At 37.9% G+C, this 72,089-nt stretch overlaps 4 protein-coding genes and 1 long non-coding RNA gene across 5 annotated transcripts in view; 2 read left to right on the top strand and 3 right to left on the bottom strand.

The window, feature by feature from the left end:
• Positions 1 to 3,012: 3,012 nt before the first annotated feature.
• On the top strand, positions 3,013 to 4,110 carry LOC131220630 (uncharacterized). The gene is made up of 3 exons (XR_009158741.1): positions 3,013 to 3,083; positions 3,840 to 3,918; positions 4,017 to 4,110. It is a non-coding gene; the product is annotated as an uncharacterized LOC131220630 (long non-coding RNA).
• Positions 4,111 to 23,487: 19,377 nt separating this feature from the next.
• On the bottom strand, positions 23,488 to 29,425 carry LOC131221661 (sesquiterpene synthase TPS2-like). Its single transcript, XM_058216958.1, has 7 exons — positions 29,210 to 29,425; positions 28,200 to 28,470; positions 27,549 to 27,921; positions 26,287 to 26,505; positions 26,055 to 26,193; positions 24,988 to 25,236; positions 23,488 to 23,920 (listed from the first exon to the last, which is right to left on the bottom strand). Exons 1-7 carry the CDS (start codon positions 29,357 to 29,359, stop codon positions 23,627 to 23,629), a joined length of 1,695 nt encoding a protein of 564 aa, XP_058072941.1. The 5' UTR covers positions 29,360 to 29,425; the 3' UTR covers positions 23,488 to 23,626.
• A 1,352-nt stretch (positions 29,426 to 30,777) lies between these two features.
• LOC131220234 (uncharacterized) lies at positions 30,778 to 34,677 on the bottom strand. Its single transcript, XM_058215192.1, has 5 exons — positions 34,419 to 34,677; positions 34,253 to 34,319; positions 32,108 to 32,756; positions 31,373 to 31,953; positions 30,778 to 31,105 (listed from the first exon to the last, which is right to left on the bottom strand). Exons 1-5 carry the CDS (start codon positions 34,675 to 34,677, stop codon positions 30,778 to 30,780), a joined length of 1,884 nt encoding a protein of 627 aa, XP_058071175.1.
• Positions 34,678 to 46,658: 11,981 nt separating this feature from the next.
• Positions 46,659 to 48,867, bottom strand: LOC131220235 (terpene synthase 10-like). Its single transcript, XM_058215193.1, has 2 exons — positions 48,601 to 48,867; positions 46,659 to 47,174 (listed from the first exon to the last, which is right to left on the bottom strand). Exons 1-2 carry the CDS (start codon positions 48,865 to 48,867, stop codon positions 46,872 to 46,874), a joined length of 570 nt encoding a protein of 189 aa, XP_058071176.1. The 3' UTR covers positions 46,659 to 46,871.
• Positions 48,868 to 71,822: 22,955 nt separating this feature from the next.
• LOC131220236 (uncharacterized) overlaps positions 71,823 to 72,089 on the top strand; it is a 1,111-nt gene continuing 844 nt past the window's right edge. The window contains exon 1 of the mRNA XM_058215195.1: positions 71,823 to 72,089. This exon is cut by the window's right edge and continues 245 nt beyond it. Coding sequence (XP_058071178.1) covers positions 71,823 to 72,089 — 267 coding nt within the window.

The raw sequence follows: 72,089 nt of genomic DNA on the forward strand, positions 1-72,089 counted from the left end.
CCGGATTGATGTCAGGGGCATAGCCAATTCGTTTCCCTCTTGGACGCCATACGGTGATGACACCAAGTTTTGTGGGCCCCACTATGATGTATTTGTTATATCCACACCGTCCATCCATTTTGAGATATCATTTTAACTCATAAGCCAAAGAATGAGGTAGATAAAAAACTGTAGCGGACCCCACCATAGAAAACAACAAGGAGAGTGATTCCCACTGTTGAAACTATCTTAAGGTCCATCGTAATGTTTATTTGAAATCCGACCTGTTGAAAAGGTAGATATGAAGAGAGTTGTAATCTTCTTTAGATTGACACCGGGCCACTGAAACTACAATTTTCTTATATTATATAAAATCACTGGACTCCATTTTTAGCATTGCTTTCAAGAGATAATTGCTTGTGAGAGAACCTCATGTTATTCACGTGCTTTATCCTCAGCCGTCTATGAGGACAATGTCTCCTTCGCTAGGTATGGATTCCCAGGATTGGTAACAGATTGAGTTGGACCGTTGGATTTCATCGAGCTTACAACAGAAGAACCGGTCCAAAATCCAAAACCGCATTGAGTCGTTTTTCTGTTTGAATCGGGGTTATGAACAGATTGGATGGGAAAACATGTTATGGTGGGCCCTACAAAATTTTTAATGGTGAAAATAATCACCCCCTACTGGTATTTGTGGTGTGGTCCATTTAATTTTGGGATATTATTCATTTTGTTGGATAATTCTCTAAAATGATATCATAAACTTAGTTGGGCCCACCATGAATGTATTTGTCTTATCCACTTCGTCCATCCATGTTTTCAAATCATTTTAGTGGTTCAGCCCAAAATTGAGGTATATCTAAAGCTCAAGTTTATCATACCATAGGAAACCATGGGAATAATGTTTCCACACTGTCAATCCCCACTCTGTAGTCCACGTGAGCCTTGGACCCGTCCCATTTTTTGATTAATATCTTAAAACAATATGAGAAAAGCGTTAAGCGGTATGAAGAAAGTCAATCCATGACTCGGGTGCGCTAAGAGCTTAAAAATAAACTCAAACTCAATCATAACTTAGGTGGGCCACACCACATAATATAGTGGAGAGGGGTAACATTCATAATCATATATTGGGCCCACCTAAATGTGATTCACAAATCCAGCCCATTCACCCAGTGCTTTTATATTTGTTAGGATATCTTCACATAGTTTTAGATGGTATGGCCCACCTGAGTTTCGTATACGGATGATTGGGTCCACTCGAACTTTGAATCTTCCTCATACTTTGGCTTAATCACAAGAAGTTTTTAATGTTAGATATTCAATCAACACTATTTCATGCGGTGTGGTCCAAATACTTGGATGAATAGGAAAAACAAATTTCATATTGATCCGAAACTTTTGCGATCCCCATAAGGGTTTCAACGCACATTGCATCCTACTCTGCCGTATCCAGTTAGCAATGACATAGTGAATGCATTTGGTTTATTCACACTGTCAATCCATTTTTCCAGATCATTTTATTGGTTGAGCCCAAAATTAAAGCATATCCAAAGCTCAAGTGGACCATACCACTGGAAACAGTGGGAATAATAATTTCCACCGTTGAAATCTTCTTATGGCTTATAGTGATTTTTATTTGTCATCCAACCTATTCAATAGATCACAAATACATGGATGAAGGGAAAACTAAAATATTAACTTGATCCAAAACTTCAGTGGCCTCCCAAAATTTTTCAATGGTAGACATTCAGTTTATACTATTTCTTATGATGTGGTCCACTTCAGATTTTTATAAGCTTCATTTTTGAGCTTATATAATAAAATTATATGTTAAAATTATATGTGGTCCACTTCAGATTTGGGTTTTTTTTTTTTTTTTTTCTTTTTTTTTCTTTTTTTTTTTAATGTTAAAAATACAAGCAATCTCAAGCTACATATTGCAGAGGAGTGAAACGATTGTGGGACGAGAGTTATTTAATACTCTATGTGTCGATTGTGGGTTTTCTTTAGTTTAAACATTTTCTATTTTACCATCCAGAGAACCTTTTTGCCCATGATTACTCTTATTATATGTGATCATAAAAATCTTATTTTTCTTGTCAATCTGTCACTTGTGAAGAACATCCAAAAATCAGCAGGGTCCACCAACAGGTGTTGCCTAGCTAAGTAAATAGGTCAACCTGATTTTCACAGCAGGTGATATTTGGTGGGGTCCATCTTTTCATAAGTGGGATGTTAGCAAACATGACAGGTTGATGGGAAGGAGGGGACTGTGTGAATCATTTCTCCTATTCATTATGAAGAGAAAAAAAATCATTCACTAAGTTAGGAATTGTGTATGGGATAGATCCGGGGATTTGTGCTTCTCATTTACAATTTCTCAAATTTTGTAGCTTTAAATGTTCTAATCATGTGTCTGCTTACACCATTGAAAAAAAATCATGTGTTTGGATACAAGGCGAGGGTGATTTATAGCTTGTGGACATGCTCTTGCTTCTTCTCATTTAGGCACACATACACACATCCATCCATATATCCATATATATATATGGATGGATATAGCAAATGAATGTAATTTGAGAGCGAGTGATATGTATCAATTTTCAAGAGGCAAAGCTAGGTTTTTGAGATGATTTTATTTGTTTCTTTTTTGATATTTATGTTTGTTGATTATTTTTCCATGAATTTGGTACTTCAATAAGTAAAAAATACAAGATATACTTAACTAATTGCACAAAGTCGTCAGCTGATGGCAACTGGTGCAAATGGAAGGAATGCAACTATACATTTTAACATGACAGTCAGTTGACTTAGGAGCTCACAAACAGAAGCCATGACTTGATTGAATTTTGCAAATTTTAGAAAATATATGAGAAGGTTTTCGCTAGTTCTGATATTTTTCTCTTATCATTTGATTATTTATTTATTGTCTTTTAAAAGATAGCTTTTTCTCTTGTTATTTGATTGGATAGTTCCATCTTTTTTCAAAGCATAAACTATCAGATTGATTTTCCTTTATCCTTGTTGTAGGTATGATGGCCAACGAGCTCAGATTTTGTGCTCTTGCATCCCCCATGTGGGCTGGATGAATCACCATGGTAATAGAGATGGTGGAAAATAGGGAAGTAGTAGTCTAGCTTGCTTTGAGCCTCAATTCTTATATGATCTTCATGCCTTGAGTTTGTGCTAGTGTGGCTCATGGTTCAGTTATCCAAACCACTAATATGATGGGTTTCACTGTTGATGACCCACACACCAAAGTACCTCAAGATTGAAATATTCCAACCCTTCAATACCCAGCCAAGAAGTACACATTTAAGAAAGAAAAAATAGTGATAGTTCGAACTCAATAGAAAACTGGCCAAATATTAATGACTAGGATCTGGCAAGCTTGGCTTTTTTTTTTTTGAGTGCATCACATCAACAATTTGAACCACTAAACCATGTAGTTTGGCATGCTCAAAACTTGTGGCAGTGACAGATGTTGATAAGCCTTCGTACTTCTTTGTCATTTTACGTATGCTTATTTATAACATGTGGGCTTTTCTGTAGATTTGTCATAACATGTTCTAGTAGAGGAACCTAGTTCAAATGATGCTGGTTCTTCTGTTCTCATTTTTGGTCCCTTAGTTATTGGACCTTATCATAAAAGCTACCTTCTCCTATGGTCCATCTGCTTTGTATTATTTCTGGTCAGAGGAGGAAATGGAGATCCTTCTACTAGAAAATGCAGATCTTATTGTAGATTTCACCGGCGCAAAGCTGCAAAATATATTTTAGTTACTTCCTAATGAATTGTTTCTATTTTCCCATTAGGAGATTTTTTTTAAAACCATCTTGCAACTGATTGGCAGGAATGAACCTGGAATTTTAACTGCTAGAAAGGATTTAGACTACATTGGATGAGAAGAACTGTTGGAAGCCTTGAAGAGGGTAGGTGTTTTGTTTTGTTTTTTTCCCACTTACATGGATAATTATAGTGTTTCACTAATTCAAATATGTACACATCTTCTCAATCTACCCACTCGCAGCAAAAGGTTACGTTTGAAACCGGTCAAGAAGATAGTACTGAAATTCCGGAGGAGTTAAAGCTGAGGTTGGCATATAGGGAAGCAGCTGTGGCTGTTCTTGCATGTTACAATCCAAATCCTCACCGTCCTTTCACTAAGGTCAATGCTAGCATAATTTCTTCATCAGTCGATAATTTGTTTCAAGATCAGAGGCTTATTTGTGTTAAACCACATCTGCAATTTGTTGCAGACTAATATTCATTCCATTCGCAGCAAACCAAATATGCGTTATGTTGAGACTCCTGGAAGGTTTTTTTGAGGAAGTCAGATTATGTTGAATTTATAGTCTGTGCTTGTGCCCGTAAGTCTTATATGTCTCTTTCCTTTAATTACTCTTTTTTTTTTTGTCCTTGTGCTGAACAGTTCACTGTTCAGATGCATAAGCCAATCAAATTATCATTGGCTTATGGATCTAGTGCATGCATGTCACATGTGCAGCAATGACATGGGGCATGGTACCTCCCATGCCTCCAATGACTAAAGTAGCTCGTTTTACCCCAAAATCATATATTTTACGTCAGGTAACTCATTCTGAATTGTGAGATACACCCGATCTAAGGTCTGACGGTCTGGATCACTTCTGTCGTCGACCGAGCCTTTTCTGATCCATCTTGGCCATGAAACTGTTCGCGACCCGCTCTACATCAAGTATGCTTTCGGATAATGCTTCTCGTAAAATTTATCCTGGAATTCATTCCAAGTCTAAACATGTCCAACTGGAACCATCTGCTTAGCTACTCTCCGCCACACACCAACTTCACCTTGAAGGATAAACGTCGTAAGTTTGACCTTCTGACTATCAGGGCAGTTCATAGCTTCTAACATCTTCTTGATTCCTTTTAACCAATCCTCAGCAATCAATGGATTGGAAGCGCCATTAAAAATTGGAGGATGCAGTTTAGTGAATTTTTTAAATAAATCCACTTCTCATGGTTTATCTTTGTTTAATTGACTGTAGAAGAGTTTCTTGTCTGTGCATTGTGAAGCCCATCAAACTAGAGTTTGAGAAGGTTTATTATCCATACCTTTTAATCAGCAAGAAGAGATATGCTGGACTTCTGTGGACAAATCCAGAAAAGTTTGACAAAATGGACACCAAAGGTGACTCACAGATCTTCTGGACCATTTAAAATTGTTCTCTCTTTTTTTTTTTTAATTTATAAATTTTTAAAATGCTAAACAAGCCTTTTAATTCCTTTTGTTTTGATATGCAGGCATTGAGATAGTCATGCCTTCACAACTGTGTTCTGGTAAAGAATTTGGTAACTGAATGCCTTCATAAGATTCTAATTGATCAAGATGTTCCTGGTGCAGTCCAGTATGTCAAGAACACCATTTCAGATCTTCTGATGAACCGCATAGATTTGCCGCTTCTGGTTATCACTAAGGTGATAGAATAATACATTTGTCCAAATAGTGTTGCAGCTGCTGTCCAGTAGACTTCTTTATGATCCTATGGTTCTTTTATAATATTTGAATTGCTGCTTGATGAGAGCAGGGTCTCACAAAAACAGGGGATGATTATGCAGTAAAGACGGCACATGTTGAACTTGCTGAACGCATACGCAAGGTAAAAAAATTTTAACTTTTTTTTTTTCACTTACATAATTCATATTTTGCATGCTTACACTAGCTATATTCAAGAAATTTATTCAGCAAAAAAGAAGAAGAAAGCAACAAAAACAGGGGTAAAAAAGATGGCTGCACATAATAAGAGAATCACAGATAAGCAGCAAGATGTTACTGCTGTTGACAATGACCTGGCTAATCCAAATCACCCCATCTTTAGCTAATGGTCTGATCGGGCATTAGTCTCTCAAGTAACACAAGAAAGGGAAACAGCATGACTGTAACATTCATATCGAGCTTGTTCAATCATATTTGCCAGTTTCCAAGGGCAGGGGAAACTGCCACACTAGCAAGCTATTTAAAGGACATGGACATTCATGTTACTGTCTTGCTCAGTTGGTGTCCAATATGATCATCTTATAAAGATTAATATTGTTACATGACTGTGCAGATATCCTGTAACTGTTAAAGTATTATATGCTATAAATATATGCCTGCAAAATGTGTAACTGTGACATGTCCATAGAGACATCATAATTTACAATAAGGTGCTGCTTGGGTAGAGTGGGGATATTGCAATATTCACACACAAACACACACACACACACACACACACACACACACACACACATACACATGTGCGCGCGCACGTGCGTGTGTGCGTTGTAGTTTTAGCTTGCTTTTTGGTGAAGAATGCAATGATTACCTTTTAGGTGTTTTCTTTTTCTACAACAAGTGCACTCTCAAGAAAAAGAAGTACCATGGCATACCATAGCATTCATTCGAAACTAAACAACCCCTAAAGTTTTTCTTATTTATATAATATGAATGGCGCGTTTCCTAATATTTTCTTGTTTACTCCAAACCTTTGCCTAGTTGTTCCATGTAATGGCTCAATAGGCCCCAAGGTTGAGGGTTTGAGGAGTTGGTGCTAACACCATCAAAACTTATTTAATATGAATACAATCAACTAAAAACTTTGTAAAATTGTCATGCAATTCTTGCATAAAACATATCTAGATTCTAGACATGCAGGCCCATTTATAGAAACCCTCTTTATGAGCAGTTTGGATCCTTGAAATTGGAAACTAAAGATTTGAGTATAAATAAGTTTTAGTAAAATATTTCACTTTATAATTTACCAAAATCCACAATCTTGAAGGGCTAGTGGTTTGATGCTTCGACATAAAATAAGAAACCAATCTATTCATGGTTCATGATATATGACTTGTGAGAGAAAATAGGAATAAATGGAAAAAACCTGTAGTGGAAGACATGATCCATGTGACATTTGGAAGCTGAGGCAATTATTACACCATATCTTGATCAGCATGCCTGTAGATGTGTGGCACAGTCATTTCCTGAACTCAATCCATGTCAAGTAACTTCTTACATGTATCTGACCAAACTTAAACATGATAACTTTTTCCACATTCCTCTAACCCCAAAACAAGCATAAAACCAACTCCACTTTCTAATTTAGGAGATGCATGGATGAGAGAATCTCTGCCCTATGCTTCCCATCTTAGTACTTCATGCTCATCTTCTTGCTCTTTTTTTTTTTTAATATTGAAATCTGGTCTTTGATAAAGTACAACTAATTGTTCTCATGATTTCGAATCAGTATTTATTTAAACAAATTGGATGTCATTCCTATCTTTGTTCTTACAGCAAGATGCATTTTTATTTTATTTTATTGCATGCTCTTATTTTCTACTTGTGTAGTTGTCATGAAAAGCGGGATGCTGCCACTGCTCCATATGTTGGGGATCTTGTTCCGTATGTTATTATTAAATCTGCAAAAGGTGCCAAGGTAGTTGGTTATGTGATGCTTGTTCTTTGTGAGTTGTTTTTTTTCTGTGTTCATTGGTAACGCTTTCAAATCCACTGGTTCATAATGAAACAGGCTTATGAAAGGTCGGAGGATCCTATCTTCATGCTAGAGAATAACATTCCAATTGATTCCCATTACTATCTCGAAAATCAAATTAGCAAGGTGTTATTTGGTATTTCCTTCAAGATTTACTTCACTACTTTCTTTGATTGACCTGGTTATTGAGTATTTTCCATGTTACAGCCGCTTTTGAGAATATTTGATCCCATTCTGAAGAATGCGGAAGAGGAACTTCTCCATGGCAGCTACACAAGATCAGTTTCCATTTCAACTCCTTCAAATAACAGTATCATGAAATTTGCTAAGAAACAACTTTGTTGCATTGGTTGCAAAGCTCCAATCAGGTAAGTTTCCTACATTTGCTAAGAAACAACTTTGTTGCATTGGTTGCAAAGCTCCAATCAGGTAAGTTTCCTACATTTGCTAAGTTATGGTCCTAGTGCATAATTGTCAATGTATCGTGTGTATGACATTCACCCCCTCCAATAGGTTGGTCCGGCCATGAAGATCACCTAGCACATAAATTGGGTCTATCCACTCATTAGATGTGCCACACATGTACTTTGGATTGGCTGAGCGGTTGTCCATTGTTTTTTGTAGTTTGGCCTACTTGATTATTTGATCAACCTGAAATTTGCATCAGGTGTTTTCATGGAGGTGCCAACCTTTTTGATTGGTTGGATGTTAGACACGCTTGAAACATTGAATCTTATGTGCTGGTTCGTCAATAACCAATAGTCCAACTAGTTGCACATGAGACCTCGTGAGTATCATCGTCATCATCGTAGCCTTCCCTCAGGTATTTTGGGTTCGCTTTGTGAATCTCGTTTCACCAATCAATCCTAAGGCTCTATGCTATGCAACTGAACAAGCCTTCATATACTTCCTCACCACCTTGATCCAAGACCTTTTTAGGTCTTCCTGTCATATTCTTTTTGAGGCCTTTCAACTCCTATCATTGTTCCTTGTTGGAGCTCTCTAGTCTTTGTTGCACATGACCGATCACCTCAACCTGCTCTTGATCATTTAATTTCTTATTGGAATTATTCTTATGTTGTTCCATTGATCTAATTTTTAATTCTATCCTTTCGTCCCAAGCATAGCCAGTCAAGTAGCTGTCTTATGAAAATTTCCTAGTTTCATTGACATAGGAGCCGATCAATTTTCTTGTTTCATAGACATTCCCATGATGAAGGGCTTGATCCAAAATGACATAGGAGTTGGGAGGAACACTTGTTTCATAGACATCCACCGATGGATAAATGAACTTATACGTATTTATACGTGAATGAATGTGATGTGGATAAGATTGTTTGTGTTTGGATGAATGTACTTTTATGTTTGGATGGATTTACTAGTTTGGGTTTATAAGGATGTGAATGTGAATGTGAATATGATGAAATATACTATATAACAGGTGTATATCAGGAAAAATATGATGACATATATTATGACAGGTGTATATCAGGAAAAATATTTTTTTGTGAAATTTTGTGCCGGTATATTTTTTTTAAAAAGAGACTTTTAGCTATGAAATTTTTCGTAGGAAAAAGTTTTGTAAATATTTTTTGCAACGAAATCTTTTATTGCTAAAAGTTTAACAACTTCTTTTTAGTGATGAACATTTTCGTTACTAAAAGCTGAACGAATATTTTTTAGCAGCGAAAAAAAGCTAAACGAATATTTTTTAACAGCGAAAATTAAAGGTCTTGTAAAGTTTTTTAGCGACGAAAATTTTCGCCGCTAAAAGTGGAACGAATATTTTTAGCAACGAACATTTTCGCTGCTAAAAGTCTTATAAAGTTTTTTTAGCGACGAAAGTTTTCTTCGCTAAAAGTGGACCGAATATTTTTAGCAGTGAAACTTTTTGCTGTTAAAAGTATTGGAAAGTTATTTTTAGTGACGAAAATTTTCGTCGCTAAAAGTGGAACTTATATTTTTAGCAGCGAAAATTTTTGCTGCTAAAAGCCTTATAAAATTTTTTCAACGACGAAATGTTTTGTCGCTAAAAGTGGAACGTATATTTTTGGTAGCGAAAATTTTCGCTGCTAAAAGTCTAATGAAGTTCTTTTAGCAATGAAAATTTTCGTCGCTAAAAGTGGAATGTATATTTTTGGTAGAGAAAATTTTCGCTGCTAAAAGTCTTGTGAAGTTTTTTTAGCGACGAAAATTTTCGTCGCTAAAAAAATTATCTTTGGCGACGATTTAAATTTTTCGTCGATAAAACCCTTTTACACCAGTGTTTTAGCGACGAATTTAGCGACGAAAATTTTCGTCGCTAAAACTCTTTAGCTACGAAATTTTGGCTTTTAGCGACGAAAATTTTCGTCGCTAAAAGTGAAATTTCTTGCAGTGTGTGTTTAAGACCATCAACATATAAGACGTTTTCAAAAGGAGGAAGGTTAGAAATTTGTACAGTACCTTGGCCAATAATCCTGCAGTTACTGCCGTCACCAAAAGTAATTTAGCCATCATTCATTTCTTTGTAGTTGGTGAATATATCCTTGTCACATGTCATATGTCTTGAACATCCACTGTCTAAGTACCACTTTGAATGGCTAGAAGCTTTGAAGGTAGTGTGGGCAATATGACAAGTAAATTTAGGAACCCATTTCATTGTTGTTTTGGGTTTACGAGTACCATTGGTTTTCCTTGGCTTGTTAGAATTAAAATTTATCTATCTATCAACTCTGATATTAGAGTTAGATTTGAGAAGCTCTTTGAGTAAGTCCACTATTTTTTCAGCTAAGGAGTTATATCTTTGATTTCTAAAGCTGGTGTTATTGGGATTGACTTTAGAAGCTTGAAAAGGTTTTAAATTTTTAAAATGGTATTGGTTATTATTTTTTAAGTTCTTACATTCTGAGTTTGAGGATTTCCTTTTACAAAATAGGAGATGCATTCTTATTTTTCAGTGGAGTATCTTTGATATAGCCCAGACCCGATTTATTGCAGCACTTTCTGCATGCGGTTAATAATTTTTCTAGCTCAGGGTCTCAGTGAGCATATCTCCAAATATCCTTAGAACTCAATAGAGAAGAAACTTCAAGCTTTAAATTCTCATTTTCTGTTTTGAGTTTTTCAAATTCAGAAGTTATGAAACTTAAATCAAGTTTTGCTTTTTCATAACAATCAGAAAGATGAGATTTTTCCAAAATAATATTTTCAACTTCTTCTTTTAATTTAAGAAAATTTTCTTTTTGAAGCTTTAACCTGACAGCTATTTTACAACTTTCCTTATGTAGGGCATTATAGGCATCTTGAAGATCATCTTCATTTTCATTTTCAGGGTCACCCCTGAGATTCTCATAATCAGATAAATTGCAACTATATGAGGAGATGACTATAGTTATAGTCACTAGAGCCTTTACTTCATTTGAAATTTCTTGTTCTGATTCATCTGACTAAGAAGAAATTTCAGAGCTGGATGATTCATCCCAAGTGGCTAACATGACTTTTCTTTTTGGCTTATTCTTTTTTGGACACTTATTTGCCAAATGCTCATATTCATGGTAGTTGAAACATTGACTGTCTTTTACAGATTTCCAAGTTTAAATTTTTTTCCTTTCTCTTATCAGAAGGTTTTTGAAAATCAACTATTTTCTTACTTTTGAAAATCCTGTAAAACTTCTTAGCAAGTAAAGCCATATCATCCTTCGTGTCTTCAATATCAGAATTAACATCGTTATCTTTTGAAATAGATTTGGATGACTTAAGAGTTATGGACTTACCTTTGGAAGCTTTAAAATTTAACTCGTATGTTTGAAGAGAACCAACTAACTCCCCAACCTTCATTTGATCTGTGTCTCTTAGTTCCTGAATGATAGTTACTTTGTAATTAAACCTCTCAGGAAGAGATCGTAGTATTTTAGTACAGGTTTTGCTTTATGGGATTCCATTTCCTAGACCCTACATAAAATTGGCTATGTTATTTAATTCCGTATAGAAGTCCATGAAAGTCTCATTTTCTTCTATACGAATTTTCTCAAACCTTGTAGTGAAGATTTGAACTTTAGATTTCTTGACAATAGTCGTTCTTTCATGTGTCATTTTAAGAATATCCCAGGCTTGTTTAGCTGTATCACATGAAATGATTCTTTTGAATTTATCATGTGATAGAGCACATGTAATTGCATTTAAAGCCTTAAAATTTGCACTACTTTCATTTTTCTGAGGTGTATTCCATAAATAAAAAACAGTTTCTTTAATGGACTTGGTTCCATCACTGCCTAGAACCTCAGACACAGGTGGTTTCCATTTGATTACCATGGCTTGCCACAAGCTTTTATCAATGGACTTTAAGAAAATCATCATTCTGATTTTTTAATAAGCATAATTTAAGCCATCAAAGGATGGTGGCTTAGTAATAGATAAGCTATCGAAATTTGACATAATAAAACTCTAGATATTTAAACTCAAGTAACTTAATCTAAGTAAATGAGTAACTTAGCTCGATACTACTTCAAAAAGGTGAGCTCTCAGTCCTTTTGGGGGAGGGTGAATAGGAGTATTCCAATTTTAAAATTAATGAACTGAAAGATTAAATAAATCTGAAATTAGAGATCTCAATTGTAGTAAATTTCTTGACAATAGTCGTTCTTTCATGTGTCATTTCAAGAATATCATAGGCTTGTTTAGCTGTATCACCTGAAATGATTCTTTTGAATTTATTAGGTGATAGAGCACATGTAATTGCATTTAAAGTTTTAGTATTTGCACTGCTTCATTTTTCTGAGGTGTAGTTCATAAAAAAAAAGTAGTTTCATCACTACATAGAATCTCAGACACATGTGGTTTCTATTTGGTTACCGTGTCTTGACCCACACTTTCATTAATGGATTTTAAGAAAATTCTCATTCTGGCTTTTCAAGAAGTAGAATTTGAGCCATTAAAAAGTGGTGGCCTGGTAATAGACAAGCTATCGAAATTTGACATAAGAAAGCTCTAGATCTTTAAACTCAAGTAACTTAATCCAAGTAAATGAGCAACTTGACTCTAATACCACTTGAAAAGGGTGATCTCTCAGTCCTTGAGAGGGAGGGTGAATAGGACTATGCCAATTTAAAAATTTATGAACTGAAAGATTAAATTAATCAGAAATCAGAGATCTTAATTCAAGTAAATTTCTTTACAATAGTCATTCCTTCATGTGTCATTTTAAGAATATCCTAGACTTATTTAGCTGTATCATATGAAATGATTCTTTTGAATTTATCAGGTTATAGAACACATGTAATTGCATTTAAAGTCTTAGTATTTGCACTGCTTTCATTTTTCTGAGGTGTAGTCCATAAATAAAAAATAATTACTTTAATGGACATGGTTCCATCACTGTGTAGAACCTCAGACATAGGTGGTTTCTATTTGGTTACCGTGGCTTGCCACATGCTTCCATCAATAGATTTTAAGAAAATCCTCATTCTAGCTTTTCAATAAGCATAATTTGAGCCATCAAAGGGTGGTAGCCTGGTAATAGACAAGTTATCGAAATTTGAAATAATATTACTGTAGATCTTTAAACTCAAGTAACTTAATCCAAGTAAATAAGCAACTTAAATCTGATACCACTTGAAAAGGGTGAGATCTTTGTCTTTAGGGGGGGGCTGAATAGGGCTATGCCAATTTTAAAATTAATAAACTAAAAGATTAAATAAATCAGAAATTAGAGATCTCAATTGTAGTAGATTTCTTAGCAATAGTCGTTCCTTCGTGTGTCATTTCAAGAATATCCTAGGCTTGTTTAACTGTATCACTTGAAATGATTTTTTTAAATTTCTCAGGTGATAGAGCACATGGAAGTGCATTTAAAGTCTTAGCATTTGCACTACTTTCATTTTTTTGAGATGTAGTCCATAAATAAAAAACAGTTTCTTTAATGGACTTTTTCCATCACTTCATGGAATCTCAGACACAGGTGGTTTCCATTTGGTTATCATGGCTTGTCATACGCTTTTATCAATAGATTTTAATAAAATCCTTATTTTGGCTTTTCAATAAGCATAATTTGAGCCATTAAAGGATGATGGCCTAGTAATAGATAAGTTATCGAAATTTAACATAATAAAGCTCTAGATCTTTAAACTTAAGGAACTTAATCCAAGTAAATGAGCAACTTAGCTCTGACACCACTTGAAAAGGGTGATGCCTCAGTCCTTGGGGGGGGGGGGGGGGGGGAATAGGACTATGCCAATTTAAAAATTAATAAACTGAAAAATTAAATAAATTAGAAATCAGAGATCTCAATTGTAGTAGATTTCTTGACAATAGTCGTTCCTTCGTGTGTCATTCCAAAAATATCCCAGGCTTGTTTAGTTATATCACACAAAATGATTCTTTTGAATTTATCAGGTGATAGAGCACCTGTAATTGCACCTGTAATTGCATTTAAAGCCTTAGCATTTGCACTGCTTTTAAATTTTTTTGAGGTGTAGTCCTTAAATAAAAAGTAGTTTTTTAATGGATTTGGTTCCATCACTACCTAGAACCTCAGACATAGGTGATTTTCATTTAGTTACTGTGGTTTGTCACACGCTTTCACAAATGGATTTTAAGAAAATCATCATTCTGACTTTTCAATAAGCATAATTTGAGTCATCAAATGGTGGTGGCCTAGTAATCGATAAACTATCGAAATTTGACATAATAAAACTCTAGATCTTTGAACTCAAGGAACTTAATCCAAGTAAATGGACAACTTAGCTCTGATATCACTTGAAAAGGGTGAGCTCTTTGTCTTAAGAGGGGGGGGGGGGTGAATAGGACTATGCCAATTTAAAAATTTATGAATTGAAAGATTAAAGAAATCAGAAATCAGAGATCTTGATTGTAGTAGATTTCTTGACAATAGTCGTTCCTTCGTGTGTCATTTCAAGAATATCCCAGGCTTATTTAAATGTATCAGATGAAATGATTCTTTTGAATTTATTAGGATATAGAGCATATGTAGTTGCATTTAAATCCTAACCATTTGCACTGCTTTCATTTTTCTGATGTGTAGCCCATGATTAAAAAGCAGTTTCTTTAATGGACTTGGTTCCATCATTGCCTAGAATCTCAGACACAGGTGGTTCCCATTTGGTTATCGTGGCTTACCACACACTTTTATTAGTGGATTTTAAGAAAATTCTTATTCTGACTTTTCAATAAGCATAATTTAGGTGGTGGCCTAGTAATAGATTAGCTTTCGAAATTTACAATAATAAAGCTCTAGATCTTTAAACTCAAGGAACTTAATCTAAGTAAATGAGCAACTTAACTCTCGTACCACTTGAAAAGGGTGAGCTCTTTGTCTTAGAGAGGGGGCGGGGAGGTAAATAGGATTATGCCAATTTAAAAATCAATGAACTGAAAGATTAAATAAATCAGAAATCAGAGATCTTAATTGTATTAGATTTCTTTACAATAGTCGTTCCTTCATGTGTCATTTCAAGAATATCCCAGGCTTCTTTAGCTGTATCACATGAAATGATTCTTTTGAATTTATCAGGTGATAGAGCACATGTAATTGCATTTAAACCATTAATATTTACATTGCTTTCATTTTTCTGAGGTGTAGTCCATAAATAAAAAGTAATTTCTTTAATAGACTTGATTCCATCAATGCCTAGAACCTCAGACATGGATGGTTTCCATTTGGTTACCGTGGCTTACCACATGCTTTCATTAATGGATTTTAAGAAAATTCTCATTTTGGCTTTTCAATAAGCATAATTTGAGCCATCAAATGGTGGTGGCCTGGTAATAGAGAAGCTATCGAAATTTGACATAATAAAAATCTAGATCTTTAAACTCAAGGAAGTTAATCCAAGTAAATGAGCAACTTAGCTCTCATACCACTTGAAAAGGGTGAGCTCTTTGTCTTAGAGGGGTGGGTGAATAGGATTATGTCAATTTAAAAATTAATGAACTGAAAAATTAAATAAATCAGAAATTAGAGATCTCAATTGTATTAGATTTCTTTACAATAGTCGTTCCTTCATGTGTAATTCCAAGAATATCCTAGACTTATTTAGCTGTATCACATGAAATAATTCTTTTGAATTTATCAGGTGATAGAGCATATGTAATTGCATTTAAAGCCTTAACATTTACACTGCTTTCATTTTTCTGAAGTGTAGTCCATAAATAAAAAGTAATTTCTTTAATAGACTTGATTCCATCAATGCCTAGAACCTCAGACATGGATGGTTTCCATTTGGTTACCGTGGCTTGCCATATGCTTTCATTAATGGATTTTAAGAAAATTCTCATTCTGGTTTTTCAATAAGCATAATTTGAGCCATCAAAGGGTGGTGGCCTGGTAATTGAGAAGCTATCGAAATTTGACATAATAAAGCTATATATCTTTAAACTCAAGGAAGTTAATCCAAGTAAATGAGCAACTTAGCACTCATACCACTTGAAAAGGGTGAGTTCTTTGTCTTAGGGGGGGGAGGGTGAATAAGATTATACCAATTTAAAAATTAATGAACTGAAAGATTAAATAAATCAGAAATCAGAAATCTCAATTGTATTAGATTTCTTTACAATAGTCATTCCTTCATGTGTCATTTCAAGAATATCCCAGGCTTCTTTAGCTATATCACATGAAATGATTCTTTTGAATTTATCAGGTGATAGAGATATGTAATTGCATTTAAAGCCTTAACATTTACACTGCTTTCATTTTTCTGAGGTGTAGTCCATAAATAAAAAGTAATTTCTTTAATGGACTTGATTCCATCAATGCCTAGAACTTCAGACATGGATGGTTTCTATTTGGTTACCGTGGCTTGCCATATGCTTTCATTAATGGATTTTAAGAAAATTCTTATTTTGGCTTTTCAATAAGCATAATTTGAGCCATCAAAGGGTGGTGGCCTGATAATAGAGAAGCTATCGAAATTTGACATAATAAAGCTCTAGATCTTTAAAGTAAAGGAACTTAATCCAAGTAAATGAGTAACTTAACTCTGATACCACTTGAAAAGGTTGAGCTCTTTGTCTTAGGGGAGTTGAATAAGACTATACCAATTTAAAAACTAATGAACTGAAAGATTAAATAAATTAGAGATCTCAATTGTAGTAGATTTCTTGACAATAGTCGTTTCTTCGTATGTCATTTGCAAAATATCCAAGGCTTGTTTAGCTATATTGCATGAAATGTTTCATTTTGAATTTATCAGGATAAATAGTACATGTAATTACATTTAAAGCTTTGAGATTTGCACTGCTTTCATTTTTCTGAGGTGTAGTCCATAATTAAAAAGAAGTTTCTTTAATGGACTTGGTTCCATCACAGCCTAGAACCTCAGACACAGGTGATTTCCATTTGGTTACTGTGGCTTGCCACAGGCTTTCATCAATGGATTTTAAGAAAATCATCATTCTGACTATTCAATAATTATAATTTGAGTCATTAAAGGGTGGTGGCCTGGTAATTGATAAGCTATCGAAATTTGACATAATAAAGCTTTAGATCTTTAAACTCAATGAACTTAATTCTAGTAAATGAGCAACTTAGCTCTGATACCACTTGAAAGGGGTGAACTCTCAGTCCTTGGGGGGGGAGGGGGGGGAATAGGAGTATACCAATCTAAAAATTAATGAATTGGAATATTAAATAAACTAGAAATTAGAGATCTCAAATGTAGTAGATTTATTGATAATAGTCGTTCCTTCGTTTATCGTTTCAAGAATATCTTATGCTTGTTTAGTTGTATCATATGAAATGATTCTTTTAAATTTATCAGGTGATACAGCACATGTCATTGCATTTAAAACCTTAGCATTTACACTGCTTTCATTCTTCTGAGGTGTAGTCCATAAATAAAATGCAGTTTCTTTAATATACTTAGTTCCATCACTACCTAGAACCACAGACACAGGTGGTTTCCATTTAGTTACCATTGCTTGCTACACGCTTTTATCAATGGATTTTAAGAAAATCCCCATTCTGACTTTTCAATAAGCATAATTTGAGCCATCAAAGGGTAGTGGCCTGGTAATAGACAGGCTATCTAAATTTGACACAATAGAGCTCTAAATTTTTAAACTTAAGGAACTTAATTCAAGTAAATGAGCAACTTAACTCTAATACCACTTGAAAATGGTGAGCTCTCAATCCTAGAGAAGGGGGGGGGGGGGGGGGAGGGAGGAGAGGGGGGTGAATAGGATTATGTTAATTTAAAAATTAATGAACTGAAAGATTAAATAAATTAGAAATTAGAGATCTCATTTGTAGTAGATTTCTTGACAATAGTCGTTCCTTCGTGTGTCATTTCAAGAATATCCTAGGCTTATTTAGCTGAATCACATGAAATGATTTTTTTTGAATTTATCAGGTGATAAAGCACATGTAATTGCATTTAAAGCCTTAGCATTTGCACTACTTTCATTTTTCTAAGGTGTAGTCCATAAATAAAAGCCAGTTTCTTTAATGGACTTGATTCCATCACTCCCTTGAATCTCAGACACAGGTGGTTTCCATTTGGTTATTGTAGCTTGCCACACATTTTCATCAATGGATTTTAAGAGAATCCTCATTCTAGTTTTTTAATAGGTATATTTTGAGCCATCAAAGGGTGGTGGCCTGGTAATAGACAAGCTATTAAAATTTGACATAATAAAGCTCTAGATCTTTAAACTTAAGGAACTTAATCAAGTAAATGAGTAATTTATCTCTGATACTACTTTAAAAGGGTGAGCTCTTAGTCCTAAAGAGAGGGGAGGGGGACAGCTTGATTTTTTGAACGCAGTGAGTATCAAGATCACAAACTAAAATAAGAGGTGAAAGAAGAAATCTATCTATTATAAGCATTCACCACATGCATATGAAAAGATTACAACCATTCAACACATATACATGACATATGTCATTCACCACAAAACAGGAGTTATAGTGGTTCGGTGCGCACACCAATTATTCTCAAACAACCATACATACTCCACTCCCAATAATCACAACCCATGTGATATTGGTGTTCATTAATAATCAAGTTTTTCTCATGTTCACTTTAAAACATATATAGTTGTGTTTTCAAATGGGCTATCACAATCAAAACCCCTTGCTGAGATTTTCTGGCTATCTCAGTCAAAACTAATATAGAGATTTTCTGGATATCTCAAGAAACCAAAAATAAATAAAGAATACTTATCTTCTTCTAAAGATGCTTTTTGATGTAGCCCGTAGAATCACTTTGCTTGATGTATAGATGTTCAATGTCCAATAAATATAATCAAGGGTTCTAAGTTCTAAATAGATTTTAAATTAACTCAAATCTTGGGCTACTTGTTTGAATTCCTTAGATCTCACAAAGTAGAGTATAAACTTTCCTTAAAATATAAGATTCATAAAATAGATATCAAGGAATTACAAAAACAAAAATCTATAAAAAGATCTAAAATTACTGGGCCATAGCTTAAAAATGACGGAGACTTTTCTCTCTCAAAGTGAAGGTTTTTTGTGACTTTTTTTGAATGTATTGGAATGAGAAAAGACCTCTATTTATAGGATGAAAAGTAGTTCCTTCGATTGGTTTAAGGTCTCCTTCGACTGGTCGAAGAATCAACGAAATTTCAAATTTTCAGCGCGATTAGATAAAACTGTCCCTCGATTGGTCGAGGGGCTTGCTCGACTGGTTGAGGGAGCATTATATCAGTTTCTGGAGTTCGAGTTGAGCTCCCTTTGACTGGTTGTGGATGTGTCCACGATTGGTCGAGCACACTGCTCAACTGGTAGATGAACTACTAGAAAAATTCGATTTTTGAGTTTGAATCTTAGACTGGTCGAATCAGAGCCTGGACTAGTCGAACTTAGGCTTGGACTAGTCGAATTTAAGCCTAACCAAAGTATAAAAACTGGTATATGATTAGCGTATGAAAGGACCTAAGTCTACGATCTTTCTAGGGTCAGTTATACCTGAAATTATTGGACATTGAAGTATATACCCTAAAATTTCTACTTGAATCTTCAGTAGCATTCAGTGGATCTTCTACTTGAAGTAAACTTGAAGTTGTAGCTTGAGCTTGAACTTGAAGTAGAACTCAAACTTGAAGTGCTATCTTCATGTCTTGCACTTTCCAACTTCATGTATAAAGGTGAACTTTCCATTTTGATTCACTTGAAGGTTAACTTTCCATCGCATAAATAAGTCACACTATAAGTTTTTTGGTCTCATCAAAATTTGACAAATAAGGGTGCTTTATACATCACGACACATACAGGATCTATGATGCTAGAATAAGCATTGGAGTCAAGATTGACTCTAAATGAACAAAAGACTGGTCATGGTCGTGGAAGCTCCCATTTTCAAGGTGGCCGCACCAATAGTGATCGTGCAATGGGAAGATGGCGTGGATATACTCTAAGTAATCCACAAAATCAACAAAATTTTACCAATTTCCATGGTAGCTAGAGGAAATGGTAGAGGCTGGTCTACACAAGATCGTAGAAATATGAAAAAAATATTCAGCGTCGAAATTACAACAAGTTTGACCATTATGCATCAGATTGTTAGAGCAAGCTAGTGAATCTAGATGAACGATCCAACTATGTCAAAGCATCAAATCAAGAAGAGGAAAAAACCACTCTTCCTTGTATAAGAGAAAGGCCGTGTGTGATATACATGGGTTCAAGCAACATGTGCGGCGACAAAAAGGTATTTATGGAACTCACAGAAGGAGTTCATGGCGATGTGACATTCGGAAGCTCATAAAAAACTCCGGTGAAAGGTAAATGTAAAATAAAAATTTACAAGAAAAATGGTGAGCCACAATTTATTTTAATGTATGTTATGTACCCAACATGAAAAGTAACATCTTCAACATCGGCCAACTACTTGAAAAGGGGTATGTGATACACATGGAGAACTCAGTTATGTCATTAAAAGATACATGCGGTAGACATGTGGCACGGGTCTAAATGGTGAAAAATTGAATGTTCTTACTCCATATAAACACAAGGCTTGAGAAGTGTCTTTATGGACATGCCAACATTGAATCATGGAAGTGACATCTTTGCTTTGGTCATCTAAACTTTAATGACCTTAAGCTCCTGTCTTCATCAAGTATGGTAAATGGATTGCCCGCTATTGAAGCTCCAGAATATGTGTGTGAGGTTTGCTCACTTAGCAAGCAGCAAATAAACTCCTTCCCAATTGGAGTATCTCGAAGAGCAAAGGAGCCATTACAATTGGTTCACGCTGGTGTTTGTGGACCCATGAAGACACCATCTCTTGGAGGTAATAGATATCTCATTACCTTCATTGATGATTACAGTAGAAAACTCTGCTTATTTTGCATTAAAGAAAAGTTTGCAACATTTTCTATCTTAAAAAAAAATTTCAAAGCTCGAGTTGAAAATGAAAAGTGGCTACAAAATCAAGGTCTTCAGATCTGACAGAGGTAGGGAGTACACCTTAAATGTTTTTTGAGAATATTGCAGGGATCATGGCATTAAACAGCATCACATTGCATCTTACATGCCATGACAGAATGAATTTACAGAATGGAAGAACCGCACCATCTCAACATGACGAGGACCATGTTGAAGGAGAAAGGCCTATAAAAGAGCTTTTAGGGAGAGGTAGTTACATGTACTGCATATCTGCTCAATCGGTGTCTCACTAAGAGCATCAGGTTCATGACACCACAGTAGGTATGGGGCAGCTACAGGCCAAGTATGGCGCACCTTAAAATCTTTGGATGTGTTTCTTACACTTAAGTGCCACAAGTAAGAAGAAAAAAACTTGATAATCGTGACGAGAAGTGTATCTTCATCGGCTATAGTGAAGAGTCAAAGGCATACAAGCTCTATAACCCACTAACTAACCCACTGGTGGTAAGTAGATATGTGGTGTTCTATGAGGAAGAACCCTTGAAGTGGAACCAGGATGACTCGACCAAAGAAAATCAGATCGAGGTCGAAGAATATAAAGAAGAGAGGCATGTGAATCAGGAACAGACACCCACATCACCACCTTCGGATCGCAGAAGTCCAGGAGTACATTCCATCTCCCCTGAAAGTATTTCATTAAATCAAAATTCAGCCAGCATATCTTCACCAATTCTCCTTCACCCTTGGCTCCTATCAAAATGAGAAGCTTCAACGAGATCTATGCAGAAATTGAGGAATTGCTCTGCCTATATGCGGACCATAAGTCTCTCACATTCGAGGAGACCGTGAATGAAGAATGTTGGAGAAACGCTATGGAAGAAGAGATTCATGCTATCGAGAAGAATCATACATGGGAGCTGATCTCACTCCCTAAAGGCCAGAGGACCATTGGTCTCAAATGGGTGTATAATTTGAAGAGAAATGCTGATGGTATGATCAAACGATATAAGGCAAGGCTCGTGGTAAAGAGCTACAAACAGAAATATGGGGTAGACTATGAAGAAATTTTTGCCTCAGTTGCTCACCTTGACATATTGTGAGGATGATTATCTCCCTTATAGCTCATCACAGTTGAATGATCTAACAAATGAATGTGAAATCTGCATTCTTAAGTGGAGTACTCGAAGAAGAAGTCTACGCTTACTATCCTGAAGGCTTTGTCATGTAAGAGGAGGAACATAAGGTACTTCGGCTGAAGAAAGCCCTGTATGGGTTGAAGCAAGCTCCTCATGCTTGGAATGCACGAATCGATGACTATCTTCAAGAGAATGGTTTTGTCAAATGTCTGTATGAGCATACTGTCTACATAAAGAAGAATGCCCATGACGATATGCTTATATCTTGTTTATATGTTGATGATTTGCTGTTCATAGGAAACAGCCAGACAATCTTTGTAGAATTTAAGCAGGATATGTTCAATGAGTTCGAGATGACTGACGGTGGGTTGATGTCCTTCTTCTTGGGCATCAAAGTGAAACAACAAGTCGGCGACATTTATATATCTCAGAAGAAGTATGTAAGAACTTCTTGAAAAGTTCAAGATGGCCGATTGCAATACCATAAATACACCTGTAGCAACGGGCCTGAAGTGATAAAAGAAGGAGAATGAAGAAGTGTGGACTCAACAATATTCAAGAGTCTGATTGGAAGTCTCGTATACTTCACATTCACTAGGTTAGATATTGTCTACAGTGTTGGGCTTTTAGGCAGGTACATGGAAGCACCAAAAGAATCGCACTGGCTTGTAGCAAAAAGAATCCTTAGGTATGTCAAAGGCACCGTGAAAATCGGTCTCTTCTATCCATACGATGATAAAGCAATATCATATAAATACTCAGACAATGATTCGGGAGGTTATCAAGATGAAAGAAAAAACACAATAAGATATGTATTCTATCTTGGGTTGACTGCCTTCACATGGAACTCAAAGAAGCAAAGTGTGGTCGCTTTGTCCATATGTGAAGCAAAGTATGTGGCAGTATCGTCCACAGTCTGTGAAGCAATATGATTAAAGAACCTGCTAAAGGAGCTGGAACATCCACAAGAGGAATCCATAGTTATATACGTGGATAACAAGTCAGCAATCGAACTTGCCCAAAATTTGGCGCAGCATGGAAGGAGCATGCACATCGATACTAGTTATCACTTTCTAGAGATCGAGTCAAGTAGAAAACGGTAAAATTGGAGTACTGCCATACTATTGAATAGGTGACAGATATTTTCACCATGGCACTATCAACAGATGCAATCAAAGGACTAAGGTCAATGTTTGGAATGAAGCCGGTTTTAGTTTGAAGGAGAGTATTAAAATGTTTGGCTGCCTAATGCTATTTATTATTTTTAGAAATTTGTGGTGTACTTACTCCTGGTGAATGTATCATACAGGGGCAGTAATGTTTTTTGTAATCTCTTGTTAAAATTATAAATAGGAGTGCTATGAACATATAACTGTATCAAAAAAAGCAGCAAGTGCTTCTTTGTACAGCAGTAGCAGTCTTTGGCGAAAAATAACATGGCATATTTTCTTTCTCCCTATAGTAGGAGCTGCACTTGTCACCATTTGGGCTTTGTAAAGCCATCTTTTATTCTGTTCTCTCCATCTCATAGAAAAGGTCAATTACAATATAGCGACGCATACAAGAAACGTATACAATATATGTGAGGATACGTTTAGTTGCACATGGTTTCATGATACTCGATGCAATCAAACGCACGCTAACGAAGAAGCTCGTCTCAGACGGGAATAGGATCCACTAGGATCATTGTGACATGTTCTTTGGTCTCAAACGCTGAATTGGTGTATGAGTCCTGGTGCTGGTACAAGAGTTCGATCACACGTGCAAGATTCATGGGCCTCTTGATCACTTCCCTCGGAACGGGAGTGGGTTCCATGCATTCCATGTTAGCATCTTTCCATGCGTCTGCAGTCTTCTCTAGGAATACCTTGCATGCTTCTCCGTATGTGGTGCCATGCTCCTTCATGTAGCAGTGGATTCCAGAAACAACATGTGTTCTCTCTTGCTCAAACTTCGGTAACATTGTTAGAAAGAAGAAAATGTTAGCCAGGTTAGGTGGGTCACAAATGTGAGATAAAGGACTTAAAAGCCTACATGCAACTGATCAACACTGTTCATCAGGTAAGGCCCCAGTATATGATAAAATATTAAAAATTCTTAAAAAAATAAGAAATGAAAATCAAAAGTATTTCCTTAATGAATAAGGTCTGAGAATTACAACATAATAATAAAATGATATCTAATATTATAAATCACGAATGGACTTTTGCCACGCGCGGCAAAATGATATCTAGTGATTCCTTAATCACGAATGATATCTAATAAAGATATCTAGTGGATTTTTTTCAGGTACAAATCCATGGATGATTTATTACTACTTTATTACTATTTTCTTTTTTTGAGTACTCCAAAGTTGTATTGCTTCTAGTCACATGGGCACACTTGGACAGTACAAGAAACCAATGAGAACTGTCCATTAGGTGCATAGTAAATTTAATGACTTACAAGCTAAAATTATGATTAAGATTCAAGCAATAGCCCATAAAGTGTGCTTAATTGGGGTTTATGTTTGGGAGTCTTCTTGATTTTTGGTTTAGGCTCCGATCTTTTTTGGTTGAGGCATGGCCAGGTTTAGCCCATAAATTCCCCTCTTTTCAAAAAAAAAAAAGAAAAAGAAAAAGAGAAAGAAAAAGGCGGAGTCTCTTGGTTTGGGAGTCTCCTGGTTTAACCCACAAATTCCCTTCTTTTCAAAAAAAGAAAAGAAAAAAAGAGAGTCTACTGTTGATGGCGGTGGAGTTGTGGGTGTGTTTTGGCTTCAAAAGAAAAGAAAAGAAAAAAAGCAGGGCCAGGTTTTTTTTTTTTTAACCTCCCTTTGCTAAGTGCATATTTCTGAGACTTATCAATAAAATTTCAGGTGTTACAAGTGTTCCCACCTTTTCTCATATATAAAAAAAGAGGGGGGAGGAAGAAGAGAGAAAGTCCATGATGTGGATGGTGAGGATTGTTTGTGAAAAAAGAGGTCCAATCAATAATGAGCCATCCATTTGGTAAGGTCGTCCATCATCCAATGTGTTATACCTCATTTGATGTGATGTCATCCCTGAGACGGCAAATTGCAGCACTAGCCTCAACCACCTTAGGTACATTGATGGCCCACTCAAAGGCTTCCTTTGTTACTATATCTCCCATTCCAACCAGAGATGCTACACTAAGCATGGGATAGCCGTTAGTGATTAATGCAATTTTCATATACTCTTCCAATGTTGGCACATACTCTTTGCTGGTCCATCTCGCTTCTTCTAGGTAGCCTTTTGCCAAAACCGTTAGCTACATGCACAAAAAAAAAAAAAAAAATCAAAAAATCAAAAAATCAAAAAAATCAAAAAACAAAAATAAATCTAAACAAGTTAGAAATTGAAGAACTCATTTCGCTAACTACCAAGCATAAATTAAAGAAGAAAGATCCTATTCATAAGCTTTACACTATTCTCTATGTATAGGCCATCTTTGGAGTCAGACGGCATACTGTGCATTGATCCACACCATCCATTCTATGGGTCGTTACTATCTGATCAATGAAAAATTTATGGATGATTAAAAGAATTTTAATGGGTTGTAACTATCATCCAAATTTTTTATTGATCAGTAGATGGGAATGAATCACACACTAAGCATAATTTTACTTGAACTGGATAAATGAAATTGCAGTAACTAGGGTCCTTACGCTTGCTCGGGTGGTACACTCTCAGGAGTTTCAACACCGGGTCAAGGGTTTGACTACCCATAGGTGGTGAAATCTCACTATGGCGTGAGTGTGTGTGCTTGTGTTAAAAAAATAAAAAATAAAAAAAATAAAAAAAATTAAAAAAAAAAATGACAGAGACATTGCAGTAACTATAGTGGAATCCTGGCCATGAAATTCAAATGTGTTCGATTTTGGTTTGGTTTTTCAATGGAACAAAATTTCTTTTGGAGTGGTAGAAAAATTTCAACCACATTAGCAGGCTCCCATTGTCTACTTTCTCTCTCTCCAAATTACAAGTGAACCATTTGCGATTTGAGGGAAGCATTTCCCATCCGTTACAAATATAAAACTTCAAAATATGCCCTAAAAGAACTTTAAAAGTAAATTTGTATACACGTACAGCTTTCTTTAAGTAGGGTATACGGTAGGATTTCCCTTCCTTGCTCAATTCGTCCTCAAATTTCTCGACTGCATTTAGAAGCGCATTATAATGCACTTTCATGTAATCAGGCAGCTGATCCATGATCGCCCAATCCCATCTGAAAATTAAGTGCCAGTTCACGCATTGCACAAGATTCAGATGTGGCATGAGAATAAATGAAAAACAAGAACTAAGGGTGACAATATCAAACCTCTCGATTGCAACAGTATATATTTCAAGCTCCTCCAATGTACCGTGTACGTCATAAATGTCATCCAATATTGATGTTAAAGATATTATTGTGGTCATCATCCTTCTTGCTCGGGCATATTGTGGTTCGAAATACACTTCTAATATCCAAAAGTACAACTCCACTATTCTATCTCTGATGAATGGAAGCTTTGTTGAAAAATCATTCTCTTTCCACCATCTGAAGAAGAGATTTCAGCCAGTTTTAAAAGAAGTACACACCAGTTTAAAAAAATGTTAATGGTAGAAAAATACAAGAGATTTTACCCAGAAAAAAAAAAAAAAAAAAAACCCTACTTAATATAGAATTTACATTGCACTAACTTTTTCAAAAAATGAGTTTTCATTAAGCTACCCCATTAATTTAAGTAATTATCACTGGAGTACTTTCTGTTAGGTTTCTTAATGAAAGTTGAGCTCGGCAGTGTGAGCTAAGGGGTTGGTGGCTCAGGCTTGCATCAAGGGTCACTTTAAGCTTGACCCATTTCCTACATGGGCATATAATCTAGGCATGAACCCTACCCTTCGACTCTTGTAGCCCTAACCTAATGTCAAGATCAGATCAGGGATGTGTAGCACTAGAAGAGGCACGATCCATATTGGCTGTTATTCTATTGGAAGGAAATTCAGGAACCAGTGGTGCAGGAAGTGGCCAGAAACATTAAATTCTTCCATACTCGTCAATTGAAAGACTTTCAATTAGACCGATCAAGAAGGTGAAATTGGACTCAAGGTTGTCATCGAGGAACCAGAGTTGGTTGAAGCAGAAGTTATTGGATAGTATAGTATAGTGAGTTACTCTTCAAAACATTTGACCAAGTTGGGTGATAACGGGGCTGTTAAGGTCTTATTTAGTAATCTATTTGAACTTCCTAGAATTAGCCGGGTTGCATCGCTATGGATCGGGTAGGCCTCCAAGCCAATGGAGTTATCTAGGGTTCGAGAGGATGTATATAACCACGGGCATGGTTGACCTTGAGTTGGCTCCTTTCTTTTTTCCTTCTTCCTTTTTTATATGGTGGTGTTAATGCTTCCTTGATTTAGAGATCTACTTGCGGGCTAGGTTGAAGGTGTATCTTTTACTTCATTAACACAATTATAAGTGGTTTGCTTCCAAAAGAAAAAAATTAATTAAAATTGAGAGAGAGAGAGAGAGAGAGAGAGAGAGAGAGAGAGAGAGAGAGGAAAAGAAAAGAAAACATTGGAATTGCTCTCAAAACACACCTTGAGATGTCACTTAGTTCCTTCTTGTGCAAAGACTGCAGCATATTGAAATCCAACTTTGCAAACTCTAATAATATATCATTCCGCTCCTTCTCTTCTTGGTAGATTGAGATGTAGTGCCTTGATTGTAGCTTTTCAACACGCTTGTGCACTGGTAGATCCAAGGCAAACTGTACTAGAGTTGAAAGGGGAGAGCTCAAATGTGACATTGCTGACTTAAGGTGCTCAGTGGTGAAATTTATGGCTTCATCCAATATATTATCTTCACGTGTGCCAAGATATGCAGCTTCATACAAGCTTAACAATCCTCGGATGTCATCTTTTAATGTCTCCTTAAACTCACCGTTTTTGTCTTTAAACCTTCTAAACACATCTGTTTTGCAACCAAACATTTTACGAGGTTAACTATCAAGAGATAACAGAATAAATTGATAGAACTCTGTGATATTGATCATCAACATATAGTATAGTAAATTGAACTTCTAGTCAAGCAAATATGGCACTATCATGCAAATGGTGTTGGTGTGTCCACATGCATAGATGCATGAAATGTGTCTATAGATGGATGCACATGCACACATATACATGCATACATAAATTTGAGTATGTAACAATTTTAAGAATGATTAAAGTGTTGGTACAAAAACTTACTAGATGATACATTATACCCTTGTTGCCTTAGGAGCCGAAACCAAAGAGCAACCGCATGAAGATCACCGCTAAAATCATTGCCATTAATATGGGCATCATGCATCCTATATAATGCATCTTTAATCTCCTTTTCAAAGTGATAGGCAACTCCGAGACGTTGAATTTCATTGATTAAATTCAATTCTTGCGAAGGATCACTAAAATTGAGAAGCATCGTCTTCAATTCTTCCTTCAGTTTTACAGCCCTTTGTTTGGTTAATACGTCAATCTCCTGTATTGACACTGTAGATTGTCAGATTTGACCCAAATCTTAAGGTATCAACTGCAAAAACTTTACGTAGTTAGTAAAATCATATTATTTAGAAGATTGAAGAGCCTTCCTTTCACATTTTCCTTTGGGCTAGAAAATGGAGGTCGGATCCACTACAGAGCTAGTAAGTTAAGATTCACCTACGAAACTTGTTATAAGGCTCACCGTAATCTATAGATGACATTCTAACCATCTATCAAATCCTCCTACTCATGATTGCTGCCAAAACTCAGGCTAATCCAAAACTTTGAGTTGGCTAGAGGGAACCGTTGGGATGGGAATACCCACAACTCCATCTATCATCCATGCCCCCCAAATCTACTCAAATTCCCAAAATCAGTCATGTCTAAAAGTCAGAGTGCGCTACACAAAAATCAGGCCATTTCAAAACAAAAGTAGAAATCAGGCCATTTCAAAACTAAAGTAGGAAAAAAAAAAAAAAAAAAACATTTTAAAGGTTCTTGGTGTGATTTGAATGGTTTGGCCCACCTGCGAGAGTGGCCTGATGTTTTTTTAGCCAACCTGAGTTTCGGATCAGAATGATTTTTGGGCTTCAAGGAAGACATGATGGGTTCCGATGATGGATGGTGTGAATGTGAATAAAAACTCAGGGTGGCCCCACAAAAAGTTTTCTAACATAAGCTGATCCTATAAAGCTTTATACTGGATTCAACCTCACTATTACATATGTAGTACTTGCCATCTTATCCGGAGACAATGTAACAAACCGATCACCCCACACGCTAGGGTGGTAATTTGCACAACCGCGACCAATCTCCTTTTTTCCTTTCGTTTCCACCTGATTCTTGATAGGAACATCCGAGTGGGCATTTCCTAGAATAAGAGCCATGAATGTCAGGGAAGATAGAAATGGCTGTGATGGGAATGGCAAGAACTGTATTCTATGTATGTTGGATAAAGCAAGCTATGAGTCCAAAGGTGAACATAGCGGGGTATTTATAAGGACTGCCTGGATGGTCTGCTCATGAGGTAACCACAACAATGTCCTCTTGCTATAATATTAGAAAAATCTTGGTAAAAATAAAATATAAAAAATATTCACATAAATTAATATATAGTTATAATTTTGAAATTTTTAATTTAATTATTTAGGTTTTAGATATTTATTTTGTAAAAAGTGAAATAAAACGATATTTTCAAAATATTGGCAACATTTGCAACATAAATATGGACAACTTAGAGGAATAGTCCACATTCCATGGAAGTGGACATGTACAGCCACACCCTGCGTTCTCGAGGATTACTATCCTATTATGGCTGGATTTATAAATTAAAGTGGGTCCCATTATTTTATCAGAGCAGTCATTTTAGTAGGCACCAATATAAGGGCTGGGTCCGGCTCCATGGATTAGTGGTAGAGAGACTCTCTCAAATATGAGAAAATGGGATTGAGTGCCGATGTTATATGGGTGTAAAAAAAAGAAAAAAAAAAAAAAAAAAAAAAGCTTCAATAGTGAAAGAGTTGTGGGCCGTTCACATGTAGAAGAAAGTAGGATGTAGCGAGAAAAATGCTTTTCCATTGAGAATTATCCTTTTGTGGTTAAAAATTAAAAGGTCGTTTGTTGTCCACCTATTGAGTTTTGTTTCCTTATATATATATATATATATATATATATATATATATATATATATAAATGGGAGTTATATGATACTTTAGATTTATTTATATTGAAAATTGCTTTTCCATAGAGAATTATCCTTTTGTGGTTGGAAAATAAAAAAGTCGTTTGTTGTCCATCCGCTGAATTTTTCTTTTTTCCTTATATAAGAAAACGAGAGCCATATGAATGAAACTTTGGATTTATTTATATAGAAAAGCGAGAGCCATATGATACTCTAGGTTCATTTACATAGAAAAACAAGAGTTAGATGATACTCTACATTTTTTTTTTCAAAACCAAGGCCATATATATTCATATCGGGAATGAGCTATACAACAAACCCACACTTCAGGCCTGCTCGGGAAAAAAGGACCCGAGGACCAAGCCTATCATATTACTTACAAAAAAACCCGCCTATAAACCAAGCCCACGGGAGTGGTCCTACCTAAAATCTCCCAACCCAACCTTATCCAGGAACAAAAGACTCCTAACCTCAAAGGGGAGGTCACCATACGAGGAAGAGAAGAAGTAACCGTGGGTTTCCGAGCCTTTACAGGCCATCCTATCCGCCGGCCTATTTCTTTCCCTGAGAATATGTAAAATGGACATGTCGGCCCTCATTACGAAGCCTCTGAATCCTCTATAACTAGTATTTCCATTGCCAGCTCTGTTGGGAAGAGCCATTCAAAATCAACACCACCAATTTGGAATCCGACTCAATCTCTACACGGAAGAACCCCGAATCAACGCAAAGGCCCAAACCATGGTAAACTGGCCAAAGCTTGGCCATGGAGTTTAATCCCACCCCATAACCTAAGGAGAAAGCAAAATGGAAGGAGTCGTTATCCCCTCTACAAACACCACCTCTCCTGGACATGCCTGGGTTCCCTAGAGCGGAATCGTCCACGTTGAGCTTGATCCAACCCGGCCGCGGTCTTCTCCACTTCACAACCTCCAAAAGAGGGTCGGACAGGCTGCGCGAGGGAAAGCCCAGATCTGTGAGCAGCCTACTAAGATGGAGAACCGGTGCCGCAATGTGTTGAGGTGAGCCACCACTTCACGCGGGCGATAACTGTCAACGGATGCGGCGAGAGACCTCAAATTTGGCCTCGTTCCTGGCGTGCTAGATTTTCCAGAGAATGAAACATGGGGTCAACCCCTACAAGGTTGTAAACCGCCTTCTAGAGGAGGAGAGGAGCCACCAAAGATGTAGTTTGGAGGAAACGGTCTAAGAGACTGACAAGGATATGCCGAACGTGTCCCCAAAGTAGCTCCAAACATCAGTCGAAAGGGCTCCGCTGATGAAGAGGTGGCCTAACGATTCGCAGTTAGGACAAGAGGACCTGATACCCTCACAGCAAACGCAGGAGGACACGAGCCGCACCCCTTTGGACTGAACACGAGTGTCCATTAGGATGGCTTGGCGCAACAGACTCCACATGAATATGGAGAGTTTCAGAGGCATTTTAACGTGTAAAACCCACTTCGCCCACCCTTTCTGCTGACTGCTCTGCCTACACTTCTCCCAAGCTGACTTAACTAAAAAGGAACCCGATGGTTCAAATGGCCAAAAGCATTCTGTAGCTTCCTCAGAAACACAAAACCCTCCCTGAAACAGGAAATGGATGCTATCCTCGGCCAGATAAGAGAAGACGAACGGAGGGAGGAGGCTATTGACGCCGATGAAGTCACGAATCCTCAAGGAGCGCAATGATGGAGGGATTGGGCTTTTCCAGGAGGGAATCAAGCTTGCCCAGTCCGATCTAGTTGTTCGACTAGATGTTAGTGCCACCCTGCCCGACGTGGACTTGGACCAGATTGTCTAGCAGCGGCAAAAGATCCTTGATGCTCCTTCAAAGTAGGGAAGCAGGAATAGGGCTCCTTCCAGCAACGTCAGGGAAGAAATCTTGGGCATATTTGGATCACATAAAAGAGGCCCAAAGACTTGGATGCTTACCGAACCGGACAGCTCATGCCATCTTGAGCCGAAGAGCTTGCATAACCTCTTTCAATTTCCTAATGCCTAAGCCGCCTTCACGCTTAGGGATGGAGATAGCTTTCCAATTCGTCCAATGGAACTTTTGTTTACCGTCTAACCAGCCCCAAAAGAAGGGGGCGAAGTGCTTCTCCAGCTCCCCAATAACTGACGTGGGAAGATGAGCGGCAGCCATAGAGTGCATAGGGATGCTCCCAAGAACGTGCTGGACCAAGATAGCTTGACTGGCCCGCGAAAGGACTCTTACCTTCCAACCAGCCACGCGGGCAACCACCCTGTCAATCAAGGGTTGAAACAGGGCCTTCTTCACTCTCTCTGAGCATAAGGGAACCCCCAGGTAAATTGGGCATGAGATATACCTAGCAATCCCCAGCACAGTCTCAATAGATTTGATTCTGTACCGTGGGAGCTTACTAGAGCAGAGGAAGGAGCTTTTATGAAGATTCACCTTCTGTCCTAAAGCCTCTTGATAGGCCTGAAGAAGATCCTTAATAGCATTCAACGAGGCAACACCTCCATTCAAGAAAAGTAGTGTATCATCTTCGTAAAGTAGATGGGAGACAAATGGACAGCCTCTCCTCAACTGAAAAGGCTTGTAGGTACCACGCTCCACTAAGGCTTTAATCCCTCTGCTGGGAATTTTAGCGGTTATGATAAAGAGGCTAGGTGAGAGGGGGTCGCCTTGCCTCAACCCTCTAGAGGAATTGAAAAAACTACGTGCCTCTCCGTTAACGAGGAAAGAGAATCAGTTTGCGTAGATGTTCTGTCCATGTCTCAATATCAGCTTACGTCTCATCTTTGTCTAACTAAACATCCACAACCAACTTTTTCACTTTCTTGTGTTCATCCTTACAGAACAAGAACTATTCATCTAACTTAACGTCACAACTAAGGATGATTTTCCTTATGACCTGGTCATATAGCCTATACCCCTTCACACAACCAACAAAGTTGACAAAGATGTACCTTTTAGCCTTTTGATCTAGCTTATCTATCTCAATTGACAGTACATGAGAGTAAGCATCACAACTAAATATACACAGTTCCGAGTAGTTTACCTGCTAACCACTTCACACTTTCTCTGAAATTTTACATTCAATGGCTGTAGAATAGGATCGATTCACCAAGTAATAAGCCATGTTAATAACTTTAGTACACAATTCCTTGCCCAACACAGAATTATTGATCATGCATCAGGCCCTTTCTAAGAGAGTTTGATCCATTCGCTTGGTCACACCATTCTTCTTTGGCTTGTGGTGCACTATGGTGTGCCTTACAATCCATTCATCTTTACAATACCGATTGAAATCCCCATAAGTGAATTCACCACCGTTATTTGTTCTCAACACTTTCACCTTTCACCTTGACTTTTATTTTTCACCATTTCCTTCCATTGCTTGAAGTTGGTAAAAAATTGGATTTCTTTTTCATGAAATAAACCCCTACTTTTCTATAATGGTCATTAATGAACGTGACAAACCATAACGACCATTCACTAGAAACTACGGGCGCCAGCCCTCACACATCAAAATGCACATAATCTAGAACACCCTTATAAACATATTTCCTAGATTTAGAAGACAACCTTAACTATTTACCATATATACAATGCTCAAAAATGCTACAATCAATGCTTTTAAAAACTGAAATTAAACCACGGTTAGAAAGTACCTTTAAGTCTTGCTAGTTCATGTGGCCTAAGCATGTATGCCACATAGGTGCAGACATGGAATCCGCTACAGACAATGCAGCACCATCTGATTAAGTACTTTTGATCAACCGATAAAGGTTTCTATTCCTCTGTGCCTTTATGACTATGAGTGTCTCCTTTGAAATTTTAAGGATACAATAAAATTCGATGAATTTGCACCAAAGTACTTCGAGTGCTACTAGAGATATTAAAATCTTCTTCAAATCATGAACGTATCTCACTTCAGTCAAGATACGCTCCATGTCATCAAACATCTAAATGCACACTAATCTAACGCTTATTACTTTATATGCATTATCATTGCCCATAAATACCTGGCCACCATCCCACTCACTGTAACTTGTGAACCAAATTCAATAAGGATTCATGTGGTTCGAAGCCCCCATATCCAAAATCCATTCTTCATCGAAGTACCTGAATTTTGATGTGGTCAACATGTCACTACCATTTGCTTCCTCACTAGATTCCGCAAAGTTGGCTTCTATAGAAGAACTATTTGAATGCCACTTTCTCGACTTAGGATTTTAATAATCTTTCTTCATGTGCCCGATCATGCCACAATTTTAACACTTCAACTTGCCTTTACCCTTACCCTTGGATGTTGACCTTGATTGTAAAGATTCACTATCCTGCTCAGAATTTTGCCCCCTCGTAACTGGTGCATCTGTTGAAGCACCCACATCTCCATTTTTCTTTATCATCACCTTTAACTGAAGGGTTGAGATAACGGTCATCTTAATGTTAATAGTCATTCTACTGGTATACAAAGAGTCCTTGAATGACTCACATGAAGCTGGGAGAGAATTCATCAGGATACATGCATGATTCTCATCTTTCATCGCTTCCTCCGCATCTAACAATTTACAAATCAACCTGCTTAAGTTAATAATGTGGGATTCAATGTCAGCCCCTCTGCCATCTTCGAATTGAACAATTATATCTTCAAGTACAAATGATTCTCAAAAAAAATTTCACGCAGATATTCTCTAATTTTGCTAATGTACTTGCTATAGTTTTCTCTCTCATGATATTATAGATGACCTCATCCATTAAGAACAATTGGATAGAGGTTATACCTTTCTTATCTATATTGTTCCATTATTCTTCTGTCATAAATTTCGGTCGCCTTTTAAGGAGAGCTTCGTCCAATCCTTGTTGAACTAAGATATCGTTCATCTTAACTTTCCATAGTTTAAAATTATTTTTACCGAAGTATTTTTCTACATTGAACTTCGGGTTATATGTCATTGTACCTTACTTTCATATTCGATCTGCTTCCCATCTTTATCTCTGATACCACTTATTGGTGAAGTACGGAAACACTTAGAGATGAATCAAGCAAAGTACACGTAATCACACAACTAAGCCTAAATAAGAACAATATGAATTTGATGTGAAAAAAACCACGACACAAAGTGATTGTGAAAGCAGAAGTTGCAAGAGATAGAGTGTTACCGATTCGAACAAGCCTTGAATCCACTTCACAAGCCCTAGCTATGCCCTTGAAAACTTTAAGAATAAATTAAAAAGCCCTCTCTATTACCCTAATCCCAATTACACCCGATATACATATATATATATATATATATATATATTATCACAACCAAAATCGGAAATAAATTCTGTATTTACGCAATTCTGCGCACATCTTCAATGGGATCTTCGATGCCATCAATGACCCCCGTTGTCATCAAACTTACTTCGATGACATTGAGTAGTAACACTAAAATTTCCTAACAACCGATATGGAATTTTTTGGATTTTCTCGATGGAATCAAGCATCTATCAATGGCATCGACCTTTGCTCAATGGCATCGATTGATCTGTCGATGGCATCGATAGATCCTATTATTGATAGATTTAAGACATCAACAACAAAAATATTTTATATACATGACAAATACATGGATTCCTATGATCACTGACGTGGATTAGTGGAAAATCACTATGTTCATGGATGAAAATCAAAGCATACGGTAAAAAGGGCAAAATTATATTTGTACATGGGAGAATCCTTGTTTTCACTTGCAAGCCTAACATCTGCAGGTGACACTATTTCGTTGTGCCACATCATGGGTTTAGAAGATTCCTCTACCGCCTGCTTACATACAATGCAGTTCATATGTGATTTTTTTTTTTAAAAAAATGCATGCATGGGACCCACCTGATTAATGCATGGATGTGCCAAACAGTGCCAGAATGACATCTAGAACTATAACATGCGTGTATTACTAGATGGCTAATCTTGCATCACATCAGCATTATTCTCCTCCTTTCTTGGCAGTCTCCACTGTTATTACATAATTCATGAAATAATGGCAGCCATTGGTTTCTCTTATAGCATTTTTCATGAGATATATAAAGCCATCGAAGGAGGCTCATTCTTTATAAGCTTCTGTACTTAGAATAAGCTTCTTATATAGGATAGGGTTTGTTGAGGGTTCTAACATGTTGTGTATGTAATCCATTCATTTCTATTGTAGTATCTTTCACAAGATATATAAAGAAATGAAAAGAGGCCCGTTTCTTGATAGAATAAGCTTTTTCCGTAGAATTAGTATTTTTCACGAGATATATAAAGAAATGAAAAGAGGCCTGTTTCTTGATAGAATAAGCTTTTTCCCTGGAACTAGTATTTTTCACGAGATATATAAAGAAATGAAAAGAGGCCTGTTTCTTGATAGAATAAGCTTTTTTCCCTGGAACTAGTATTTTTTACGAGATATATAAAGAAATGAAAAGAGGCATGTTTCTTGATAGAATAAGCCTTTTCTGTGGAATAGGGTTGGTTGAAAAGCATGACATGGCGTATTGTTGACACTGAAAAAAAGTCACATTTTGCAAGATTTGCCAAAGATGTTGATTAGATGGACCACATGCGCGCACAATGGCATCCTTAAAATCAATGCCATCCATCTGATATACCATGTTTGGTTCTTCAACCAAGGCAGTTCATTTTCGGATAGATAAGTGGCCTATTTCAAGGAGGCCCGTTTAGATCCGGGTTACTGCCTTGATTTAGACCTGTTTATATCCCTTGTATCACCCAAGAAATTAGGACTAGGCATCGGATCGAGTCAGACTTAGTTAGGGCTGACCCAACTTGATCTTGTTTTGACATAGCCTTGATCTGAAATTGATCTGACCGAAGGATTGAGATAACGATCTCAACGCTAATGATCGTTCTACCGATGCACAAAGAATCCTTGAATGACTCATACGAAGTTGAGAGAGAATTCGACATGATACATACTTGATCCTTATCTCTTATTGTTTCCTCCATATCTAACAATTTATAAATTAACCTCTTGAAGTTACTAATGTGTGCTTAAATGTTAGTCCCCTTCGTCATCTTTAGATTAAACAACTGTAGGCCTACCATTTTACTGGCATTATTATTGTACATAAATACCTACCCACTATTACACTCACTGTAACTTGTGAACCAACTCGGATGATGAGTTATGTGGTACGAAGCCCCTAATTCAATATCCATTTTTCATTGAAGTACCCATATTTTAATGCGATCAGCACGTCACTATCGCTTTCTTTCTCACTGGATTCCACAATATTTGCTTCTATGGAAGAACTATCTAAATCCTTATTTCTTAATTTAAGATTTAAACAATCATTCTTTATGTGTTCGATTATGCCACAATTTCAACACTTCAACTTGACTTTGCTCTTGCCCTTGGATTTGGATCTTGATTGTGAAGATCTATTGTCCCACTCAAAATTTCACCCCCTTAATTATACCTAGTACATCTGTAGAAGCACCCACATCTCTGTTTTTCTTTTTCGTCACTTTCGAATGAAAGGTTGAGATAACAGTCTCAATACTAATGTCATTCTACCGGTGTACAGAGTCCTTGGATGACTCATACGAAGCTGGGAGAGAATTGAACAAGATATATGTTTGATCCTCATCTTTCATTATTTCCTTCACATCTAACAATTTGCAAATCAACTTGATGAAGTTACAAATGTAGGCTTAAATATCAGCCCCCTCCACCGTCTTCAGATTGAACAACTATAGCTACAAATACAAATGATTCTCAAAAGATTTCTTCGCATAGATATTTTTTAATTTTGCCCAGGTACTTGTTGCAGTTTTCTATTTCATGACATTATAGAGGACCTTATCCGTTAAGCATAATTAGATAGAAGTTCTACCTTTCTTATTCATCTTATTCCGCTCTTCTTCTACCATAAATTTCGGTCGCCTTTTAAGGAAAGCTTCGTCCAATCCTTACTGAACTAAGATACCATTTATCTTAACCTTTCGTAGTTCAAAATTATTTTTACCAGATTATTTTTCTACATCGAATTTCAGATTAGATGTCATTGATGCCTTTTTTTTTAGATTAGATTTGCTACCCAACATTATTTTTGATACCACTTATCGGCTAAGTGGAAAGGTACTATACTCACAATTCAAAATCAAAGCTTGCAGTAAAAAGGGAAAATTTATATTTTTAAGCAGGAGAATCCTTGTTTTCACTTGCAAGCCCCACGTCTGCAGGTGACACTTGTTCATTATTGGGCCACATCATGGGTTTAGAAGATTCCTTGCAATTCACGTGTAATATAAAAAATGCATGCATGTGGGATCCACCTGATTAATGCATGGGTATGCCAGCCAGGTGCCAAAATGGCATTAAGCATTACTATAACATTCATTTTACGGAATGGCTAATCTTGCATCACATCAGCATTATTTATCTTCCTTTCTTGGCAGTCTCCACCTTTATTACATAATTCATGGAATACCGGTAGCCATTCGTTTTTGTTATAGAATTTTTCTTGAGATATATAAGCTATTGAAGGAGGCTCGTTTTTTATAAGTCTCTTTACTTAAAATAAGCTTCTTCTGTATGACAGGGTTAGTTGAGGGTTATAACATGCTGTGCATGTCATCCATTCGTTTATATTGTAATATTTCATGAGCTATATAAAGAAATGAAAAGAGGCCTGTTTCTCGATAGAATAAGCTTTGCGGTAGAACAGAGTTTGTTGAAAAGCATGACGTGGTGTATTGTTGACACTGGAAAAAAATTATATTTTCCAAGATTTGCCAAAGACGTTGATTAGATGGGCCACACGCACAATGGCATCCTTAAAATCAATGCCGTCCATATCTGATAGACTATGTTTGGTTCTTCAACCAAGGCAGTTCATTATTTCTCATTGGCTTTCATATGGCAACTATAGGAGATGTCTGATGCATGGACAGTAATCAAATTTCGTGGAACATATATTTAAGCTGCAACACTCATCTCCACGTGCAGTCCCCTTTTCACCGTATCAGAACCGTCCATCTTACTTCGTGTTTGGCATTGATCCAACCCTTCAAGATCTGGACCATCCATTTATTCGTCCACGCAGTTCATTGCATCACACAAGCTATTATTTCAATCAATCCCATCACCGTGCCCAGCACTCTTTACTGATCACGTGTTAGCAATCTAAGACCATCCGTTCATTTACGTGCACATGCCACATCATACACCTGTCACACGTGTGCAGGCACTCAAGCAATTCATGCAAACTCATCACACATGCGAGGCATGCAGGTAATCCATGCACTCACAGGTGTCTGCTACGCTTCACGTTAGCACGTGTGGCCAATCAATCATCCACACATGCATGCGATTACACGCATGCTTCACATCACACCAGAAACGCATGACATTTATTTATTACACTTTTGGACCATGATATTCATCATCCACACGTGCCACCCATGCACACATAGGAAACGGATTGGCTACTCCTCCGGACACCAGCCAATGGCTGGTGGTCGGTGATATGAGGGCCCCACCATGATGTATGTGTTTCATCGTTCAGTGGACCATCTGTCGGCCTAGAAATAGGTCTTACACGCTGTCTCAATTTAGACATATCAATGGCCCAGACGCCTGGCCCGATTATGACCCATTCATAATTCATAATTCAGATCGTAAGCTGATCAGGCTGCTTCGTACGGCTGCTCACTGTCCAGCCCATGGTTGATTTTCACTGCACGCATATCTGGACCATGTACAGATACCTAAGTGGCATATTTCGAGGAGGCCCGTTTAGGTCCAAGTTACTGCCCTGATTCAAATCCATTTATGGCCTGTTTATCACTCGAGAAATTAGAGCTGGGCATCGAGCCGAGACAGAACGAGTTAGGGCTGACCTGACTCGATCCGGTTCTGAAATAGGCCTGACCCAAACTCAATCCGACTCGGTACCGAGTCCAGCATGCCTAGTCCAATCTGAGTTCAGGTCTGGCCTGTACTGATCAGGACTGAGTCTGACTTGGTCAAAAGTACCGAGTCAGGTTAAGTTGACACCGAGTTGGATTGAGAGAGAGAGAGAGAGAGAGAGAGAGAGAGAGAAGGGTGGTGGTAGTGGTAGGTGCTTGTCGGGCTTGGTAGAGGAGGATGTGGGAGAGAGTTTGGGATGGGGTTGGGATCGGGTGCGGTGGGTAGGGTTAGAGATAGTTAAAATTAGTTTTTACACATACACCTGAACCTGAGTCGAGTTGGGTTTTGAATCGTGTCGAGTTTCACTGGATCAAGTCACTAGGTAACTCGGACTTGACTCGGTTTGAGTTTGGATTGGGTGAAACCTACTCGGTTCAGACCGACTCACCCATTCAATTCGGGTCGAATCAGGTCTGAATGAGTCGGATGAGTTGAGTTAGTAGAGTTGAGTCGTCCTGTGCCCAGCTCTATCCTAGATAGGCCCTGTTCACTGACGCTATTACAGGCTCAATGCAAACCCATCACTGAACCATTCAAGGCCATTTTATCATTTCATTTGATCCCAGATTGCTAGCCCATTTAAGGCCCAAACTTGGGGCCTGTTTTCCAGTCCATTGCTGGCCCATGAATCACCTAAATGGTGGGCGCATTTCTGCCTAGCACATATTCATTCGCAAGGCCCATTTGATGACCCGCACACAACCTATTTCGTGGCTTCTTTGATGACCTACACATGGTCCATTTGATGGCCTATTTAATGACCCACGCAAAAGACATTTCATAGCCCACAACCCCTTTGAGTGGTCCATAGCCTATTCCATTTCATCGTCCCACGGCTCACTTGACTAGTTGGTGGCTTATTTGATTAACATATGGGTTAATAGCATGTTTAGCGTAACTGTAATTTAGATTGATCTATTTGTAATCTAAACCTACATATATATAATTGTCTACACACATAGCCATGCATGCTATTATTCAATTAAAATTAATGCTTGATATAAGTATGATTATGCATTACATATGCACTATTCTACATTGACATCTCACCATGTGAGGCAGCTATGGAGCTTTAAAACTCTACTTGTACTCTTGAATTACATGATTTTAGTGAAAGTTCTTTTCCCTTAGTAAAGTAAATATACTGTCTAACCATATAAATCTGTCTACTGTGGGTTGTTATTGGATGATTTTCTTTGTTTGTTTTATAGCCTGTATCAGTTGAGTCAAAAGACTACATTATGACAGTCGTTAAGGGCCCTGTCTTCTCGTTAGCGGATATCCTATATGGAACCGAGTCTTTTTAACCACACCTTATAAGACTTCATCTAATACAAATTCAATGACTTCTTTTATGCATTTAGATTACTTTATTTACTGACCTTCTATCTATTTATTTATTCTTTATATATCCTTGTAGCTTACTAAGCTTTGTTTTAAAATTTAGAGTATTTTTAGATGGTGATTTATGCCAGATCACCATCTAAAATGCATATTTAAATCTATATAAATAAAAAACTTTTGAAAAATACATGCTTTGTTTCAATACATATTTCGGATATGCATGAGAAATGCTATTATTTAAAACATCTCGGTTATAATATTAACATGTCCGAAAATGTATGTCAACATGTATATATGCCATCCAACCTGTCTAGCTGGGTCACCCTACTGACATAGTTGGATCAAGGCCTCATGATGATTGCATGGGCAAGGAATTCCTAGATCATCTCTGCTGTGCCTTAATTTTCAATAAAAGAAAGCTCAAAATCATCAAAATCACCAATTATTCGGAGAGAGCACATCTCAAGACAGTGCGGCCTTTACCATAGGGTTACTATGGGCCTACCTTGATGTGTGTGTGTGTGTGTGTGTATTTTGTATCTATGCCGTCCATCCATTTTTATTTTTTTTTCATATTATTTTAAGGTTTATAATAAAAATGAAGCAGATCTAATTATCAAGTGGACCATACTATCAGAAACAATAGTGATTGACTTTCCTACTATTAAAAGCTTTTTAGAGCGCACCTTAATGTTCTCTCAATGTTTATTTATTTATTTATTATTATTATTATTTTATGTTAGCTTGTTAGTACACCCACTCTTAGTGTTTATTTACCATCCCATCTGTTGATCCCAAACTTTTGTAGTCCATTAATGGTCAATCAACACTGTTTCTTATGGTATTGTCCAAAAATGATTTGAAAAAACAGATGAACGGTGTAGATACATAACAAATACATCAAGGTAAAGCCCCACGGTAAGAGTCGCACCGTCTTGGTGAGGCCGGGGTCTCTCCTAATCCACTAGGAAATTTCCACCGTCCAAGACTGAAGTGACATCAACAACTTATGTGTTGCATCCACACGGTTCATCCATTTAGAGAGATCATTTTAGGGCATGAGCAAAAGAATGAGGCAGATACAAACTTCAAGTGGACCCACCACACAAAACAGTAGGATTGAACACCTACCATTAAAAAATTCTTGGAGACCAGGAAGTTTTCTATCAAGCTGACATTTGTGTCTTACCGCCGTCCATGCATGTCTATGTTAACTTATAAACAGGTTGGATCTCAACAAAACAGAATCATGGGCCCTAGGAAGGTTTCAATGGTGGGCGTTACTGTCCCCATTGTTTTCTGTGGTGGGGGCCACTTGAGCTTTGAATTTGCCTCATATCACATCTCCTACAAATCATCTTGTAGTAATATGAATAGGATTTGATTTTTTTTTTCTTCTGTTGATAATATTCATTAATCAGCAGTAAAGATGAAATCAGTGAGATTCTAAATTTAAAAAAAACTGGAAATATAAAAGCTACCAAGCATAGTATGTCATCAGGTTTAGAGATGAAGCTTGATGAGCTGCGGAAAGAGCTCTCTTCAAGTCATGAGGGAATATTGCCACATACCATTCTTTCCACCCAATAGATCAGCACGTAAAGCGCCGAAAAACCAACTTCCATGGAGTAGCTAAGGACTAGCCTGGTTCTGGCTATCATAGGAGCAATTTTCAAAGGGCTAATGGTGGGTGATCCACTCTTCTCATTGCATATAAGTGGGGCAATACAAATATTTAAAAAATACAGGTTTTGATTGAATTATATATAATAAAAAAAATTTACTGGCATGCTAGGGCCTCACAAATTCATACAGAGGCTTCTATTGCCGCTTGTGTAGAAATCTTATGAGAAAAAGTGTCCCCAAACCACTTTTACCGGCGCTCTAATTGATTTGTGGAAAAACAAACAATTAGCGGCGCTTAGAAAAGCGCCGCTAGAAGTTACCTAGAGCCGCCAATACTTTTAGCGACATACCTATTTATCGGCGCTTGACTAGCGCCACTAATAGAATCGCCGGCGCTGCTAAAATTCCCATTTGTTGTAGTGTGGTGAAGCCGGGGTCTCTCCTAATACACTAGAAAATTTCCACCATGCAAGACTGAAGTGACATCAACAACTTATGTGTTGCATCCACATGGTTCATCCATTTAGAGAGATCATTTTAGGACATGAGCAAAAGAATAAGGCAGATACACCGTCCATGCATGTCTATGTTAACTTATAAACAGGTTGGATCTCAACAAAACAGAATCATGGGCCCTAGGAAGGTTTCAATGGTGGGCGTTACTGTCTCCATTGTTTTCTGTGGTGGGGGCCATTTGAGCTTTGAATTTGCCTCATTCTTTTGCTGATGCCTTAAAATGATCACAGAACTTGGGACGTCCAGCTCCCTGCTGGTCAGATCGATCAGTACAGTCACACAGTACGCAAAGGATCTCCAGGTGGCCCCGCACGTGCCAGTAGGTGTCGAAAAGTAGGATAGCAATAGGGTGTGAGAGATTGGAAGGCCTGTATAGAAAAACACATCGAGATGGGAAAGCCCCAGCTTGCCAAGGCAGTGTAGGCACTGTAGGCACATCTCTGTGGTATAAGATAATGAGATCATCATCAGCTAGGAGTGGAGTACCAGAGACTGGAAGGAAGGTATAAACATCTCAGTGGTATAAGATCAAGAGATTGCCACTCAATGAGGACAGGTGGACCGGTAATAAGTTGCTAAGTATGTACTTTGGGCCACCTTGCTGATAAGGTATGGCATCATTTCAGCAATCTTTTTGGTTTCAACCTTGCGTCCCACCAGTCAATCGAAGATAGATTGAACCAATGGTTGGGGGTGATGCTCCAAGGTGTCACCAACTTCTAGATTAGTGGGCTGACTCCATGTTTCCTTCTTTGGGAAATTTGAAAAGCTAGAAAGTCTGCCAAATTTGATGATAAGTATCTTGGTGTTGGGGTTGTTATCTCTCGAACCAAATGGTGGTTGGGTTGGGCTTTCAAAGGAGACTCCCTCACTATCTCCAATTCTTGGTTGGATCGGCTGCTTCTCGGGAACTTGCGTATCCCCAAGACCCCTCCCTAGCTAAGCGCTTCGAAGTGATCAAATGGGGCAGGCCGGATACCAACTGGGTCAAATTAAATATGGATAGTTCGGCTATGCGCAACCCAGGGATGTCTAGAGGTGGCAGTATTTGTAGGAGGGAGGATGGTAACATGGTCTTCGCGTTCTCTAATGGCTATGGGCTTGGTACAAATAATAGTGCAGAATTCTCAGCAGTTTATGAGGGCCTCTCCATCTGTGTTAGCATGGGCCTGTGTCAAGTCATAGACGAATCGGACTCTAAGTTGGTAGTGGATATGATTAATCGAGTCTCTCAGGTGGGCTGGAAGTGTATTCATTGGACGGCCCGCATCTCTAACATCAACACGTTTGGTTCCTTTCGTTTTTCCCATATTTTGAGAGAGGGGAATGGCCCGGCTGATGGCCTAGCTAGAGAGGGCAACAAGACCCAAGTCAGTCGGATCTATACATCTATGCTGGATCTTCCCCACAATATCCGGGGGATGGTGGTCTTAGATAAAGCTGGCCTTGGGGCCATTAGAGAGGTGGACCATGTATAGTTTTTTCTTTAAGATAGATTGCCCAGTGATATTTTTTTGTGGTCCTTGGACAACCCAAAGTACAGTCTCTGTATTCAGATCTTATTATATTTTAATATGAACCATAGGCTACATTTAGCCTGTTTTCCATATTTAAAATAAATAAATAAATAAATAAAAGAAAAAGAAAAAAAAAAAGTTGCTAAGTATGTCCCACATCCAGTCATCCAAGGACTTCATTTTTAGCAGTTAAGTTTAAGACATGCCCCAAAAGTACACCTCCAGTGTCGACTGCCATGAAACATGTAATCAAAAATGTGGTAGAGATCGTCATAAGGAATGGCCGCCGGAGCAAGAGTTCTTGGTGGGAGGTGTGGAATTAGAAATTGTGGAATTGAGTGGACCGTTCAGTGCATCGGATATGGAGATTGAGAAATTTAGTATTCATACTTGATTGGGATGCCATCGGTTTAGGCTTGATGCTGCAGTCTTCTACGCCTTACACCCTTTAGAGAAGCATCAGGATGTGAATAGAAGCTTTAGTCTCGTGTAGGCTTGGGGAACCAGTTAAGTTTATATAGTTTAGAGGGTTGAGGAGTTTGAAACCCATCAAAACTCCTCTCTATTAGGCTCCATATGAATTAGTCAATCCTATTTAAACAAGAATATTATGGGTGTGACACAGTTGTACTGCACCAGCCCTTGCATGATTTTAGATGAATTACAACTTAGTGAGGTTCAACGGAGGGCATCATTGTCCTCTCTTCTTTCCATGGTGTGGTCCATGTAATCTTTAAATCTGCCTTATTTATGTGCACACACCATAAAATGACCTTGCAAAATGAATGGATGGTGCAGATATAACATGTATATCACAGCAGGATCCACAACACTTGTGAACGTGTGTTTCCGAGGTGAAGGATTTTCATTACTTCCATGGGTAAATCCAAACATCCCCAATGATGAATGGTCCACATCTAAGGTGGGCTCCGCATGATGGACAACGGGCTTTGAAGCTTTGGCCCACATGATGAATAGTCCAAATCAAAGGTGGGCTCCACATGATAGATGATCCACATCTAATGTCTACTATGATGGACGACCCACATCCAGTGTAAGAAGCATGAAGGGCATGCTTGTTTGTAATGGAGTTGTTGCAGTTTTATCATAATAATTATTCTAAAAAAAAGCTCTTATTTGAATATTTTACAATCACTATCATTTTAAATGACAGTTTTAGCTTAATTTTGAAAGTGATTTTACCAAAAAGATTATTTCTTACTAATTAAATGGTAAAACAGAAAGTCTTAATCCTCTATCTATTATTAGAGTTGCTCTTATTGAATTCCATTGGAGATACCAAACACGCCCTAAATTTCAACTTACCATCCAAACAATAGCTCAAATATTGCATAGATCGATGTTGCAAAGGCTCTTATGAAATTATTATTGGACAATTATTATTTTTTCATTTCTTTTCCCTTTTCAGGTGTCCAAACATAACATTAAAAAACACAAATACTACTGCAGCTTCCTCTTCGGTGTACACTTGGCAAACAGTTGCAGAAATCATAACCGTTGATCTAGTGAGCCATCCTGTTGATGGACTATGCAGTTTCCGAGAACTTCTACCTTCCCGTTGATGCGACTTTCTAATGTTGAATGTGGACTACTGATCTAACCGTTCCTTTTGCAGACTCACTAATCAGATGTCTATGACAGCCTGCGCCCCATACTTTTTATTTATTTATTATTATACTGCCCGTTCATGCCATGGCCCACCAGACCAACAGTCTCAATAACAGTACATGCTTGCTATGTGTACTGGAGGGCTTATCTCTACTCAAGCGGAATAGGTTGGACCAGTAATGACTTGATATGGTCCGTGGTGTGCTGGTCGGGAACACCATATCCATCACCATATTGGTACATGCAGTGGGCCATCCTTGCAAGATTTATGGAGGGACCCACAAGAGACTTGGGGAATGGAGAGTTGGCCACAAGATCAAGATCTTCATTTATCTTCTTCCAGGTGTCATTGATTAGACCTCCTATGTACTCTTGCGCAACAGCTTCAGAAACACCTGTCTCGTGCATGTGACATTGGATTGATTTTGGCACATCACCTCTCTCTCGTTCGTTCTGAATGAGCAAACAATACAATTAAGATGAAAGTAAATTTTATTTATTTATTTCGTGGGGGGGGATTACAATTAAATGTAGATACAGAGATGATACAGTATAGACGGTTGAACCCATAATGGGGTCTGGCCATCTCTTCCCAGCATGCATGGCAGTGTGATATATGAATCAGGACCGTCCATCTAATCTAAAGTACTTTAGATAGTAAGTGGTTCAAAAATTACATGGGCCCAAATGATTACCAAAATCTTATCCAAGATTAGAAATAAAAAATTTTAAAAAAGAAAAAAAAGAAAAAAAAGATTAGCGGTTGATATAAAGATTCCATGGACCTCTCTTTCTCACTAAATTGATCTTCCCAATTGATAAATAACCATTGTTTTAAAACCGGGACTCAAAATTGAAAGGGAAATACTGTGAGAGAAATAATGAGAACTTGATTAATCAGTGTCCAAATGGGACATCTGGGCTAGTGTGTGCCATGGATCCATGATCTAGACCATTGATGTGAGGCCAATTCTGGAAACATGATGACCCAACAAACAATTCCCAAGATGAAAAGGATCTCAACCAGTAGTGTGGAGAGTCTTGCAAGGGATGAAATTATAAAATTGTCTACTTTCTCTCTTTAAAAGGGTGAAAAAGATGGGAATTGTGGGCTCACGTTGATGACATCCAGCAGGTGAATCCTATCACAAAGATCAAACGAACTGTGGCTGATCAAACCCAAAGGTGGTTCACATCATAGGAAATAATATGCACTGCCCATAAACAACTAAGTTCACGCATAACCCAACCGATGATTTGATGGACCTGATTTTTTTGTTTGCGTAATCGTTCTGGTGGGGTGCATATGTTGGACAGGTTGAATTTCATACACTTTCCTTGCAGGTCTGTAATTGTCAAGTTTATCATTTTTTAAAGAAAAAACATAAATGAGTAATTTAGTAAACTCATTCCCCAAGAATCACTACCTCTAAAATTCGGTTGATGGAAGCTTTTTTTAATTTTTTGGTAAAATCAGTATTTTGAAGGATTTTTTTAAAAAATCCGTTGTTTTAATTTCACGGTTTTCCATTCGTGGTAAGTATAAAACCAGTTAAAAATTGCAAACCAAACACGGTCTTCTTATAAAACCGAGAGAGAGAGAGAGAGAGAGAGAGAGAGAGAGAGAGAGAGAGAGAGAGAGAGAATGTGAGGCCCAATCTGTTTTTAGCACCAGTAGCTATTAAGTTGAGCCCAAGAAGTCAGCCCACCAGAATGACTATTTTCCAGTCAGTCCTGGTCTAACCTAGTCAGTTCTGGAGTTCTGGAGTAGCACTAGGCCAGTTCTTAGATATGTTGCTCATGAATCCAGCCTAGGAAGCCTTCGTCCCAGCTCATTTATAAATCCATTTTTACCTAAAGTAGATCATGAGATACATACCGCTGAAGTTTCCAGATCGTCGGTGAGTCGATAGATAATAGATGGGCAGCGTATCAGATTTGGGTAGCTTCCAATGCAATCTAGAGCCTCCTTTGTTATGTTTTCTCCCATTAAAAAATATACATGAAACAGAATGATGGGCCCAGATGCTGTAACCCATGCATTGCTCAGATATTCTTCAAGCCCAGGGGTGTAACCGTTGTTGTACCATTTTGCTTCCAATAGGTTTGCTTTGCAATAATCAGCCCACTGCAATAAACATAACATTTCAACGGATATTAGACGGTTTGTTATGGGAAAGAGGTACTAGGCACAGTTTGGATGTGCCACCAAATCACAATTTTCCATTGGGCCTTGAAATAGGCCCAAAAAGCAAGCTCCATCTGTGACAGCTACTCTGTTTGATTTCTGGCGAGTTAGATGCCATCCACCCATTGGAAAGCTTTCAGCATGTCATGTTCATGCAACATCCAGCCCATATGAAGAACAAGGGGCCTTCGTGGAGTAGGACTGTAGAGAATATAGCTCTTTCCAATGAATTGGAAAAAGAGCGTGAATAGAAGATGGCTAGGGTTTATGATAGAGGCCAGATTTGAAGGTCTTAATGTTCAGGTATATTTTTTGAGCAAGAAAGTAAGTTTTCTCTCTTAAATGTCATTGAATTCTCCTCTGTTGGAACTCACATCAGGCTGTCGAAATTAAAGAAAGTCATTCAGGTCAGATGGTCCAGGCACCTCTCTAGGGTTGATTCAAACTGAATGTGGATGGATCTTCTGTGGGAACCCAAGTTCCCGATGAGGTGGGGTTGGTTGTGGAAATGATAAAGATGATGTTGTTTAAGCTTTCCACCACTACTACGGCAAGGATATTAACACTGTTGCTGAAGTAAAGGCTCTTTATGATGGTCTTAGGATATGTGCTTCTCTAGGCATCACCAGCACAGATGTGGAAAGTGAGTCGATTGTGGTGGTGGATTGCCTTCTGTTAGGAGTGTCAAGTCCTTGGGTGGCTAAGATTGGTTGGAAGAGAATCCATCAATTTATGGGCAGCATGGACGTGAGAGTTAGTCACATTTCGAAAGAATGGAATTTTGTGGCAGAAATTCTGGCCAAAGTAGAGAGCAAGTGCTGAAAACCAGCAGTTTATCTCAAGGGCTCCCCCTAGGGTTGTTAGAGGGGTGGTTATGGTAGACAACATGGGTCTTGTAAAGCATAGAGGTGTATCGATTGTATAGCTTTTTGTAATGAGCAGATATCAACGGTTGTGGGGTCAATTCCCCGACGGCTTTTATCCGTCGGAGTCTCCAAGTTATGACAATCACCAATTGGTTGGACCCACCACGAGAATCACCTCATGTAGAAACCAGTCCAATCCACTCATCAGCCAGAACACACTGGTATTTTGTGTGAACCACTTTATGAGTGCTTGCCACTGATTTTTGCACAAGGCGATCCTCATGGGTGGGCTAACCTATTAGATGGAGTTCGACATCACACACACGTGATGGTTTAGAAGTACATGTGCATCAAATCAGAACATTCAAATCATGGGACCCATTGTGGACGGTGAAAATAATTATCCTAACCCTCCAATATCAGACAGAAAAAAGACAGGTCCAACTAAAATGGTAAGCTATCCAAATTCAACAGTGTATAATAGATGCTTTAGATTGTTCGGTCGTTCCAATTTTCATTACATATATGCTCCGGTAATATATCCTAACCTATATGCTCCATCCATAATGGGGCCAGCGATTCAGATCTGATTGATGTACATGCATGCAACATGTACATTGTATATATGGTCACATTTATCAAAGAAATTAATGTTAGGAAGCTGGCATAGGAGACTGGCCTTTTGTATGCATAAATCCAAATAAAATAAAACTGGTGCAATGCCACTTTCTTTAGGTGTGGTACGATGTCCAAGCCCTGCTCCTTTAATATGTTATAAGCTATTTCATTGACAGTGTTGTAGAGAGCTAGAAAACACATCTTCATATATTGTGGAAGTTGTACCATCGCATTAATATCCCACCTGAACAGTCCAGATTGGAAGCATGATCAACACTCAAGGAAAACAGTTTAATCAATGGCCTTAAAATGTATTGTTAGTTACAGTAGAGCTATAGTTACAAAAAAGAGTTATAATTACATAAAAGGTTTTTTTTTTTTTTTTTCCATGAATGATAGCTAGTGACTCACACACTCGTGCGTAAGGGCACGCACACACACACAGGTCTCAAGTTCAAGTTGGGAGGACAATTAGTGACGTCCAACCCTTTTAATATGTTGGCCCCACAATGAGGATTTCAATATTCTTGTACGAGAGCGACATCCAACCAATTTACAATAAGGATTACATAGTTCATTTATCATTTGGGCCACACGATTAAAAACAATAGATAACAGCACATAAATAACAAAATGTAAGAGTGGTCCACCATCCACTTTTTCGGGATGTCCTAAAATGAGCGTGCCCAACAAATCTACAGAATTTATATCAAAAAATCTTTTTCGTGGGTCCAATATACATATTTCTTGCCCAGATTTCTAATACAATGTTGTCATTGCGGTTAAAGAAGAGGAATGTGGGAGCATCCTACTCACATGACGGGATTGAAATGACAAAGATACCCTTGGATGAAGGGTAACACATATTGCAATTTCTAATGCAGGGACATTTTCACACTGGGCTCGAGTGGGGTTACATCCGAGATGCAGGGGCACACTCGGGTGGGCAGCTCATGTGAGGCGGGCCCCACCCGTGTGAGGCAGTACCCATGTGATTTGGGGCCCACAAGGGAGGTTCGGCCAAGATCCTAACCTATGAGATGTGGGGACTGAGCTATGAGATAAAGGGATTAATTCACCACGCTCTATTAATTCGAGCTTTTAGATCAAGTGGTTAATTGTCCTACATCAAATTGATATCAGAGCGTGAGGTCTCATGTTCGAGACTCCTCACCAGGGGTAATTAATGTTAAGGGTCAAATATTACATATTAGACCCCAGTTATTGCCTAGATTTACAAACATGGTATTGTTTAACGACACATTGGAAAAGGAATGGACGGAGTGGATTTGTCATGTACATCAAGGAGGGACCCACCTTACATGGTGCGTGTGCACAACACACGCACAGCCGCCGTGCACTGGACGGGTAGCCCGGTCAAAGACGGGCTAACCCGTCTTTCTTGGTGCGCAGGGACAGCGGACAGAAGTCCATCCGTCAGTTTTCGCTTGTGGGCCCCACCCATCATCCATTTCTATGATCTGCACCGTCCATTCGTCCCGTGGGGCAGCCACAACCCATGCCTAGGTGTCCCTTCTCCACCATGCAAGTATATGTGTGAACATCTCAGCCGCATGCAAGATGAACGGTAGTACAGAAGATCTTGTGGACCACACCGAATCCAATATGAAACTAGCTATTTATTACTGATTTTTCGAGAGTATCACAATGAATGGAGTGGATTTCTCCTTCAAAGCCGATAAATGGGCCCACCATCGCCACAGCGTCAACTACACTGCTCTGTTTCGCACTAGGCATCGGACGAAGTGCTGTGGGCCACCATCGGACATCAACGGTCCTATTCGGACTATCCAGTAGGAGACTAAGGGTCCTCTTATATAAGCCTAGTGATAAATTTGTAAGAAACAATGGAGATCCGTTGTTAACCATCTAAAAAGTGGACAAACGGTAAAAGCATAAATCTCATGGGCCATGCTGAATTCAAGCCCAATCGGTCCATTTCAGACCAAAAATTCGACGTGAACCCACTGGACGGAGTGGATTTCTTGTCTGACATCAATCCTGGGCCCACCAATCATCATAGATGCGTAAGATCCTCTCTTTTGATTCCGTTGCGTAAACAGAGGGTTTCCGACTCGGTTACAGTAGCCTCTTCAACTGACACAGCCATCGCCTGCTGGCTATAAAAGGGAGTTTGAGAGAGGAAGGAGGGTATCAGATCCGATCAGGGAAGTTTGGAACGTTGAGGAGTTCGATTGGCTTGACGTCGAGCAGGCAGAGACATAGAGTATTCTCTTTTGATTTTGATTTTGATTTTATTTAAGATGTTTAGCCTTATCATCATGCTAGGTTAGACCTCTTAGCTAGCTAGGGCTAAGAGGTGAAGCTTGTAGCGTGATGAGAGACTTTTTGCTGTGCCTTTTGTTTAGACTGAACTGATGTTGATTTTGGTTTAATTAAAGGAATGTTTTTAGTTTTTAATGGTCTGTTGTGACTAAAATTACAATGGGTCTGCAATGGCTTTGAGCATGTTCTTTTCCTTTTGATGAGTATGATATCAGGAAGCCCTATTATTCACTATTGTCTCCTGGGCATGGTCGGATGACGGTACCCTTCCTAACCTTCATACATCTTATGATTAGTTGTTAATTAGTTTAATTCGGTGGTTTGCTTTATCTACTAGGCATGGTTTGGTGATGAAATTCATTTTAATTCATATACCTTTCATCACTTGAAAACTAGATCAAAGAAAGTTTAGTTTGATTTTCATGGTTATACCCTTCAATTGGATGAAGATGGGACTCTAAGTCCAGTTGAGTTCTTGAAGCAGGCATAAGATCTCCCTGATCTCTATAAGTGGATCCTCTGAATTCTTAGTTTCCTTCCTCTGAATTCCTTAAAATTTAGATTAATATTTCACCATTATTCCTCAAACTACAATCGATTTAGATTTCATCTTAGTCTAGTTCTAGTTCTACATAGTTTTAGATAACATACAGTTTTCAGTCCCTTGGGATTCGACCTCGGTCTTACCGAGTTTATTACTACATCACAACCCTATACTTGGGGAGTGAACAATTAATGCAGGGACATTTTCACACCAGGCTCGAATGAGGTTACCTGTGGGATGCAGAGGCACACTCGGAGTGGGTAGCTCATGTGAGGCGGGCCCCACCCGTGTGAGGCGATACCCATGTGATTTAGGGCTTACGAGGGGGGTTTAGCCAAGGTCATAACCCATGAGATGTCCAAAAACATGTTCACAACCCCAAGTGTAGGGTCGCGATGTAGTAATAATCTCGATAAGATCGAGGTCAAATCCACATGGACTGATCTTGTACTTTTCTGAAATTAACTGGAAGAAGATGTAAAACTAATTCTAAAGTGATTGAGAGAATAATTGTGAATTAAGTAATTAAAACTAATAATTTAAAGGTAGGAACTAGGGTGCTAAGGATCCACCTGTAGTGATCAGGGAGCCCTCTCACTTGATTCAAGTAACACAATTTAAATTGGAGTCAAATCCTATCAAATTGGAAAATATATTAATAAAATCAAATCCGAACTTCCATTGACTTAATTCTCAATGAAGGAGAACTATGATAATTGGCAGAGATTCCATCACCAAAATATGCCCATGAGACAATGACAAACAATAGGATATACCAATCCCATAATCTCAATCAGTTCGAGCTTTTAGATCAAGTGGTTAATTGTCGTACATCATTTTCCTTTCTCAAATTTAAAATTTTACATTCATCCCTGTAAATAACTATAAGGATTAAATGACCAAACACCATAAACATTATATATAATAGAGGCAAATATTAATGTTGTACAGGTGACAGATGACTTCATGCACAACTAAGATAAAAAGCAATCAGGCCCAAAGCCTTGAACGATGCAGGGATGAACATTATGAGGTCGATCACCGTCTTCCTCAAGGGGATAACTACTCTGAATCTACGGAGCTTCTCTAGACTCCTCATAGAGATCCCTTGTGGATGAAAACAAGAAAATAAAAATGAATTCTAGAAAATTTGAAATTTCATTAATAGATAATAAAAACAATTTACAACCCTTTAAATAGGGATACCACACCTTGGAAGAAGTTTCAGAATCAAATTCCAACTCAAACTCCCTAAAATTCCTAACTTACTACAAATAGTAAATTTACTATTTATAGTAAGTGTCCTATTTGACATGACCACATTATTTTCCTAATTATTCTAAGAACTTTTCATGTTGGACACAAATCCTAAAGCCTAATGGATAAAGAGTTGCAATTAAACCAAAACTTACTAAAAATAGTAAAAATGGAAATAAACATGGAATTCGACCGTTAATTTGAATCTCACAAATTTGGCATGGACAACCTAGCAAAGCCAAGTTCTTTAGCTAAATTAACTTATTCTTCCCTAAAATCATATATGGTACGTCGAGTAACTCATTCCAGTTTGTGAAATATACCTATTTTAAGGTTTTGACTGTCTCGATTACTTCTGCCTCCAATTGGGCCTTCTTTGATCTGTCTTGGACATGAAAGTGTCCGCGACCTGCTCTATGTCAGTCCCCTCCAGTTAAAAGAACTTGTCCTGCTTTGGTTCATGATACTCGGTCATGCGCGCCCCGTAACGATACCCGGATCAAAAGTTATGGCCAATTTATGGTTCACCTTCTTTTGGTCCAACCATGTTAGGAATTTATCAATGCCACATCCTACATCAGACCCTTTCACATGGAAAAAAGTTGTCCTCAAGTTACTCAAGGGTCTTCGCTCATGATACTCAAATGATTTCTGGCGTCAATGTTTATCAAAATTTTCCTTGTATCTTGCATTAAGCTCTCGAGCTGACACAATACATGTACTCATGCTCTCGTTGACTTGACTAGTATGGATCAGTTCCTTTACTTGTACCTACAAAATCTCGCATCCTTTCTAATAATATGGGCAATTAGGCAAACTTATTTCTAAAGATGAGATCAATATGATTTTGTATATCTTGTATAGGAGGTAATTTATTAGGGAGTTTATCAAGCACAATCACCTTGAACTCCTGCAATACTGGTCTCAAATCATCTAGAATGTTCATAGGCTCTATCTATTTTTCTTTTTCAAATAATTCATCTCCATCTCCTGTTATCTTAGATTGTTTTACAAAATCCTATTCAGTTAGAAGAGACTGTTCCTCAACTTTAAAAGTCTTAGGTTGGTTCTTTGCTGCCATAAGGGCAATGATAATCTTTTTATCATCTTTAATAAATATAAATACGTTATCTTGGCTTCTATGCGTAGCATCAATATTATATTGTCATGGTCGACCAAGTAATATATGACAAGCTTCCATGTCGACTATATCATACATTACTTCGTCCTTATAATATTTACCAATAGAAAAGGATATATGACATCATTTGGTTACCTCTGTTTTGTTAACATCCTTGATCCATCTAATCGTATATGGAGATGGATGTCTTTCTGTTTTTAGCTGTAGCTTTTCCACCATTTTTTTCAACACGAGTCTCTTACCGCTCCTGACATCGATGAGTACAATACAGACTTTTTGGTATACAGTACACCTTGTTCGAAAGATGCTGTGTCGTTGTAAATTTATCTCTATATTTGGCATATACAATGACTTCCTCATGTTCAAAGTAGTGGCATACGATTCACCATTATCGATTGGTGCTATGAGGAAATCGAGGTTGTTTCGTACAATGACCACGGGCGGTTGAGCATCGCCTTAGGCTCGATGCAGAATTAACGCATCTGCAATATGGTCGAAGGTTACTTGCAGCCCTTGCATAGTCAACTGACTCTCTTGGTGGAAAGCTTCCATTCCTTTTAAAAGATAATGAATCACTGGATCACCGTCCACAGGATTTTGATCCATACCTTCGTTATTTGTCATCGATCCGAGGGAAGTTTTCGCTTTGATACCAATTGACGCAGGGATGAATGTGATGAGGTCGATCATCGTCTTCCTCAAGGGGATAACTACTCCAAATCCATAGAGCTTCTCTAAATTCCTCACATAGATCCCTCGAATCCACGTAGGAAAATAAGAAAATAAAAATAAATTCTAAAAATTTTGAAATTTCATTAGTAGATAATAAAAATGAATTTACAACCCTGTAAATAGGGATACTAAACCTTGGAAGAAGTTTCAGAATCAAACTCCAACTCAAACTCCCAAAAATTTGTAACTTACTATAAATAGTAAATTTACTATTTATAGTAAGTGTCCCATTTGACTTGACCGCATTATTCTCCCAATTATTATAAGCACTTTTCATGTTAGACACAACTCCTAAAGCCCAACGAATGAAGATTTACAATTAAACCAAAACTTACTAAAAATAGTAAAAATGGAAATAAATAGGGAATTCAACCATCGATCTGAATCTCTCAAATTCGGCATGGGAAAGCTGTCTATGCTAGGTTAGTTGGCTAAAGTAGCTCGTCCTACCCCAAAATCATATATGGTACGTCGAGTAACTCATTTCTATTTGCGAGATATGCTTGTTTTAAAGTTCTAAGGTCTTGATGACTTCTGCTTCCGATTGGGCCTTCTCTGATATATCTTGGAAATGAAAGTGTCCGCAACCTGCTCCACATCATTCAACTAGGGTAAAAATGTTTAAATGTTCTTCATAACTTTCAACAGCCATAACTTAATGGCCGATTATTTATATGTATATAATATATTATTTGAAAACTATCACTAAGCTCTATACCTTAGCCAACCACCAAAGCTTATTTAACCCAAAAGGGCTTCAATAAATTCAATTATTCTCTAGGTCAAATTATGGTATTAAGATAAAATTTACTATTTTTAGCAAGTTATATTTTATTTTTAGGGTTTTAAGAGTTTAATTGTGTTATAGAGTTTAGTTCTTGTTAATGAGTTCGGATAGAATTAGACTTTTCACTATTTTTAGTAATTTTTACTATTTTGAAAAAGTGTCCTATTTTGAGTCAAATTAGGAATCTAAGGCTTATTTTGTTTAATATGTTATAATTAGTACTTCATTTAATAATATTAATTTTATCTACCATTTTTGAGATTTCCCTCTTCGTAGATACAAGGGATATTCTCAATAAAAGGATGATGATATTTTCTCTGTAGTACACCCACTATGTTATTTGGCATCATAGCAATATTTTTCCTTGGTTATAACTTTTAATATAGATTAGGCAGCAAAAATTCTTTGGACAATGTTTTCAGGAATCAACTAGTGACTAGGGAAAATTTAGCGTCTTGCAAAGAGTCATCCAGGAGCTGGACCTGCAAGTGGCAGTTACTCAATTGACCAAGACCATGGGGCACAAATTCATCTGTAGTAATGAACAATAAAAGATGGTTGAAGAGGCTTGCAGTTAGCCAATTTATCGTTTAATAGATCTAATACCCACACCAAATCTTAAATTGCAAACTTTTAACGATAGAGTCCATTGTTGATATGGAGGACAATATTATCCTCCAACATCAAGGGTGAGAAGGCACTGAATAAGATTAAGCCTATCAACTTAATGTATATCTCCTTTCCTTCAGTGTGCATCATCACATTAAGAAATTTCTCGACTGGATCATGGAGTTGGAGTGATTTTTTTACTACATTAGTCCACCATAAATTTTATACATGCTAGATGTATATCTTTTCCATAAGAATATACTTTTAAATTGAAGCACAAGTCAGGCTAGCAGAATAAGGTAGTCAATGCATTAAGTACGAGGGTTTATTTATGAGTCACTTTGAGCAAAGAGATTAAAGGGTACAGAAGATGAAGACTTTAAGGATGAATGAGCCAAGTCTTTGATAGAGCAAATTGGGCACATTACATGTACAAGAGGATTACCTCTATAAGGGTAATCAATATGTATTCCTAGGTGTACTTTTCTGGAACACGTTATTAAGGGGTTGCATGGAGAAGGATTTTGTGAACACTTAGGGCATGATCCTAGCATCACCATTGTTGAGAAGTGACATTACTAGCCACAATTGAAGAGGGATGTTGGTAAGTTTATGCAAAGATGCCATATATGCTAAGTGGCTAAGAAATAGTCCCAAAACATTATTCTCTACACCCCTTTACTAGTACTAAATGCGCCATTAGTAGATTTGTTTGTGGATAGTATGTTATGTCTTCTGCAAACTCAATGAGGTATGGATTCTATAATCATGGTGGTGCATAGATTCTCGAAAACAACATACTTTATCTCATGCAATAAGTCGATGGATGCAATAAATGTATCCAATCTTTTTGCATGGCATTGCCAAGATAATTACTTTAGATCATGGCACACAAGATTTCTTAGTTATTTCTAGAGGACTCTATGGAGGTAATTTGATATGCTATTGTAGTATAACAATGTGTACCATTCCCAAACAAATGACCAATGGAGGTGGAGAACTAATTAATGTTGGGAAACATTATACAATGTCTCTATAGTGATATGCTCAAGAAAATTCTCTTGTTTAGGTTGTGCTTGCTTGCACAACCTTTAGAATAGATCTATAAGGAAGTCTTCTTTTGAGATAGTGTATGATCGTATTCCCAAGCATACATGGCACAGAAGACCGTGACAGTGCATATCAAGAGAATTTAGAAGAGTCTAATACCAAATAGAAGGAAGATGTTAACGAGCGAAAGAGAATTATTGTCAAGAAGTTGGCAGGTGATGGTTCATTTAAAGAAAGAGTGTTTTCCCATGATAACATATAATAAGCTAAAGGATAAGAAGATTGGAGAAGCCAGGTACCTCATAATTAGATTAGTGACAACACATATGTTGTTGATCTCCCTAAGAACTTAGCGATATCACGAACATCCAACATTATATATTTGTTCGAGTATCATTTACTAGAGGAGCAATCACAACCAACGAACATGAGAGGGTGATTTCATTAAGCAAAGGGGATTGATATAGTACTAGCAGTGGATGACTTCATGGACAACCATGATAGAACAAAATTACGTCGGAGAGTTGCATTAGGGCCAAAATAATATAAATGTTTACTATAGCTTAAGAGGGTCATAACCTTTGTGACTTGTTATCCATTTTTTGTGTATAATAAGCTGTAGGAAAGCTATATATCAACGACCTTTACGCCTAGACAACCACTCAATGCTTGTTGCCCCAAAAATTGTCTTTTAAAATTCAATAGTCTCATGCATCAATTTTTATTTTAAGCTAAAACTTATTTTTTTTAGTACGGACTATTCCTTCTATTTTTAGGTTTTTAAGAGCTAAGTGTTGATTCAAAATCTTTCCTTAGTCATCTAAGGGTTGCTTAAGAGTTTTAGTGGGATTAGATGCCTTTCTATTTTGAGAAAGTGTCCTATTTCGGGTTAAATTAGTAATCTAGGGCTTCTTTTACTTATACAAGCACGTCAAATATATTATAACGAGGACTTCATTTAATAATGTCAATTTTATATCTTGTTTTTAGAGATTTTGTTCTTCTTATGGATTCTAAGGTTATTCTTGAAAAGAAAATGATGATCTCCTCTTTATCTACATACCCACTAAGCTACTATTAATCTTTAAATCACCACAATTGGTTTATAAAATCATCCAATTGGTACGATTTTAAGGTATGGCCCATCCATGGTACGAGTGTGCGAGATTTGAAGCATGTGTCATGTAGAGATTGAATGCCTGATTAGTAGAATGTAATTGATATCAGTGGGTTGCATAATCTGGAGGAAATAGTCATACAAACCTTTCAATGGCATCTGTAAAGATCTCTAGTTCATCCAAGGAACCATAGATATCGTAAACATCATCAATGATTAGTATGAATTGAATAATTTTCGTGAGTACTTCCCTGCAATGTCCAAACTGGGGCTCAGAAATCAATCCAACACTCCACAAAAAGTCCTCCATCATACGGTCTCTAGGAAAGCTCAAATTTTCCCTAAGTCCCGATTTGGCCCACCACCTAGAAAGATCAAATTCAATGTTTCAAAAGCTGGAAAACAAGGGAAAACATGTTAACATCAATAGTTCGGCCTGTTAATTTTTTAATGCTATCAAATACATGGACATTTTCTGTATGCAATTGTAGTAAAAAAAAAAAAAAGACATGGACATTTTCCAGGTATTCGGTAGCCATCAAATGGTCATTTAGGATCATCATCTTTGTGTCATTTGTGATCTAGTAGGGTCCATAATTTGGACGGTTTGGATCAAATAACAGGAATGTGGGGGCTTGCCATGGATGGCCAAGACGGTGCGACTCTTACCGTGGGGCTTTACCTTGATGTATTTGTTATGTATCTACACCGTTCATCTGTTTTTTCAAATCATTTTTGGACAATACCATAAGAAACAGTATTGATTGACCATTAATGGATTACAAAAGTTTGGGATCAACAGATGGGATGGTAAATAAACACAAAGAGTGGGTGTACTAACAAGCTAACATAAAATAATAATAATAAATAAATAAACATTGAGAGAACATTAAGGTGCGCTCTAAAAAGCTTTTAATAGTAGGAAAGTCAATCACTACTGTTTCTGATAGTATGGTCCACCTGATAATTAGATCTACTTCATTTTTATTATAAACCTTAAAATAATATGAAAAAAATGGATGGGCAGCATAGATACAATACACACACACACACACACATCAAGGTAGGCCCATATTAACCCTATGGTAAAGGCACACCGTCTTGAGATGTGCTCTCTCCGATTAATTGGTGATTTTGATGATTTTGAGCTTTCTTTTATTGAAAATTAAGGCACAGCAGAGATGATCTAGGAATTCCTTGCCCATGCAATCATCATGAGGCCTTGATCCAACTATGTCAATAGGGTGACCCAGCTAGACAGGTTGGAAGGCAAATACATGTTGACATGCATTTTCGGTCATGTTAATATTATAACCGAGATGTTTTAAATAATAGCATTTCTCATGCATATCCGAAATATGTATTGAAACAAAGCATGTATTTTCCAAAAGTTCTTTTATTTATATAGATTTAAATATGCATTTTAGATGGTGATCCGGCATAAATCACCATCTAAAAATACTCTTAATTTTAAAACAAAGCTTAGTAAGCTACAAGAATATATAAAGAATAAATAAATAGATAAAATGTCAGTAAATAAAGTAATCTAAATGCATAAAAGAAGTCATTGAATTTGTATTAGATGAAGTCTTATAAGGTGTGGTTAAAAAGACTCGGTTCCATATAGGATATGGGTTAACGAGAAGACAGGGCCTTTAACGACTGTCATAATGTAGTCTTTTAACTCAACTGATACAGGCTATAACACCAACAAAGAAAATCATCCAATAACAACCCACAATACACATAGATTTATGTGGTTAGACAATATATCTACTCTACAAGAGAAAAGAACTTTCACTAAAATCATGTAATTCAGGAGTACAAGTAGAGTTTTAAAGCTCCATAGCTGCCTCACATGGTGAGATGTCAATGTAGAATAGTGCATATGGAATGCATAATCATACTTATATCAAGCATTAATTTTAATTGAATAATAGCATGCATGGCTATGTGTGTAGACAATATATTTGTAGATTTAGATTACAAATAGATCAATCTAAATTACAGTTACGCTAAACATGCTATTAACCCATATGTTAATCAATAAGCCACCGACTAGTCAAGTGAGCCATGGGACGATGAAATGGAATAGGCTATGGACCATTCAAAGGGGTTGTGGGCTATGAAATGTCTTTTGCGTAGGTCATTAAATAGGCCATGAAATGGACCATGTGTAGGTCATCAAAGAAGCCATGAAATAGGTTGTGTGCAGGTCATCAAATGGGCCTTGCAAACGAATATGTGCTAGACAGAAATGAGCCTGCCATTTAGGTGATACATGGGCCAGCAATGGACTGGAAAACAGGCCCCAAGTTTGGGCCTTAAATGGGCCAACAATCTGGGCTCAAATGAAATGATAAATGGCCTTGAATGGTTCAGTGATGGGTCTGCACTGAGCCAGCAATAGGGTCAGCGAACAGGCCCTATCTCGGATAGTTAGGCACGGGACGACTCGACTCTACTAGCTCGACTTGTCCGACTCATTCAGAGCCAATTCAAACTGAGCTAAATGGGTGAGTCGGTCCAAACCGAGTAGGCTTCACCCAATCTGAACTCAAATCGAGTCGAGTCCGAGTTACCTAGCGACTTGATCCAGTGAAACTCGACACGATTTGAAACCCAACTCGACTTAAGTTTAGGAGTGTGTGTGTGTGTGTGTGTGTGTAACTTAAAAAAAAAAAAAACTAATTTTAACTATCTCAAACCCTACCCACCGCACTCAACCCCGACCCCATCCTAAACTCTCTCCCTCCCTCCCTCATCCTCCTCTTCTGATGTAGAGCGGGTCATAGACAGTTACATGGCCAAGATGGATCAGAAAAGGCCCGGTCGACGACAGAAGTGATCTAGACCATCGAACCTTAAATCGGGCGTATCTTGCAATCCGGAATGAGTTATCTGACGTAAAATATATGATTTTGGGGTAGAACGAGCTACTGAAGCCAACCAACCCTGCCATGCCGAGTTGCGCAGCCCGGAATTGCGAAAAACCCCTGGATCGACAGTCGTTTCCCTGTTTTAATTTTGTTTTTACTATAAATAGTAAATTTTAGTTTGATTATAACTCTTCATCCGTCGGGCTTTAGGAGTTGTGCCCAACGTGAAAAGAGCTTAGAATAATTAGGAAAACAGTTTGGTGAAGCCAAATAGGACACTTATTATTTTTGGCCGAAAACCTTGCGCACTAGTAGACATCACGACCGTCTATAAATAATAAGTTTACTATTTATAGTAAGTCGCAGATTCTAGGACTTTGAGTTGTAGTTTGATTCTGATTTCTTTCCCATTGCTTGGTACTCCTATTTAAAGGGTTGTGAACTCATTTGTATTCATCAATTAATCAATTTCGAATTTATTAGAATTTATTTCTATTTTCTGCTTTCTTTCCTCGTGGATTCGAGAAGTCTCTGTCAGGAGTCTAGAGAAGCTCCGTGGATTCGGAGTAGTTATCCTCATCGCGTTCATCCCTTCGTCATCTTCCAAGCCCGGCAACTATCCACCACCCCCTCTCTCTCTCTCTCTCTCTCTCTCTCTCTCTCTTTCTCTCTCTCTCTCTCTCAATCCAACTCAGTGCCAACTTGACCTGACTCGGTACTTTTGCCAGGTCAGACTCGGTCCAGATCAATATAGGCCAGACCCAAACTCGGATAGGACTAGGCATGCTAGACTCGGCACCGAGTCGGATCGAGTTCAGGTCAGGCCTATTTCAAAACCGGATTGAGTCGGGTCAGCCCTAACTCGTTCTAACTCGACTCGATGCCCAGCTCTAATTTCTCGGGTGATAAACAGGCCATAAATGGATTTGAATCAGGGCAGTAACTTGGACCTAAACGGGCCTCCTCGAAATATACCACTTAGCTATATGGTCCGGTTATGCGTGCAGTGAAAATCAACCATGGGCTGGACAGTGAGCAGCCGTACGAAGCAGCCGGATCAGCTTACGATCTGAACTATGAATGGGTCATAATCGGGCCAGGCGTCTGGGACGTTGATATGTCTAAATTGAGACAGCGTACGTGTATAAATTGAGACAGCGTGTAAGACCTATTTCTAGGCCGACAAATGGCCAGCAACCGGGCCATAAATGGTCCAGTGAACGATTAGAAACTCGGGCTGTAAATGGGCCATAAACAGGCCATCAATCAGGGTGGCACGTATAGCATACAATGCATGTGCTATGTGTGCATGGGTGGCACGTGTGGATGATGAATATCATGGTCCAAAAGTGTAATAAATAAATTGCATGCGTTTCTGGTGTGATGTGAAGCATGTGTGTAATCGCATGCATGTGTGGATGATTGATTGGCCGCACGTGCTAACGCGAAGCGTAGCAGACACGTGTGTGCATGGATTACCTGCATGCCTCGCATTTGTGATGAGTTTGCATGAATTGCTTGAGTGCCTGCACACGTGTGACAGGTGTATGATGTGGCACGTGCAGGTAAATGAACGGATGGTCTTAGATTGCTAACACGTGATCAGTACAGAGTGCTGGGCACGGTGATGGGATTGATTGAAATAATAGCTTGTGTGATGCAATGAACTGCGTGGACGAATAAATGGATGGTCCAGATCTTGAAGGGTTGGATCAACACCAAACACGAAGTAAGATGGACGGCTCTGATACGGTGAAAAGGGGACTGCACGTGGAGATGAGTGTGGCTGCTTAAATATATGTTCCACGTAATTTGATTACTGTCCATGTATCAGACATCTCCTATAGTTGCCATATGAAAGCCAATGAGAAATAATGAACTGCCTTGGTTGAAGAACCAAACATAGCCTATCAGATATGGACGGCATTGATTTTAAGGATGCCATTGTGCGTGTGGCCCATCTAATCAACGTCTTTGGCAAATCTTGGAAAATATGATTTTTTTTCAGTGTCAACAATACACCACGTCATGCTTTTCAACAAATTCTGTTCCACGGAAAAATCTTATTTTATCAAGAAACAGGCCTCTTTTCATTTCTTTATATATCTCGTGAAAAATATTAGGTCCAGGAAAAAAGTTTATTCTATCAAGAAACAGGCCTCTTTTCATTTCTTTATATATATCGTGAAAAATGCTATAATAGAAATGAATGGATTACATACACAACATGTTAGAACCCTCAACAAACCCTATAACCCTCATGAAATACTACCATATAAACGAATGAATGACATGCACAGCACGTTATAACCCTCAACTAACCCTGTCCTACAGAAGAAGCTTATTTTAAGTACAGAGACTTATAAAAAACGAGCCTCCTTCGATAGCTTTTATATCTCATGAAAAATTCTATAACAAAACGAATGGCTGCCAGTATTCCATGAATTATGTAATAAAGGTGGAGACTGCCAAGAAAGGAAGATAAATAATGCTGATGTAATGCAGGATTAGCCATTCAGTAATATGAATGTTATAGTAATTCTTAATGCCATTCTGGCACCTGGTTGACATACCCATGCATTAATCAGGTGGATCCCACATGCATGCATTTTTTTATTACACGTGAATTGCATGTAAGCAAGTGTTACAGGAATCTTCTAAACCCATGATGTGGCCCAATAATGAAACAATGTCACCTGCGGACGTGGGGCTTGCAAGTGAAAACAAGGATTCTCCGGCTTAAAAATATAAATTTTCCCTTTTTACTGCAGGCTTTGATTTTGAATTGTGAGCATAGTACTTTTTCACTTAGCCCATAAGTGGTATCAAAAATAATGTTGGGAAGCAAATCTAACCTAAAAGAAAGGTATTAATGACATCTAACCCCAAATTCGATGTAGAAAAATACTCTGATAAAAATAATTTTGAACTATGGAAGGTTAAGATAAATAGTATCCTAATTCAGTAAGGATTGGACAAAGCTTTCCTTAAAAGGCGACCGAAATATATGGTAGAAGAAGAGCAGAATAAGATGAATAAGAAAGGTAGAACTTCTATCTAATTATGCTTAACTAATGAGTTCCTCTATAATGTCATGAGATAGAAAACTGCAACAAGTACCTGGTCAAAATTAAAAAATATCTATGCGAAGAAATCTTTTGAGAATCATTTGTACTTGTAACTATAGTTGTTCAATCTGAAGACGGTGGAGGGGGCTGATATTTAAGCCTACATTAGTAACTTCATCAAATTGATTTGCAAAATGTTAGATGTGAAGGAAATGATGAAAGATGAGGATTAAATATATATCTTGCTCAATTCTCTCTCAGCTTCGTATGAGTCATCCAAGGACTCTGTACACCGTTAGAATAACCAAAGTGTTGAGACTGTTATCTCAACCTTTTATTTGAAGGCAATGAAAAAGAAAAACAAAGATGTGGGTGCTTCTACAGATGCACTGGGTATAATTAAGGGGGTGAAATTTTGAGTGGGACAATGGATCTTTACAATCAAGATCCAAATCCAAGGCCAAAAGCAAAGTCAAGTTGAAGTGTTGAAATTGTGGCATAATCGGACACATAAAGAAGGATTATCTAAATCTTAAATTAAGAAATAAGGATTCAGATAGTTCTTCCATAGAAGCCAATATTGCGAAATCCAGTGAGAAAGAAAGCGATAGTGACATGCTGATCGCATTAAAATATGGGTACTTCGATGAAAAATGGATATTGAATTAGGGACTTCGTACCACATAACTCATCATCCGAGTTGGTTCACAAGTTGCAGTGAGTGTAATAGTGGGTAAGTATTTATGTACAATAATAATGCCAGTAAAGTGGTAGGCCTACAGTTGTTCAATCTAAAGATGACGGAGGGGACTGACATTTAAGCATACATTAGTAACTTCAAGAGGTTGATTTATAAATTGTTAGATATGGAGGAAACAATAAGAGATAATGATCAGGCATCTCTCATGTCGAATTCTCTCTCAGCTTCGTATGAATCATTCAAGGATTCTTTGTGCATCGGTAGAATGATCATTAGTGTTGAGATCGTTATCTCAATCCTTCGGTCAGATCAATTTCAGATCAAGGCTATGTCAAAACAAAATCAAGTTGGGTCAGCCCTAACTAAGTCTGACTCGATTCGATGCCTAGTCCTAATTTCTTGGGTGATAAAAGGGATATAAATGGGTCTAAACCAAGGCAGTTACCCGGATCTAAATGGGCCTCCTCGAAATAGGCCACTTAGCTATCCGAAAATGAACTGCCTTGGTTGAAGAACCAAAAATGGTATATCAGATCGATGGCATTGATTTTAAGGATGCCATTGTGCGCGTGTGTGGTCCATCTAATCAATGTCTTTGGCAAATCTTGGAAATTCATGCTTTTCAACCAACCCTGTTCCACGGAAAAAGCTTATTTTATCAAGAAACAGACCTCTTTTCATTTCTTTATATATCTTGTGAAAAAGACTAGTTCCAGGGAAAAAGCTTATTCTATCAAGAAACAGGCCTCTTTTCATTTCTTTATATATCTCGTGAAAAATACTACAATAGAAATAAATGGATTACATACACAACATGTTAGAACCCTCAACAAACCCTATCCTACATAAGAAGCTTATTCTAAGTACAAAAGTTTATAAAGAACGAGCCTCCTTCGATGGCTTTATATATCTCATGAAAAATGCTATAAGAGAAACCAATGGCTGCCATTATTTCATGAATTATGTAATAACAGTGGAGACTGCCAAGAAAGGAGGAGAATAATGCTGATGTGACGCAAGATTAGTCATCTAGTAATACACGCATGTTATAGTTCTAGATGTCATTCTGGCATTGTTCGGCATATCCATGCAGTAATCGGGTGGGTCCCATGCATGTATTTTTTTTAAAAATCACATATGAACTGCATTACATGTAAGTAGGCGGTAGAGGAATCTTCTAAACCCATGATGTGGCACAACGAAATAGTGTCACCTGCGAATGTTAGGCTTGCAAGTGAAAACAAGGATTCTCCCGCATACAAATATAATTTTGCCCTTTTTACCATAGGCTTTGATTTTCATCCGTGAACATAGTGATTTTCCACTTACCACGTCAGTGATTACAGGAATCCGTGTATTTGTCATATATATAAAATATTTTTGTTATTAATGTCTTAAATCTATCAATAATAGGATCTATCGATGCCATCAACAGATCAATCGATGCCATTGAGCAAAGGTCAATGCCATCGATAGATGCTCGATTCCATCGAGTAAATTTGAAAATTTCCATACTGGTTGTTAGGAAATTTTAGTGTTGCTACTCAATGTCATCGAAGTAAGTTCGATGACAACGAATGTAATCGATGGCATCGAAGATCCCATTGAAGATGTACGCAGAATTGCGTAAGTGCAAAATTTATTTCCAATTCTGGTTGTGATAGTGTGTGTGTGTGTGTGTGTGTGTGTGTGTGTGTGTGTGTATCGGGTATTGGGTATCGGGTGTAATCGGGATTAGGGTAATAGAGAAGGCTTTTTAATTTATTCTTAAAGTTTTTAAGGGCATAGCTAGGGCTTGTGAAGTGGATTCAAGGCTTATTCGAATCGGTAACACTCTATCTCTTGCAACTTCTGCTTTCACAATCACTTTGTGTCGTGGTTTTTTCACATCAAATTCATATTGTTCTTATTTGGGCTTAGTTGTGTGATTACGTGTACTTTGCTTGATTAATCTCTAATTGTTTCCGTAGTTCACCAATAAGTGATATTGGAGATAAAGTTGGGAAGCAGATCGAATATGAAAGCAAGGTATCAATGACATATAACCCGAAGTTCAATGTAGAAAAATTCTTCGATAAAAATAATTTTGAACTATGGAAAGTAAAGATGAACAATATCCTAGTTCAACAAGGATTGGACGAAGCTCTCCTTAAAAGGCGACCGAAATTTATAACGGAAGAATAATGGAATAATATGGATAAGAAAGGTAGAACCTCTATCCAATTGTTCTTAATGGATGAGGTCATCTATAATGTCATGAGAGAGAAAACTACAGCAAATACATTGGCAAAATTAAAGAATATCTGCGTGAAAAAATCTTTTGAGAATCGTTTGTACTTGAAGATATAATTGTTCAATTCAAAGATGGCAAAGGGGCTGACGTTGAATCCCACATTATTAACTTAAGTAGGTTGATTTGTAAATTGTTAGATGCGAAGGAAGCGATGAAAGATGAGAATTATGCATGGATCCTGATGAATTCTTTCCCAGCTTCGTATGATCATTCAAGGACTCTGTATACCGGTAGAATGACTATTAACATTAAGCTAACCGTTATTCCAACCCTTCAGTTAAAGGTGATGAGAAAGAAAAATGGAGATGTGGGTGCTTCTACAGATGCACTAGTTACGAGGGGCCAAAATTCTAAGCCGGACAATGAATCTTTACGATCAAGGTCCACATCCAAGGGTAAGGGTAAAGGCAAGTTGAAGTGTTAGAATTGTGGCATGATCGGGCACATGAAAAAAGATTATTAAAATCCTAAGTCGAGAAAGGGGCATTCAAATAGTTCTTCTATAGAAGCCAACTCTGCGGAATCCAGTGAGGAAGCAAATGGTAGTGACATGTTGACCACATCAAAATTCAGGTACTTCGATGAAGAATGGATTTTGAATATGGGGGCTTCGAACCACATGACTCCTCATCGAATTTGGTTCACAAGTTACAGTGAGTGGGATGGTGGCCAGGTATTTATGGGCAATGATAATGCATATAAAGTAGTAAGCGTTAGATCAGTGTGCATTTAGATGTTTGATGACATGGAGCATATCTTGACTGAAGTGAGATACGTTCATGATTTGAGGAAGATTTTGATATCTCTAGTAGCACTTAAAGCACTTTGGTGCAAATTCATCGAATTTTATTGTGTCCTTAAAGTTTCAAAGGAGACACTCATAGTCATGAAGGCACAAAGGAATAGAAACTTTTATCGGTTGATCAAGAGTACTTCATCAGGTGGTGTTGCATCGTCCGTAGCAGATTCCATGTTTACACCTATGTGGCATACATGCTTAGGCCACATGAACTAACGGGACTTAAAGGTATTTTCTAACTGTGGTTTAATTTCAGTTTTTAAAAGCATTGATCGTAGTATATGTGAGCATTGTATATATGGTAAATAGTTAAGGTTGTCTTCTAAATCTAGGAAATATATTTGTAAGGGTGTTCTAGATCATGTACATTTTGATGTGTGAGGGCCGACGTCCGTAGTTTCTAGTGAAGGGTCGTCATGGTTTGTCACGTTTATTAATGACCATTATAGAAAAGTGTAAATTTATTTCATGAAAAAGAAATTCAATTTTTCACCAACTTCAAGCAATGGAAGGAAATGGTGAAAAAAAAAAAAGTCAAGGCGAAAGGTGAAAGTGTTGAGAACAGATAACGATGGTGAATTCACTTATGGGGATTTCAATCGGTATTATAAAGATGAAGAGATTTTAAGGTACACCATAGTGCACCACATGCCAAAGAAGAATGGTGTGACCAAGCGGATGAATCAAACTCTCTTAGAAAGGGCCTAAGGCATGATCAATAATGCTGCGTTGGGCAAGGAATTGTATACTGAAGCCATTAACATGACTTATTACTTGGTGAATCGGTCCTATTCTATAGCCATTGAATGTAAATTTTTAGAGAAAGTGTGAAGTGGTCAGCAGGTAGACTACTCGAGACTGTGTGTATTTAGTTGTGACGCTTACTCTCATGTACCGTCAATTGAGATAGATAAGTTAGATCAAAAGGCTAAAAGGTACATCTTTGTCAGCTTTGTTGGTTATGTGAATGGGTATAGGGTATATGACCAGGTCATATGGAAAATCATCCTTAGTCGTGATGTTAAGTTAGATGAATAGTCCTTGTTCTGTAAAGATGAACACAAGAAAGCGAAAAAGTTGGTTGTGGATGTTTAGTTAGACAAAAATGAGACGCAAGCTGATACTGAGACATGGACAGAACATCTACGTAAGCTAATTCTCTTTCCTCGCTAACGGAGAGGCATCTGGTTTTTTTAATTCCTCTAGAGGGTTAAGGCAACGTGACCCCCTCTCGCCTAGCTTCTTTATCATAACCGTTGAAATTCCCAGCCGAGGGATTAAAGTCTTGGTGGAGCGTGGTGCCTGCAAGCCTTTTCAGTTGAGGAGAGGCTGTCCAGTCTTCTCCCATCTACTTTACGAAGATGACACACTGCTTTTCTTGAATGGAGGTGTTACCTCGTTGAATGCTATTAAGGGTCTTCTTTAGGCCTATCAAGAGGCTTCAGGACAGAAGGTGAATCTCTAAAAAAGCTCCTTCCTCTGCTCCAGTAAGCTCCTACAGTCCAGAATCAGATCTATTGAGAGTGTGCTGGGGATTGCCAAGTCTATCTCGTGCCCAATCTACCTGGGGGTTCCCTTATGCTCAGAGAGAGTGAAGAAGGCCTTGTTTCAACCCTTGATTGACAGGGTGGTTGCGCGCGTTGCTGGTTGGAAGGCAAGAGTCCTTTCGTAGGCCAGTCAGGGTATCTTGGTCCAGCACGTTCTTGGGAGCATCCTTGTGCACTCCATGGCTGCCGCTCATCTTCCTACGTCAGTTATTGGGGAGCTGGAGAAGCACTTCGCCCCCTTCTTTTGGGGTTGGTTAGACGATAAATGAAAGCTCCATTGGACGAATTGGAAAGCTATCTCCATCCCGTAGCGTGAAGGTGGCCTGGGCATCAGGAAATTGAAAGGGGTTATGCAAGCTCTTCGGCTCAAGATGGCATAGGTTGTCCGGTTCGGTAAGCATCCAAGTCTTTGGGCCTCTTTTATGTGATCCAAATATGCCCAAGATTTCCTCCCTGACGCCGCTGGAAGGAGCCCTATTCCTGCTTCCCTGCTTTGGAGGAGCATCGGGGATCTTTTGCCGCTGCTAGACAATCTGGTCCAGGTCCACATAGGGCAGGGTGGCGCTAACATCTAGTCGACCAACTGGACCGGGCTGGGCATGCTTGCTTCCCTCCTAGATAGCCCAATCCCTCCATCATTGCGCTCCTTGAGGATTCGTGACTTCATCGGCATTAATGGCTCCCTCCCTCCTTTGTCCGTCTTCTCTTATCTGGACCAGGATATCATCCATTTCCTGTTTCAGGGAGGGTTCTCTGTTTCTGAGGAAGCTGCAGAATGCTTTTCGCCATTTGAACCATCGGGTTCCTTTTCAGTTAAGTCAGCTTGGGAGAAGTGTAGGCAGAGCAGTCAACAGAAAGGGTGGGTG

This window comes from Magnolia sinica, chromosome 12, assembly GCF_029962835.1.
Source record: "Magnolia sinica isolate HGM2019 chromosome 12, MsV1, whole genome shotgun sequence".
NCBI classification, from domain to species: Eukaryota; Viridiplantae; Streptophyta; class Magnoliopsida; order Magnoliales; family Magnoliaceae; genus Magnolia; species Magnolia sinica.

Coding starts and splice junctions, on each gene's coding strand:
- LOC131221661 (XM_058216958.1), bottom strand. CDS start 29,359: ATGGCTCTTATTCTAGGAAATGCCCACTCGGATGTTCCTATCAAGAAT. Junction 25,237..26,054: donor TACCCTACTTAAAGAAAGCT/GTACGTGTATAC, acceptor TTGTGCATGTAG/CTAACGGTTTTGGCAAAAGG. Junction 23,921..24,987: donor ATGACATCACATCAAATGAG/GTATAACACATT, acceptor ATGTTACCGAAG/TTTGAGCAAGAGAGAACACA.
- LOC131220235 (XM_058215193.1), bottom strand. CDS start 48,867: ATGTTATGTTTATTGCAGTGGGCTGATTATTGCAAAGCAAACCTATTG. Junction 47,175..48,600: donor ACGATCTGGAAACTTCAGCG/GTATGTATCTCA, acceptor TTGCTCATTCAG/AACGAACGAGAGAGAGGTGA.
- LOC131220234 (XM_058215192.1), bottom strand. CDS start 34,677: ATGAAAGATGAGAATCATGCATGTATCCTGATGAATTCTCTCCCAGCT. Junction 34,320..34,418: donor ATCCAAGGGTAAGGGTAAAG/GCAAGTTGAAGT, acceptor GTTCTTCTATAG/AAGCCAACTTTGCGGAATCT. Junction 31,106..31,372: donor GACACGTTCGGCATATCCTT/GTCAGTCTCTTA, acceptor TCCCTCGCGCAG/CCTGTCCGACCCTCTTTTGG.